This window comes from Oxyura jamaicensis, chromosome 2 (genome assembly GCF_011077185.1).
Source record: "Oxyura jamaicensis isolate SHBP4307 breed ruddy duck chromosome 2, BPBGC_Ojam_1.0, whole genome shotgun sequence".
NCBI classification, from domain to species: domain Eukaryota; kingdom Metazoa; phylum Chordata; class Aves; order Anseriformes; family Anatidae; genus Oxyura; species Oxyura jamaicensis.
Window position 1 is genome coordinate 40,991,087 of NC_048894.1, and position 72,089 is coordinate 41,063,175.

Genomic DNA, 72,089 nt, shown 5'->3' on the forward strand with positions numbered 1-72,089 from the left:
TTACTCTTTTAATAACTTACCATACAGATTTCTTAAAATTATAGTAAGAATGAATTAAATCTAGAATACTAACTAAGCATCTGCCCCTATTAACTACTTGTTAATTTAATTTCTTAAAATATTACTTATATTATTATATAAATATATTTATTTATATTACTATATTATATTAACTCCCACTAGGAGAGAATACACCTTTTTAAAGAATGCAAAAGCAAACTTTGCTGTTTTTCTGTGTTACCAGGATAGCAGATCACTCAGTGAGGGGGAAAAATAGAATAATACGTGAAAATAAGCCTTAACTGATCTTTATATAAACTATCTATTTAACTTAATATGTGAGAGTTAGTGAAATGAATAGTAGAATCAAAAGAAGCCAATGACATATTCCCATTAGCAGTTGATTTTATTTGGCTTAATTATTATTAGGGTACCTCTCATTTAACAAGGTAAGTAACACGGATATATTAACCTGCTCTTAATTATGTTCTTGCACGTTGTTTCTTCACTTGGCTATGATGTTCAGTCTTGTGGATAATATGGTCAGCATCTTTGGTTTTAACGATTCCTTTGCCGTCAAAAGCTTGTTTATATCCATGCCTTAGTAGGTCTGCAACATACTTGCTCATGAGATGATTCCAGGATGATTCTGATTTCCTGGGATTTGATGTCTTGCCATGGGTGTGATGCCAGGGTCCCGTGTGCAGTTATTTGGCTCAGCTGCAACTGCTCCTTGAATGCAGGAAGTATAGAATCAGAATATTCAGGACTGTATTCCACACAATAAACCCTTTTATTAATGGAATGTTCTAAAAGAACAGAATAGGTTTACAATTGGAACTAATCTACAGAGCCCCTCTTACTGCTTTTTAGTGCCAAAATAGCTATAGTTTATTACTGTATGACAAGTTGTGAGCTGTGTTCTAATTTGCCGTTGTTACATTGATTTGTAATATCTGACTGATTTCTGCCACAGGCTTTCCTTTTCTTAATCAGCTAGTATTATATTTTATAGTTTATAGCAATTTTTATTATGCTCGAGTAATTTTTCACATTCTAACAATTACTAGGAGCTGTAAATAACTGGTATCAACCCATAAGACTTCTGGCTATTCCCACTATAATGTGAATTCTCTGACAGGGTTTCTACAGTAAAAAAAAGGTGGATATTTTTACTAGATATTATATGGGCATATTTCTTTTTCATCAACGGATTTGCATTCAGGGTATATTTTACCATATTTTGTGTGCAACTACACAGATAATTTCCAGTTATGCGCGTTCACACAGAAAATGTGGGCCTCTCTAATTTCTTTCATGAAGAAGCTAGTTTTTTAAAATTAACCATGGTTTCAAACATTTTATTCAAAAAGAGAAAAGCACCAGAAAATGAGAAACTAGATAGGAAACCACTAAAACTTGGTTGCTTAGCTTAAAATGTAGCTGTTTGAACTCTTCACATTCATCAGTAAATAAATAAATATCTTAAAGCAACCTGCATTTGATTACAATGGTATGTAGATTTTAATGAAATTCCTTTGCGTTATTTGAATGCTGGAGGTTTAAACATATGTGAAAGATTCCATATGTTGTGTGATGATTAAAATATTTGATTTTTCCCGTACCTTGCCAGAGCATTGTCTAATTTTTTAAACTCATTAAAATACATATATGCACACATATATATCTACATAAACACATCAAAAGCAAGAAAACTGTTGTCCTTAGTATGAACTTCCCTTCAGTGCAGCTGCTGCTGTACATTAGGGTGGAAAATGGCTTTTTTACCTCCAAGGAGAGTTGCACACCATCAAAGCAAACCATGGCCAGGCTCTGTCAGTAACCTGGACGGCTTCAGGAAAGAAGCATTCCTACTCCCTGTGTCTCTTCTCTCCATCTGATCTGTTCACTCTAAGTTCTCCGAAGCAGGATGTTAGTGACAGAAATAATTTGGCTCACTATGATATGGTATTACCTAGTATTTACGGATTGTTTTTCTATGTATGGTGTTTTATATATATAAATGCAAGTAGAAATACATGAGTATTTCTATTTTCTATGTAAAATGAAACAGGAAAACATGCCTTCATCCATGGGCAGCCACTGCTATGGCTACCGCTCTCAGGGCCAGCTTTGCTGCTTTGTCGCATTCACTGCTGCTTCTGCTCCGTGCTCCTGACTGGGGATACTTTTGAGAGAGCTGTGCTTGATTTACCTGCTGTAGAGGCAGCTATAAAAGCTGTACTTTTTTTTCCCTTCTTTTTTCTTCTCTGAAGTCCCTCTCCTGGCTGACAATGGAAGATAGTGTGTGCTGAGTTAGTTTTTCTGCACGCTCAGGGATGAGGTGGCTGATGTGGAGGATGCTTTACAACTGGCTCACAATAACTCTTGTGCAGCAGAGTGGTGAGACATGCAGGGGAAGTGTAGCTGGCTCTGAACAAGGTGCCCAGTCTTTTTTATCCAGCCATTGCCCCAGTGAAAATGGCAATTATTCCTTCATTTGGACTGTACTACATTTCCTCCTGCCCTTACCCACCTGGTGGCTGCCTCCCTCCAGAGGCAAGATCAAATGCAGGGCAGTAATTTCTGGACTGACCATGACAACAGATCTGACAGAGGCTTTCTGCTGGGCTTCCAGGATTTACTAATAAAGCATTTGAGCCTGCCTCCTTGGTTGGGAACCACTGCTATAAATTACTCCTTTTTATTTGCTCTTTAGAAACTAATAGGAAAAGGCATTCATAATGTGAGACAGTATTAATGTAACCCAGCTGGTGGGTGTGGATAGATAGTTGGAAGCAGTTCGGCTGCTTTTCAGATGAACCTCACCTACCACAATGTTAAATGGTACCTCTTCTGGCCCGTTTAGGCTCTAGGGTTAGGGGGACTAAAGAGGCATTATAGGGGATACTTTGGTCTAAACGTTTCTCACAATCCCCCATCTAGGGCTGTTCACCTAAAGGCTGCATGGCTGTGGTGCTCCTTCCACTGGAGAGTGTATTGTTCTCCAAAACAATGGCTTGCATCAGAACAGAAGGCCAAAATCCCTTGGGAGAAAGGCAAAACCTGACTCCACATTGTTCCACTTGTGACTCACTGGGCTGTGCCTCCTCCTGACTTGTTACCATCCCTGTGCTATTATCTCAGGTACTGTCTGCCAGTCTTCTGCTGCACAGCTGTCCTGCCAGGGCTGTTATAAAGCTACTTTCCTCTGCTGGCAGAAGAGAAAGTAGTGCTTCTTTTACAAATACCATCAAATGGTCTCAGTGCAACTAGCTGAACTCCTCCAGCCTGCAAAATACTTGCAAGCCACCAAAAGGAGGTACAACTCACTTGTTCACTACACCTCTGTGCTCTGGAGGATCCTTTGGGTCTTTGCATGCTCAGACATATTCCCTAGCTGCTGAAAGGCAGCCACACATTCAAGGCAGCTCAGAGCCTGTCCTGGCACACCCTCTGCAAGCTCCAAGTGTCGCTGCTGCTTTCTGTGCCCTGCTGTGCTCACCTGTCCTGAGGAGCTGCTGGGTGACTGGCACATTCACCTCTGTCCTCCAGTGGGAGCTTAAGGGAAGGCTCCTCACCTCATAAACCTGAAGAAAGTGTCTACTTTCCCAAGTTGGAATAAAAATTTCCATTATAAACTCAGAATAAATACCTCGACAAAATGGGTGAAGAGACTGCTTCTAGAGGTTTGTTAAAAAGGCTGTATTTGGTTGGACTAGGTAACAGAAGGAAAATGCCATCTGTAAGGCTGTCCTCACCAGCCTTGGACAGACAGAAAGATGGTTTGCGTCTCCTAATGTACAGGGTTCCTGGAGGGGCAGATTCAATGGATGGGTTATGGCTAAATCTTGGGAAGTGTTTCCAGCAGAAAAAGCACTGTGGTTGGCCTAATGCGTTTATGGCTCTTTCAGTGTGCGCAGTAATCCTCAAAGCCCTCTTAACACCAGACAGTAGGCACTCAAGGGCAACATGGAACAATTTGGTTTTTGAGTTGTCCCCCTTACATTCACTGGTACGCAGTAACAAAGGCGGCTGATGGCTACCTTGCATTTCTAATCAGGTGTGTGCTGCAGCCTGCTTCCTCTAACCATCTTCACAAGGAGATACTCCATTTTCTTCAGGAGCCTCTTTTTTTTGTGTGTGTGTATCATCTAACTTTTCTATGTTAGTGATCAGAGTCTAAAACGTGCTTGAGTATTAACATAGCCATTCCTGGAAACACCTTCAAGGAATGCTTTAGATGAATCTGCTGCATGGCAGCCTCTGCAATTTGTGGCTCTCTGAAGTGAATTTGTTCGCCTATTCCACAGAGTCAGCAACTCAGTGTTAGTCCCTCTCAGGAGATGAGAATCGAGGGGTGTGGATGAGGATTCTGATCCAGTCAATAAATTGACATCTGAATTGACATTTGGCCACTTGTAGATCTTTAAATTCAGGTCTCTTTAAAAATAAATCCAGCTCACTTGTGAACAGGACTCCACAGAGATTTTCTCCCTCTTGTATTTCTCCGGTTTGTTGTACCTATGATTGTTCCTTTAGCATGTGCAGATGTTTTGAAGGCCAGAGAGCTTGATGTCCCGCTGAGAGTGATGCCCAGCTGGCCTGCAGGAAGGGGTTTTCCTTGGAGGTGTCTCCAGGGGGACATGACCTGGTGGGTCACCCCTTGAGGAGACCAGTTCCTCCTGTGACGGTGTCAGGGCCACGTTCCCCACACTGCGCTCTCCCCATTTGTCCCCTAATACCTTGCTGTCTGCAGGGCAGGGAGATGGGCAGTCAGGCAAGGGCATGACTCTGCTTTGTGCCTGTGGCTTCCCCTCTACAGGCTGCTGGCTTGTGCACAAAGCAGTAAAAGCTTTGAGGACCTGGAGAGTAAGAGCAAGATGTTCAGCTACCGTGCTTGCTTACCAGCCTGCCTGTCTGGGAGGGGCCCTGGTCCCAGGGCTCTTCATGCATTTTATAAGATGGGATAGAAAACAGAGTTTTGTTGCTATGATTGAAGCTCATTTATACAGTCCCTCAGAAGACTTTTCTCTACTCATTTGAGAATCAGGATGTGTTTTTCATGGATAACATTTACCATTTCTCCCCTCCCACTCTGTTACAGAAAATACCTGTTTTAACGTACATTGCTGCCAGACAAGTTGCTAATATTGCTAATTGCTGCAAGTCACAATGTTTACAAAAGATCAATACAAAAAGAAAACTGAAATGAAAATGGAGGAGCCTTGACAACAAAGTCCATTTTTAGCTAAAATCAGCTGAAAAAGTAATTGCTTCTTGTGTAGGAGTGTCTTTTGTTTACTCTCTATTTTTATTTATCCTTTACTCACAGTAGTGAGGAAGGTGGAGGATTGCTGAGGCAGAACGAGCAGTTTGCATTTCCATCCCGCCCAGCTCTGGAGTCCTCCAAATGTGGGTGGATTGAAATAACACGGACTCATGATGAGCTGTGAGGCAGCATCCCTACCCTGGGAGAAGCAGCAGAGTTGGTCTCGGTATTCAGGAGCAGAGAACATCATGTGTTTGACTTAGAAAAATGGGAAGAAAAAGAGGGGAAAAAAGCTGCTACCTATTGCTAACATATAACTTCACTTCTCTAATCCTTCTTTCCTCCTGGTGGGACGGTTAGTGAATGGCTACGTTTGCCTCCCAGTAAATCCACACTCGTTTCTACAGGACTGTTCCTTTCATGAGACATGATGAAGAAATATTCTGGGCCCAAGTTTTTCTTCACTCTACATAATTTACAATAGCTTTTAAAGACTTTCAAGTTCCTTGATTTACAAAATTGTAGCTTGAACTTGATTGGAAGTGTATCAAACAAGCTCTGAGAATAGAAGTATTTTAGAAAGCTGGCTTATTTTTTATTGTGGACAAGAACTGCTATTTACACCAAATCTGTTTTGGAAAACACAGCTAAAACAGAATTTATACAGTCTTACATACAGTCATCTGTCTGCAAGTCAAATAGAGAATTAGATAAAAATAGACCTGTGTACCACAAAGCAGCATGAAAAAAAACCTGTAAGCGATTTCAATCTTTACATTTTGAACAGCATCCATAACAAAAGTCCAGGAAAAAAATGTTTCCATATGATATGACTTGTGGTTCACTGTCTAAACATTTGCATCTGAAGTATTTGGCTGAGGCTGTTGCTGGCACTAACATAACAGATGTGAGCAAATATCAGAAACAGGGCAGGTCTCAGCACAGCCCCGCAGTGCTGTAGCAGAAGAGAGCAGCTCTTCCCAGGTATCCTTATCTCACGTCTTGCAAGTGAAGGAGATGGATGCAATATTGGGTGCACAAATAAAAAACTCCTTTTGTTTCTCCTCCCTGAGTGCAATCCCGCAGACAGTAGCGAGAGGCAAGCAAAGCCAGCAGAGCTTTGACTGCGCTGGCGAGTCCCAGTAGATGCTCTTGGCAGTGGCAGCTCCTGGAGAAGCCTCATGGAAGGATCAAGGGAGAGCAAATCAGCAAATGCAATGTGCTTGAGGCTGGTGCGCACCTCCTGTAGGCACGGTGAGGCTCTCCACTGGCAGCACTGATGCTCGTCCACGAGAAGCCTGTGCCTGACCACTTGCCAGCGGGTTCTTCATTTCAACAGAGATAAAAACCTCTCAAAATAGCAAGTGCCAGAAGCTTCGCTGCCGTGTTTGTGGCATTATCAGGTTGTTAAGGAAACAGCTTAAAGTTCTTCGTTTTCCTGGCTTATTTGGGAGTGAGATCAACCTTGTGAAATCTGTTTATATCCACTAAGAACCCAGTAGAGAACAAAAATCCAATAATTTATTAAACACAAAACTGAGCCGAGCAAATAAATATCTGGTGAACCCAAACTCTTTCTATTTACAAGTTGTCTGTAAACAGATTACAAACCCGACACCTTCTCGGGCTGAAATTAATTTCCAAGTAATCTGTGTGAATAATACAAGTTTTTTACCATATCTGTGCACGTGTGTGTATGTATATACACACCTGGCTCGTTATGAGTGTAAGTATACTCAAGAGCTCAGATGTTCTGACAGGGTCTGTACTTCAGACAGCAGCTTCATTTTCCTGGCTGGAGGAGAATCCAGCTTTTGTGGAGATTTATGTGAATGATAAATTAAAGACCTTTCAGAAGGAGACAGTGAACATTGCTGTCAGTATCTTAATTTGTTAGAGTATTTATAGAATGTTTGATTACAGAAGTATTACAGGCTTATTTTAAGTGAACTTTAAAAAAAGAGTCACTGCTCAGCATGAACATTTCCCAGCTCCTCTGGTACAGACCTTGTGTACCGTCTACTGACAATGGGAACAAAATGTAAATCACTTCAAACTTCTTGCATTACTCTGAGTCTTGAGCACCATGAATTGTGTCCTTCTATAGTCAAGGAATTGGCCTAAGGTAATATTTTAGAAAACAAATAATTTTGCAGTGCATTTTTGACCTGTAACACCACATGGATGGTGTATTCCGGCTTTTCTCTGGGGTCCTGAGGATCAGAGTTACGTGACAAAGGCTGAGATTTTCATGTAACGGGATGATCCCAGAAGCACTGACTAAAACCAGCACATAGCCTCAGACTGGAAATAAAATCAGAAGAGTTGGCAACACCAGGCTGGTGCAGGTGTTCAGGTCCTTGTGCAACGAGTGTGGCGTAAATATGCAGAAAGGGCCTGACGTTCAGAGATGCTGAACACCTGCTGCTCCGTCTGACTTCTACATGGGCTGTCGGTGTTCCCTAAAAACCGATCCGTAATGTTTCTCCCTAAGCTAAGGGAGATGGGGGGAACTGGAGATACAGAGGAAATGAAAATATTAGCAGTTTCATGCATCTGAACATAAATTATGGTTTGATTGGGGAAGGGGGAAGAAAAGCAAGTAAAAGCCTGAAATGGTGACGGTCTTGGGGAAATAAACATTAGAAGTAATAGAAATCATGCTGCTAAAGCAGTGTACAAAATGTTTTGTTTGCAAGCACAGAAGAAAAGAAGGGCTGAATACAATATCCTGGATGTGTTCAAGGGATCACAGCTGTTCTGTGACTGTCTTTTGATTCTGTGCGGAGCTGAGGGAAACCCAGAATTCATCTTATAACTGCTGCAGTGAACAAAGCAGGGAAATGCCCAAACCACAATAAAATAAAATAAAATCCCCCCTAAACTCTGCCCTGACCCCCCACAAAAATCAAATGCAAAAGAAGAATAAAGGAAGTTTCTAAAATAGGAATATGAGACAGAAACCTTTCTAGGTTTATGCAAAGTCTATAAAAAGTGGATACCTAAAAATACAGCCAAATGTTCCTTCGACAAATCAGCCATGGGTGATTTGTACATCCCAGCTGTAAAGCTTTGTAAATAATGAAGTTTTCAATGTGCTTTTAAAAGTCTCTAAGGATGCTGCAGACCTATCAGCTGTCAAAATAGCATTCCCCAGCTTGTGCACAGCTTTAACAAATGCTCTTGCACCTGCCAAATTCAATTGCACAAGAGGAAACACCAGATGACCAGTGTGAAGAGAAAGGAGGAAGCAGATCAACAAAAAGGGGCAAGCTTGTCTGCTAGATATGAATTCTTGTGATGGTGAGATGGGCAGCGTAGCTTAAAAGAAGACCTAAAAACCTAACCTGTGCTAGGTAGAACCCTCCTGACTTCTGTGCTTTTGAACTGGTGCTATGTCCTGGCATTGTAGGAATGAGGAAGTTCAAATGCTGGATTTCTTCTTAGCCTTGTTGTGAAGGGGTGGAATAAATGGAAATTATTGGTACTGTTCACAGACTGGCACAGTTGAGTTCAGTCCTAGATTCAGATGCCATTGGGTGGTATGTTAAGATTTTTCAAAGCCAGGAGCAAGTGCACATGGACTTAGGATCTGAGGGTGTCTGTGTGTGTGTGAGAGAGAAGGGGTAGATGTGAATGCACAGAGCAGAGAAATTCAGCCATTATCTACTCCTTAAATAATAGGAATGGCGACCACAAAATGTAGTCCAAGTTGATAAAGGGAAAATATCATGAGTGATTTTTGCTGTTAGCATTAACAACACCTTTTGGGAATGCTGCATGACACCTCAACTGATCACAGTCCAAGCCCAGACTGGAAAAAATTCACATGGGCTCCTCTTGTTTGCATTACATGATTACACAAATTTTTACATAGGTGATATTAAAACACAAAATGTACTTGTTTTTCTTAACTATTATTGGATGCCTCACCTTTTCCAAGACTCCTGCTAGATAAATCTGATTTTTGGCATTGATTTTGAGAACTATTGAGCGTCTGGTTTGATAAATTCACACTTTCTCCAACCTATTGGAAAGGGGAAACTGTCAGCATGAGAGATGCAGACCATTTGCAGAGCGGAGATTGCTTGGTCTCTGTGAAGCCGCTGAGAGGCATGGAGAGCTGCTGGCTGTAGCATGTAAATGTCCTGGGCTGCTCTCTGCTCCTGCACTGCTTTTTGTGGAGCCTGGGAGAATAGAAGGGAGCCACTGCAGTGTGAAGAAGAGCTTGCTGTCTCTTCATTGCTCCAGATGCTTCAGGCACCCATCCGAGGCACCTAGTGCTCACAACAGATAAAAAAAATTACATGAAAATGACTCGTGCATTGTCTCTAGGTGCTACTACAAGCAGGCACTATGCTTGCCTTCATCTGCAATCTGTATATATCCAGGGAGATGTGGAAAAAGGATAACAGAGTTTAGCTGGTCCTTAGGAAGATCCTTCCTGAGAATCTGTCTGATCTAGTGGGTGGCATCTCTGCCCACGGCAGGGGTTTGGAATGAGATGATCTCTAAGGTCCCTTCCAACCCAAACCATTCTGTGATTCTATGAATCAGCACAAGACTGAGTAATGCAGAGGACAAAGTTTCTCGAGGTGCCACTGACTTCAGTGTAAATACACAGCTGATTTACATTTTAGTTCACCAACTGTGATTCAAAGCAACTCAGTTTCACAGTGAATTTTTCTCTCTAGTTAAGTCTTCTCCTTCGTGCGAATGAACTTGGATGACTGATTTCAAAATAAAGACGATGCGATCCATCTTAAAGAAACCAGGTACAAATGCTCTGTTGGGGCAGGTGTGAGGCAAGGGCTCTTAGCTTGCAAAAGACCTGTGTCAACTCTTACACCACAGAAGATAAAGCGGTGTAATTGGTAAAGGCATGTTAAAAGCCAGTGAGAAAGAGATCAAGTATGGACGGAAAACCAGATGCTGCACTTACACCTTGATAAAGTGCCATCATTCATACTTGACATAGCACTGACCTAAAAAGCACCATTGTGTTCTTAAAAGCTTAGTCCTCAACTGGCTGCTCTCTGGAAACACAAACTTTCACTCAGCCACTGGTGATTCAGATAAAATAGTAAGTTTTAACTACATAGATTTGTATTACTGCAGAGCCTAGACATTAGACTTATTTTGTGCAGGGCATGAGGAGAGCACAAAATGTGAGACTGGATCTGTTTGAGTGATCTGACCTGAGCAGAGGAAATGAGGAAAATGGGGATGCAAAGAGGTAAACTAGCACAATCAAGGTCAGTGGCAAAGTCAGTAGTAAAAGCCATGGTCTGCAGAGATCCAGTCCAGAATACTTTCTCTTGGACTGCACTTTGTATTTAAGAGGGGACTCAGAGCATTGCTCAAATATTTTTCTTACAAATTAATCCACTCTGGAGAGGCTGACTAGTGGGTTACATGGTGGGAACAGTAGAATATTGCTAAATAATTAAAAAATAATCTCAGAAAATGCCCTAATGAATCTGTAATTGTCTTTCCTTTCTTCCTTTCTTCCTTATTGGTGGCATAGCCAAATATTCAAATCAATGTGATAAAGACATTTCATTTCCTTTAATTAGATGCTTTTTGGGCTAATTCTGTTGGCTACCAAGCCATAGGCTTAGACATTTCTTGTAAGTTACATGTTCATTAGGTGTATATATTTGCCAGGTGATATATCAAGTTCCTTTCAGTAATATTCTACTGCAACTTCCTTCACAGGGTAGGTGGTCCTTTCAAAGTCTAGAACTGCTGAAATGTATCTTAATTTATGTATCTGTGATCCTACAGAGAGCCTGAATCAACTTCTTTTCCTCCTGGCTTCACTGCTCCACAGGAGTAGCAACCTTGAATTAAAACCTTTAGATACTCAAACTACAAGTAAATGGTAGAAATGCACAGACCTAGTAAAGGGAATGGAAAGTTTTTTTTTTTGTTTTGTTTTGTTTTGTTTTGTTATGTTCAGGTGAACATTGTTTCCATATAGGGGAGTTATTCTGGAGTGTTTTTGCTGGGTTTGAACAATATGTATTTAATTCCATCTCTAAATATGAATGAATATAGATATGAATGAGGAGTTTACAGGCACCTAGTAGGCTATTAGGCTAGTAGGCTATATGTGGGGGTGTTAAAATAACTGAGCTTTTTAGGTAGCATGAAAACCATATGTAGCTTATAATGTCTCAACAACTTGAATGAGCTGCCTTTTAAGACATTTTGATCCATGATTTTTGGGGTGCCAGTGTTGATTATAGTTGGTTAATGCAGTGTAGGATGGAATACATGGCCTTGAACAATAACCTTCACTTTTCATATGTAAAATAATGCTGTAATTCTATCATTCTTAAAAGCCAATTACAAGGTCCTTTGTTCTTTACTGCTGCCAGGAGTTTTTGGAGCATAAAATTGTGGAGGATGTTATTGTCTGATAACAGGGCATATGAAAGGCAAACTTATTTCTGAACCTTCTCAAGGCATGGTGGAGGTCTTTGAGCAAATATCTGCAGACTCTAATCGCTTCTTAAAGTATGTCTCCTCTATTGAATTTCAGTGGCAGCTTGCCATGTGAAAGTATGCTGATAAACACTAGAAGGAGGCTATATACACTTGAAAAACTGTACACAACAAAAGAGTTTTGGGGTGTGGGAGGTAGTATGAACTGTTTGAAAGCAGTCACTGAACAGCAGACTTAAACATCTCGTGAGGGATGAGCATCTAATAGAAACTCTGTCTTGCCTTTCTCATCTACTGAGTTTGATTTCAGGGCATGCTTAAGCAGCTTTGTCAGTGGGATAGCACTGGCATCCCTTCAATGATATGTGCAGGCTTAAAATAGCTGTTCCTAAGGTGCTTCTGAAATGAAATTTCTGAAAAGAAAATGAAAAGCTAAATACACTCTGTGAGACTCCAGAGAACAAGGCTTAAGTAAGCTGCATGAACGTGGAGATTTCCCTCTGTCCATTTATCATGTCAAAATTCTCAAAAGTATTTATTTTTAGAGGCCAGCCCCATGAAATTTATAGCGTGCTTCTTCCCTTAAGTCTTTGTCTGAGTCAGAGAGCTGAATAGTACTATTTTTATCATGCAAGTTGTTAATCGAATGGTTAATATGCCAGCATGATTTTTCATGCCCTCTGAACTCTAGCAACACAAAAAAGTGAGCTACTAATCATTTGGATAAAGTGGATTCATAAAACGTGGGTTATACACTGTATATCTTAATCCAGAAATTGTGGCTGCTACTAATCTTAATTATTTCTCCTCTAGTTTTAAATCATGGGTGGCTCTTTTTAAATTTATTTTCCTTTACAGCTTACATGGTGAAGATGCTGATATAAAATGAGATCGAACATGAATAAATGTGGTACTTTCCGCTATACATCCTGAGATATTTAGTTTCTGACACCATGTTGATATTGAATAGTGAAATGAAAAAGTGCCGCAGTTAGCTGGTGGGGACTTGCAAAGAGAACCTGTGCTAAAATTCTAAAAGCTTTCTAATGGTTTCTAGCTCCTTCTAAAGTATACCTATCAAGTGATTAAAAAAGGCAAAGTATAATGCAATCCATACATGTGAATTTTCCACGTACCTCATTTGCATTTCTAAAAGTCTACAAAGCTGAAAATCATTATCTTCTGTAGTTGCAGTAACCCACATTGTTGAGGGCTGCCAACAGAAGAGCTGGTGTTAAAGGACTAATCATGTCTTGGTATCATAACACACCCACAGTATGCCAAGTCAAGAGGGGAGGAATTCAGAATCCATGGGAGTTGATGGTGATTTCCCCACTAACTCTAATGGGATGAGAAATGTCTTCAGGAGAGAAAATAGGGCTGCTGCTACACTGAGAGCTTTTGTTTATTATTCCTGGAGGTTTTCTATTCTAACCCTACCATACCTCAGAGGAGGTTTTCTGAGTATTTTTTTAACACTTGTTTGGCCAAACTCATATGTTCTGAAAATTATGGTTCATAAACACTGGTAAGTTCAGCTCAAGATGTTAGAGACAAACAATTAAAAAATCTGCTTCTGGTGACATGAAAATTGCTTTAAATTTCATGGGCTGTATTGCGCGTTTAAGATCTGGATCAGTTTAGCAGTACAGAGAATTAAAATGTCTAAGAACACAGGGGATTATGTCAAAGAGGAAATAGAAAAGACTTGTACTGAACCCCTGCTCCTCAAGGGGCTTTTCTCTGAAGTGTACGCTCATGTTGGACATGGAAAGCAGCATTTTACCTGGACAGAGAAACAGCCTACACTGATAGTAAGGAGAACAGAAACTACACTCCAAATGGCTGGAGAAAGCAGCAAGAAGAAAGAGAAGACACCAGCAGAGCTGGCAGCAAAATGGGTGACCTGGCATTGTTTGTCTGACAAATGGGTGTTCTGAGGAGACCCGCCAGAGGTGCAGACACTACAGGAGGGACTGCATAACCTCAAATTAATGTGGGAAGAAAGACTAATATTCATACAGGTATAAAACAAGCTATTCAAGATATGTTTCCTCAGTTCTGCTTCTGTGATACAGTGGAGATAAAGATCTTCTGGAAGGCCAACATGGGCTGCTGGTTGGTTTTTGAAAGGAGATGTTACCATTGCCTGCTGGTGGTCAGTCCATGATAGCAAATAAAAGGTCAAGTGATCGGTAAAGAATTAATATAGAAAATGGGATGTGAAGATGAAGAATGTCCAGATGAAGGATGACCGTGCTTACTGGGGTGGGACATAAATCTATTCAGGACCAGGTTAATGTGCTGCTCAGCTATCTCTGTGGGGATGTTTTCCTCTGGGGCAGAGGGAGGGCAAATGGCTGGGGTGCCAAGGGGCACAGCCATCGCTGTCCACCCCACCAAAAATGTGTGCCAGGATTCTTATGAGTCCCTTTTAAAAGTACTGCTCAAAACTTTTTATTTGTTTCTTCTTTACCTGCTTTTTATGTGCAATCACCTGCAGCTATTTGTGTAAATAAAGTCCAGTAATTTCATGTGGGTCTTAAACCTCCTTTTTGAAGTCATGGTGCTGCTTTTTGGTTTGTGTAATTAAGGTCTAAAACTGGCATGGTGCTGAATCTTTCTGAGAGTGACACTTTTTTTAAGATGAATTTTAACTATGATAATTATATCTACATTTGTTATAAGAAATCATAGATTACTGTAAATTAAATATTTTTTATAAATTAATTACGTGGGCTTATCATAAATATTAACATAAAAAGCTTACAAATGGATCGTTGATTTTTATTAAGAAATGCATAAGGAAGATCTTTGAGATGCATTCTAGATATATGTATTTACAGCACACTAGTGTAGTTATAAAATGCATAAAACATTTTGTAGTTAGATGGTACTTGCACTCATGAGCAAGGAAAGCTAGACAACTGCTATGTTATAAAAGCTACCCTGTGAGGGATTGTAAAAAGCTTTTATTTAACTATTAGAAATGGATAATTTCTGTTTAAAGTTGAATTTATTGGATAAGTGTTCTGTCCTACTTACAGACTATTCTAAAACACTATCAGGGATGACAGAGAAAGGCCTGTCGAATTGACAGTGTGACTTAGCTGCTCTGTTACCTCTAGGCAGTCATTTATAGTTCTTAACAAGCATTCAAGCCTTTTGGAGAGTAGTTGACTTACAATATTACTGACAAAAGCAAAAATGCATCAGAAAACATCCGATCTAAAATGAATTGTTTGTAACTCAGGTAATTGTCTTATTCATTGCCCCATCATGAAGCTGTACCATTTCTTCATCTCTGCTTCTGATAAAGTCCCCTTCTGAGCCCATGGCTAAATGTATATAAATGAAACATGAGAGGAGCTCTCATAGTTTGACATTGTTTAGTTTTGAGGAAATATATATTAAGCTGCTTTGGTTCAAGTAAAACCATATATTGTATTTACTGTTGTTAAAATACTGCACAATGGACGGTAGTGGAAATATTTTTATTCCCACTCGGGTTTTTCAGAAAATGCTTATGTTTTAGATTCTCTGTCTCTCAGCTTGCCCTTATAAATAGATTTCAGAGCACATTTGATATGAGTTTCTCTCTCTTCTGTAAATAACCAAGAGAAGTGTCAGAATCAGTTCAAGTTTTGGTGAAGGCTTATAAATTATTACTCAGTTTCTGATAGCAGGCTGCTTTTATCTAATTACTCATTTTCTTTTAAAAATATTTGAGTCTGTAAAAGCAATCATGGTAAGAGGTGCAGACACTTTATGGTGTTAGGGATATAAATCACATCCTCCACATAGAAACAAACTTTCTTAGGTTGTGGTCTCTGAATCAACAGCAATCCCCTGGGGCCTTTCTCAGCTGACTCTGCACTGACATCTTTCTGTCAGAAGGAAAGGATCCATCTAGAAAGGTAATGCCACACCAGCCCTACATGAGAAGACCACAGTGCTAAGAGGACGGCAGTGCTGTGACAGCTGGTGACTCAATGACAAGGGATGGGGGAGGCTGCCAACAAGCGCGGCTGGAGCTGGGCACAAAACTTCCTGTGGGGAAGTGTTTCAGTCGAGCAGCAGATCTCAGCAAACAAGCCCTTCAGAGAAATAATTTGATTTGGACAAAATTCTGAGGCAAACTAAGCTGGGTGGTGGCAAAACCCACCTAACCTTGTGCCAGCCTGACTGGGTCTGGCTTTGCTTTCGGCCTCCCCAGGCTTCCCAGACGCAGGACTCTGGAAGAGGCCGCGTGGCAGCAGCCCAGAGAGGGGGCTGGTTTCGGAGGCCAGGGCACCCAGCCAGCTGGCCTGCCTTGGGCTGGGGCTACCTCGGAATTTGGAAACGCTTCCTTGCGGCGCGACTTCGTTCTGATTTGGAGTGAAACCAAAGAGCCAAATATTTTGTGGAACAGTTTCCTTCTGCGCAGCAGAAACCTTTCCTGTCTCTTAAGCTGTCGTTGTGCAGAGGCAAGCATTCGCTTGCAGTCACTGCTGATACGAGACTCCTGCGATGCGAATGAAGCTCAACATCCGTGAGACTGTGAGCTGAAGACTGACATTTTGGGGTAAGCACTGGTGCCTTATTTTGGGTTGTGTGCCTAAACAGCCATGAAAACCTCCTAGGACCAAGGGCATGAAGGAAGCAGAGCAAAGATGCAGGTTTTGGCTCCATATCACTGCTCTATGAGATGGGGCAAACACAAGCATGTGGAACGTGCAGGAGCAGGGCCATGCCAGTGACTGATGGCTGGATGCTGGATCTCACCACTGGCTGAGAGCAGTAGTTGAGCAGGAGAGCTAGGATCTGTTCCAGCCTTGCAGGATTTCACTGAGATAGGACCATTCAGGAAATCAAAGGGAAAAATATTGCAATCAGTTTTCAATCAGTTTCAAATGCAAGCTTGCTGGAGAAGATGCTTCATGTAGTTTCATGCAGTTTGAGGTGGGGGTGGACTGTTTGCTCATTGTTGCAAACTCCATAAAGCTGTCTTTCAGGAACATCATGCATGCTGTGATGAAGAAAGCACTGCGCGTGGATGGTCTGGCCACGAGTGGGGATGCATGGTGGGTGGATGAATACAAAGACAGAAATCCATTATGTCAGTACCACTCAGCAACAAGTGCTTTTAGTAACTGGAAAGAATACCTACAAAATGCGTAACCCCCCTATGGTTTATATTTCCCTAATTCAGATAGTGCCTCAGAAAAGAAATGAAGTTCTAGCTGCACAGGATAAGTTGTTTGCCTTGTGTTAGTGAGGGCTGAACAGAGCTAATCTATAAACTACTATAGATGTTGCCTTGCAAAGGTAGAACCATTTGAAAAAAAATGTGTTTTTATCTGAGGTCTTTTTTATACAAGCAGGTTATATTACTCTGTGGTTTGTTTCTTCCAGCATCAGGCATGTTACACTAGGCTTGAGGGTTACAATACTCTTCCCTGGAAGATTTCCTTTGCTTGCATGTCTCTGAGCATCATATCTTTTTAAAGTCATCTTACATTTAGTGAAAAAAAAAAAAAAAAGATCCCCAGACAATGCAACTGGAATTCCTTTCCTCAACCATTATAGAGCAAAGGATTCCAGGTAAGATGCTGTGTCTCCTGCCTGCCTCTGCTGGCTGGAGGGTTACAAGAGTATATCTAACTGATGTTCTGTCTTGGAGGCTGATGTGCTTACACTGCACATGTCAACTGCAAACATGCAGTCCTAATCGAAATTAACCACAATGAATTAGCAATTTAGCTTTCCTAACACTCACATCCTCATTCTGTGTTGAGGCTTTTTTCCATTAGTTGGCTACTGATAAATGAAACTAGTGTTGTGTCTGCATACTGACATCTCTAGCTATTGCTGTATCAGGATCGGTTCCGATTCTTTTTTTTTTGTTGTAGCTTTTATTGTAACACACAGCTGATAATTTGGGTATGCACTCAGCAATATTCATTTCAGGTTAGCCAGAGGTTACTAAATTATTGTGAAACTAAATCTGGAGCCCCAAGCTCCAGACTGTGATGGGATTTTTATGATGGACTGTTGCATCTGAATGCTTGACTTTTGGTGGCATGAGTTTGACATGATTCCATTAGGTTTGATTTTGTGCCTTAAAATCACTGCCACTAGGTTTAGCTTTTTTAGGTAACAGGGACTGATGGTTTGAGCTCAGATTATTTTGGTCACCCTGCAGCAGATGTGGACACATCACAGCAAAAGCTCCGATCCCACAGTACTGATTTGCCCAGGACATGTCTGCCTTTTTGATGTACAAAGGATTTGTGTGACAGGACCCATGTCACACCTGGTCTTAGAAGCATTACACTGACACCTGCACAGCTCAGTGGATCAATGTGATTGCCACAGTGACCATTAGATCTCTGTTGCCTACAACTAGCCTTGTTTCTGAAGGGAGGATTTAATGTTGACATTGTATGGAAATCCAGGCTACCCAACTCAGGGCCTTGCATGCTTTCTCCCCCTGGAAGAAAGTGGTTTGGGGGCAGTGATTCTGTAGTTTGGGCTAATGAATTCAGGAGCATGAGCTGCTTGGATGGAGAGACAGCAAACGCAAAATCCCTCCAAATTTGTGTTGTTATGCACTGGAGGAGAGCCATGGGGACAACCACCAGAACGGGTGAAGCAACAGCTTGGTTTCAGAGCTAAAATGAGAGGCCGTAAAGGACAGGTGGCTGCAGCCAGTCTGTCCCTGTCTGAGGGGTGGATGTTGCTGAAGCTGCTCTCATTGTGCAGAGGAAGAAGAGCCATAAGCCTGTGCCAGAGGAACGGGTGGGAAAAATCAGTCAAGAAAGAAATTACAAGCAAAAAGGCAACAAAATGAGTGGGCTCCTGGCCAGGCTCTCTAAGGCAGATGGCACTGTTGGTTACAACAGCTGCAACTGAAAATCGAGGAGACAACAGGGGTAGCTGACAAATATTTAAAGATTGCTGCCAGCTGTTGAGCCCAAACGATATCTCCTTCTCTACAAAGGAGAGGAAGCTTTGCACTGGGACTCCTTTACCTTCTTTTCATCTTTTCATGGTAGAGATGCTATTTAAACACTGCTAGAAGGATCAAGCTCCTGAATGCCAGCAGTGTGTTACCCTGCAGCAAGATCCTTAAGCCCTGGTGGATTTGCAGCCTCTCATTTTATTTTCTAAAGCAGGTGAGATGTTGCATGCTCATTCGTCTGGCTCTGCAGCCTGATGGGCTCCTTGCTGCTGTTTTGGCAGAGTGTTTGCTGTTTGTCTGGTAGGGTGGGGAGGGAGAACTGGTACTTCATGATGTGCAGGGCTTTTCCACATTGAGGACTTGCTTGCTCCATTTGCCTCCCAAATGCAGTTAATGCTGCAGAGCTGTCCTTTGAAACTGGCACTTTCCTCAGCTTGATCTGTGCTTCTCCTGCATGCTGTCTGAAACTGCAAACTGGGCCGGAGCAGTCTGGCCTTCCTCTGCCCCTTGCAGGTGCTCAGCTTTCTAAGGAAGCTGAACTCCTCTGGGAACAAAGGCACAGCTCTGTGCCCACTCTTACCAGGCACTTTTCTCTGCTGATAAATTTGGCTTCAGCCTCCGGTAATCCTCTTCCCCTAGGAACACTTTATTTTTATTCACAATTGGAAATACTAGCGTAACTGCCAGCGTTTGAGGTACCCGCTCTAAATGTGCGAGGCCTCTCACCCAAAGGAGTGCTTGTGAATGTATTGTTTTCTACCCATAAGCTGTTGGTAGGAGAGGGATTTTATTAAATTTCTGCCAGGTCCCCACACAATTCTTAAATGGCAGAAAAATAGATCAATATTGGGAATTTATTTTCCCTTCCTAATCCTGTTGTGTTGTTGTTTCATCTGAAACTTAGAAAATACTTCACCTGAGTTAGAGAGGCAAACAGTTGAGTTTCGATGAATCTGCAGGTGACTGTTAAGAAGGAATGGGAAGCATAGGAAACACGTTAAGCAGTTGTGATGGTAACCTTTTTTTTTTTTTTTTTTAAAAAAAAAACTGCTTATAGCTAAAGGCGATGACTAAATATGTCATTGAATTCACCCATGTGAATCCTAATAAGTACGTCAGAGCACAAAGGGATTTCAGAGGACAGTGCTGGTCACTGGCAAGAGTGAAGCGGGTACTGCAGTGTGCCAAGGTGAGAAACATTAGGGCAAGATTATCTTTCCTGTCATGTACTTGCCAAGCTGTAGCTCTTGCTTAGGCTGGTGCTCTAGGTTTGATGTTGCTTTCTCCCTTACGCACAGAGAAATGAAAATTCATAGGGACAGGCTATGTGATGCTGCCCGCTAGGACAGCCAACTTCAGCCTGTGTTGTCTTCCCTCTGTACCTGATCACAGCAAGTGAAAGAGAGCGTGGGGTACCAAGCACGGGTGGGCTGCACCTAGCTGGTGGTCACCTGCTGCTGCCATTACTGCCCGCCCGCTGCAGTTGGCAGTGACATTGGCAACTGATGGCTGGCACCAAGTGTGTCCTTTGTGCTGCTGCAAGCTCAGGGTACAGGCTCTTCAGCATGGGGGTGCTCTGGTTACCAGCATCGACACAGCAAGCACAAAAGCTCTGGCTTTGTGCATCAGTTCAACGGGAGACTCCTTAAGTGGGACCATACCTGGCTTTGCTGCTATTGTCTGATTAAGACTGCCATGGCTTTTGTGCCTAATTATACTGCAGAGAAGCACGAATACAGCAGGGGACTAAACTGATTTTTTTCTCAGACAGGTATTTAACTATCTGTGGCAGGTATCAGCTCCTACCTTAGGTGGTTTTCTCATGCCTGCAGTCCCTGTATGGATTCAACTCTGAGTGCTCTGCTTGCTTGCTAAAATTATCATTACTATGTTCTTTCAGCTTCCCCTGGAAAATAACTGGTTGGAAAACTTCAGCTGGCACATTTTATGTCGGGTTTTATAAAAGCAAAATTATTCAAAAATTATGGATTTTGTGACATGTAGAAAGGCAACAGACATTTTTATTGAAGAGGTTGACATACGTGGCACACAACATTTCAGGGGTTTGGTGTTAAATTATATTTCATTTTGAATTGACAATATTCAGAAAAAAATGTCATAACAAATATTTCAGGGAGCCTAAGTGGGTCTGTCTTTGAGTTTTTCATGGCTATTATATCTCCCATTTTAAGTTTTTTATTGCAACTTTTTCCGGGCATTTTCTTGGCAAGTAGCATAGCCAGTTTTCAGTCAGCTTTATTGTATTATTATGGTGTTAACTTGTGAGGCATTTTCAAACGTTTTCATAAACTGGTGGGACAAAGTCATGACCACAAGGACAAATTTTGTATGTGACTACTGAAGACCCTCAATGGCCAGTCTGAAAATCTGGCACAACTATAGACTAACCATTAAATAATGTCTACCATCACAGTTAATGAACATCCACCGAAGGTGACAAAATCCTTGGGTCGTTTCAACTCCCAGGATGTTAACATACTGCTGGGCTCTCGTGGGGATGCTGGGGCTTGCCAGTTCTCAGAGCCCCTTGTGTTGTGAGTTCACAGCGATAGGGGAAAATCAGATCTAGCACCTATTTTGTCATAGCTTCTTATCAGAAACTTTCATTTGGATGACTTTGACAGTTCATGATAGTCTGGTCCAGAACACTGGACTATGTTTTTTTTTTTTTTTTTTTTTTTTCTTTCTTTCTTAGTGGAGACTGTTTATACTGCTCTTTCCATATTTTCTTTATTTGGGATTGCATTTTGGAACTGGGTAGTCTGTGCAATGTGAGATTTGAAATCTAATCCTGTGCCTAGAAAAAAACCTTTGGTAGAACGTTAGTGCTTTTGAAGACTAAGACCGTCCTCTCTAAAGTAGTCCTCAAATATAAGGGTTCATCTCTTCTGTCTCCATGTAGCAAAATACAGATTGGCCTTTCCTGACTCCTGCATTCCCGTGTCATGCCACACTGACTTGTCATAGTCCTGACTATTGCCACACTGACTTGTCATAGTCCTGGCTATTCAATGCCATGCTTTCTGGGCTACCGTGTTTTCTGCCTTCTCCTTCCTTGTTTGCAGCTGCTTAAAAAAGACCGCCACTACTGTACCTGGAAAAGCACGTGGCTCCTGGATAGACAGCTGTGTGCTGTCTTCATTGTTTTCTCTCAGATCTACTCGCAGATGATACTTAGGAGGCTAATAGGAGAGGAGATCACAAAATGAGGACAAAATTATTCTGTTGTGACAGGTGTATACTCCTGAAGGTTTCCTTAAAGGTTTCAGAAACACCTGAAGAAGCTATATCAGCTTAAGCACTGATCCCAGAAATTATCACTGATCAGAAGATAGGTTATCCATGTTGCAAACTGAATTTTACTTGACATGATGCATGATTTTACATTGTTTTGTGATATCTAAACAGATGTCTGGTTCTCAACCTTTCTCCAAAACTGTGTACTCTGTTTAGAAAACATGTTTCCCTCTCCATCCTCACTAGAGGTTTGTTTAATATTAAAGAAAAAAATCTTCATGGAGCACTGTTTGATGCTGGCCGTGTGTCAAATATATATATATATATATATATTTTGATGTGGGGAATCTGCTTACTAGAATGAAGCAGATAGTTCAGAGAAGCATAGCACAATGATGAGTGAGGGTTGGTGAGACTGATTTTAGAGGAAAATGTAAAACAGAGAGGTTTTTTGGTTAAGTGATGACTGCTAGAGCGTGAAAGGAGAGCATGCAGCCAACCTACAAACTCTGAGGGAGTTCAAGGATGTAGAGATACCTCTTTACATGGTAAAATAAGAAATCTTTTAAGCGGTATGAAATTTAAGCAATGGGAAGTGGTAGGAAATCTGGAAGTAGAAAATCTCAGGTGAATCCTGAGGGTCTGAAGAGAATCCTTGCCCTAGAAAAAAATCTTTGGCAGCAAACACTCAGTTTGCTGTTTTTCCCACGATGTTTTGAAGAAAAAGATCCTCAGTCAGTCATTTACTTCATTTTACCTACATGAGGGTAGGCAAAATACTTTGCCAAGTGTCCTGGCTGCCTGGGGCACCTCAGACTGCTCCAGGCTTGACAAGGCGCTGCCAGGAAAGGCAAGCTCTTATTCCCACCTTTTCTATGAGATTCAGCGTGGGTTGTGTCTTTAACTACATTTCAAAATGCTGTGTATCACCTGCACTCCAGTGGTAATCCTGGCAAGTGTGGCATTTCAGGCTCACTAGTGGCTAAGCTAACTGAATTACCATGTAATCATTAGTGGTTTTCCTTCCACTGTGACAGAATAGGTAGAGAGCAGGAATAAATCCCTTACTTAACCCTGTTCGTTTAGCTTTTTCCTCTTTAAAAGTAAGTTCTTTGAGTACCCAAAAGTATTTAACTTTCTTTCCCTGAATAAAGGGAATTAAAATTGAAGCATCAGGATGCCTTTTCACAGAATCACAGAATCACAGAATTTCTAGGTTGGAAGAGACCTCAAGATCATCGAGTCCAACCTCCAACCTAACACTAACAGTCCCCACTAAACCATATCCCTAAGCTCTACATCTAAACGTCTTTTGAAGACTTCCAGGGATGGTGACTCCACCACCTCCCTGGGCAGCCTGTTCCAATGCCTCACAACCCTTTCAGTAAAGAAGCTCTTCCTAACATCTGACCTAAAACTCCCCTGGCGCAACTTTAGCCCATTCCCCCTCGTCCTGTCACCAGGCACGTGGGAGAACAGGCCAACCCCCACCTCTCTACAGCCTCCTTTAAGGTATCTGTAGAGAGTGATAAGGTCGCCCCTGAGCCTCCTCTTCTCCAGGCTGAATAAGCCCAGCTCCTTCAGCCGCTCCTCGTAGGACTTGTTCTCCAGGCCCCTCACCAGCTTCGTCGCCCTTCTTTGGACCCGCTCAAGCACCTCGATGTCCTCCTTGTAGCGAGGGGCCCAAAACTGAACACAGTACTCGAGGTACGGCCTCACCAGAGCCGAGTACAGGGGGACTTACTTTTGACTTACTCTGACATTGTTTGTCCTTTCCTTGGCACCATCATCGGTGTTTCACTAGCTTGGATTTACCTAGGGATGATCATGTCAATTATATGTATATTTATTGCTTATTTTGGCTCTTCATCTTATCTTTTTTTTTCTGGTCTCTGCACAAACTTGTGGCAGCATTGCCTGGAAAGCATGCTGACAGGGACAATTTTCTTTAAAATAAAAGGCAAAATAATGCTGGGCATTGGAATTACTCCAGGGAGGAGCCTAGCCTGCTGTCCTGGTATTGTTAAACACCAGATGCTGCTGTTAGTCCTCTGTAACTGCTGATCCTCACCTCTGAGAGAAGAGGCTGCTCTACATGCAGAAACCTCCCTGAACCTTAGGGCACAAGTGTCATAGCAGCATGTTGGGCTGCTGGGGAAACATGGGGGTACAACATGGGGGTATTCATAATCGTGCTGGGGACGTGACCTGCCTGGCATCGTACAGCTCCAGCTGTGAGGTTTCCATAGCATTCATGATGTTCTCCCACAGCTTTTTTAAAAACTTCACATTGTTTCGTGGTGTGAAAATTCAGACACCCAAACATGACAGCTGGACAAGACATCTCACAGCTTTGCTGTGCCGTGTCCCTTCCATGGTTATAGGCTGACTATCACCCTGAAATTCTAGTTAGGATACAAGGATATCACTTAAAAAGAAAAAGAAAAAAAGCCTTTCTCCTTTAGAATGAAAGCTGTAATTATGGTCTTACATGGAATTTACTTAGAATCACAGAATACTCTGACTTCGCAGGGATACACAAAGATCATCGAGTCCACCCCTTGGCTCCACACAGAACAACCAAAAATCAGACCATGTGTCTGATAGCTCTGTCCAAAGGCTTCTTGAGCTCTTGCAGGCTCGGTGCCATAAACACTGCCCTGGGGAGCCTGTTCCAGTGCCTGACCACTGCCTGGGTGAAGAACCTTTTCCTAACATCCGATCTACTTCAGTACAGCAATGAAAAGATAATTGTTCTTGTTTTGCTGAGTCGTTTACCTTTAGCATTCATATTATGAATAATTAATCATAAAACTTAAAATGCAATGTACATAGAAAAAGACTGCAAATATAACATATGTACTCATCAATTTTAAATGTCTCATTTAATGTACTCCATCATATGTGCTTGGTTCAACACCAAGAAGAAATTATAAAGATTATATTATAAAGAAATATAATTCAATCTGTTTAATCGAAATTCTACATAGGCAAGTTTAAGAGGAAGAATATCAGCTACAGTAGGATTTAAACTGTGCTTACAGATTTCATAATTTCAACGGATTTCATTTTTATAACTAAAGTTTTAGATTTTATTTCTAAAGAATTTAGTTTTCAATTTTTATTCCAAATTAAATTTCAGTTGTGAAAATATCCCTAACAATTTACCATTATAATAAAAATTATAATTTTTAAAGAAATCAGTTTTTGATAAGACTAGTGATAGCTATAAGATATATACCAAATGTGAAATATGAATGCAAGATTTGAAAAACATTTATTTTAGATTATTATTTTTTTTAAAAAAATGCTTCTTAATTTAAAATTGACTGACTGGGATTCTTACCAAAATATCATTTATTAAAATATTTAAGTTGATATGATTTGTTTTCCTTTTCAAAAATTAAGCTTGTTTTGGTAAAGGATTGCTTTTTTGACATATGTCCTAGTTTTCTTTTTATTTTATTTTATTTATTTATATATTTTTTAAAAAATATCAGATTATATAATGCTATATTTTAAATGTTACTTTTGCAATTTCTTCAACTTGAACTGACTTTTAACATATTTTTACATGTTTTTAAATGTAGTGCATACGGAAAAGACAAGCCAAAACAGTTCAACACTATACAATGAAAGTAAAATAATTAAAAATTATCACTATTAAAAGTTTTGATCAGCTGGACCCATTTTTTTGTTCAATTTTTCTGTTTTCCGATTCTGAGCTAGAAAGAATGATGATTCTCAGAACAGCCTTTCTTGATCAGTTGGAGCTGTGCTTCTGATCTTCTAAAGTCCCATCTAACTGAATACCTCTGAATAAAGCAGTAATATTTCTAAATAGCTCAGTATAACCAGGTGTAATTATTCCTAATAATCATGTTTTTTTAGCTGTTTGAAGATACATTTTTTTTCATGTGCTTCAAAGCATACAAGTGATAGAAGTTTCCACTTGCAGGGAAATGCGTTAGCAGGTAAAAACAATTTTCATTCTCCACAGACATGCAAATGCCAGTGTGTGTAGAGAACAATTTTGCCTTTTTTAGAACTCTGTTGTCAATACAGCTCTTCACCAACACAGTCGACTGGAGCATCAAGCCTTGTGGTGTAGTTTCACAGCTTCAGTTAAGAGTCTGGCAAATCCTACAAGCTTGACTGACAATGTTTGAATTCTTCACAGATGTATGTATATATCTACAACAATAAGGTGTATTTATATTTCTAGCACTTTGCATACTCCTGCCTTTGCTAGAGAAGTGAATTCTCTCCATTGATTTAATGAATATCGTTTGGCTCTGCTTGCATTTCGCTGTGCTGAAGTCACACATCTTTCACTGCAGAACTTGATTGGGTTGTGGCCACTGGTTTTGGTGGCAAAGGGACTGATGCTAATCAAATAGTAATTACTTCATCTTTTTATCTGTAATAAAATTATAGAGTAATTAATTTCCTTTTTTTCCTTTACTTTTAAAACTATTATTTAATTTTCAATAATTTCAACCAGTGTTTCAAGCCGTTCATTAACCTGTAATCTCCAGCCTCAGGAATCACAGTTGCTGTCACATTCTTATTCATACCAATCACCTTATTGTGGAATGAATAGGCAATGATGAAATGTTAATTCCTTCTCTTTACACATTTCTTTTATATTTATTTTGTACTCTGGCCAGCAGAAAGTCTCCCAGGGCCTGGGGAGTTTTTTACCCTAGGTCAGCTCTTGAAAATGGGATCCTTGGGAGTAAGGTAAGTATTAAGCTCCTTTCTTCTTCTTCTTCTTTTCTTTCCCATGGCATGCAGTATCTGTAAAAATAACATTGCTTTGTTTGATCACTGTGAGAAGATGTTTTGACTCCAGTTCCCAAATGTACCTGTGGTACAGACAGAATGAAAGCACAAACCAGCCTGTACATTTTTATTATGTATGGTGTCAAGAAATAAGCTAGAGTTATTAATGGTATTTGTTCTGGTCATATAATTAAATCCTATTTTAATCTAAGGGGGGTGAAGGAGAATTAATAGTATTTGTTCTGAAATATGGTACTGTTCTCTACATAGCTGATAACAGCCTGGAAGTTTTCTCCTGAAAAATAGTTTGCCTACTACATATTATCAATATGAATTCAATTTGCAGAGTAGCTCTAGTCCCAGAATGGTACAATCTCAAAAATAATAACTTTCTTCTTTCCCCTTGCCAATCTCCACTCCAGCTCGTGCATCACAATGCGCGGTGAAAAGCTGCCTCCTCCCTGCACCAGTACAGAGCACTTTACCTATAAACTGTGAAGGAACAAGCTGTACTATCTAATCTCTTCTTTGACCGGGGTATCGCTCTGACTGTGAGAGATTATGATTTACTGTCTCTCAGGTAAATGTGAAAGAGGTTTGTGTGGCACCTCCATGCTTAACAAACCCCCGGTCCACCTCGCAGACTGGGACCTTCCCCTTTGTTGTCCTCCTAGATGAGGGTGGTTACCTGAGAGGGTCAGACAGCAAGTCAGCCAGGGACCTTAGCTCCTACAACATGAGCTCCTGTGTCTTTAATGGGAAAATGACATGGTTTCTGCCTCCTTGCTTTGATCACTGGTGCAAGTGTGGGGAGAGACAAGCAACCAGCATCCTGGAACCCTGGAAACCTTGCTTACGTCTGAGGCATGGCACAGTACTTTGAATTTCGGGAGCAGGTTAGAAAAGGGGCCTCTCCTGGCACGTGGTTGTTCATCCAGAGAAATCTGAATGCCACACAACTGGGTCAGCTGGCGTCATCTCCCTCTGCCCATGGACTGTTCACCCATTCTTCTTTTTCTCCTGCAATTCCTGTCAAAGTCCTGTTCTGCTGAATTTATGCCAGGGAAAACCTCCCCAAAGATAGCGCTCTTTTTTTTTTTTTTTTTTTTTTTTTTTTTTTTTTTTATAAAAAATCTCCTAAAATAGCTCCTTCATTGTTTCTTGCCCATAGGTATGCAGCTGAAAGATGGCTAACTCAGAGCAGGAAAGCTCTCTGGGAGGTTGGTTAGGAGAAGAACACTTTTCTTCTGCAAGGTACTATTGCTGTCAGACACACATGATGACTAAGCATCTATTTCCCTGTCTTGGTGGTCTGATCAGGCTTGCCCTGAACACATTGATTTATGACATCATTCAGTCATGTTACTGATGCCATGTTCAGTGATAGAGGTTAAGCTAATTATGCCTAAATCATTAACATAGTTGACCAAATCCAGCCCTAGTTGTACTCCTGGTTTATACCAAGACTGAATTGAGACCAGTATCAATAACAACGCACCTTCACAGATGTCTTTTAATGAAATACTGTACTGGATTTATTCCTTGTTTTATCTCCTCAACAGTATAAGAAAAGTAATTATGTTTTGAAGCTAAATCACTTGGCTGGCATGCACCTTGTCAGGTTCAGTGCTAATTATGCAGCTTAAGTCCAAAATAGAAAAGGGTTGTAAATCATAAACTGAATCCTGATAGAGACACTCCTAGTAAAGCTTCCACCTTCACTCCTTGTTGCTCCTGTTCCAGAAATCCCAACAGGCTGGTTGTCCATCACTGCTGACTAAACTATTGCTGGTCAAGGACTGGAGTATTTGGCACAGGAAAACAGATGGGTGTCTAGTGTAGTCCCCTGTTGTTTAGTCCCCTGCATGGAGCAGTCTGTGGTGAATAACTTCCACATGCCCCCTGTGCATGTGCAGCGCTGGTGGTGAAGCATTTCCCAGTCCCAGCACTTGTTGGGCACTGTGCGTTGCTTGCACTTTTCTTTTTAAAAGCTCTTTCAGAACTACACTGCTGAGAGAGTTTGAAATCTTCCCCTAATTTGCAGACTGATGTAGGCTTGTTTTATATCCTTTTGTTCTTGGGCCAATGCAGCCTTGCAGTTTCGTTAGATTTATAATTGCTGATGTTTATTCATGTCTTATTCATAAAGCTCTTGTATCCCTGCCCAGTCTTCCTTTTGCTGGCATGTATGCCAAGTTCTTCTTGTATCTTCTAATGGTCCTACAAGTTTTTCACTGCACTTCTTCCAGTTCAAGATTATCTTTGCTATAAAGTCTTCTATTGCTCGGAGAGGGGTGAAGAGAAAGGTGATGCTTCTGCCTACAGCTATTCATGCGTGTAGCTTTATGCGAGTGAGTAGTGTCCAGTACCACAGTCATCGTCCTTGTCTGCCTTGCAAAGTTACGAATGGCTGGAGAACTGGCTTTAGCAAGGTGAGCTCTATATCTGCTGGTTATTTCTTGATGTTAGCTATACTGGTGCTGAGATTCAGAACAACCATGCTGTGTACTGGCTCAGGATGTCTGCAGTTGTGCTGAGCACTCGTTCTTGCTCTGCTCTTTCAGAACATACGGTCATGCTTAGTTACCAGGTGTTGCTGGGACTCTCCCTCAAACGTGCCCTAAAGCCTATATGAATGCTTAAAGGGAAAATCATGTGCTAGGTGAGTCTGGATTTGGAACCAAGCTTTAATCCAGGCTCAACTGACTGCATGCTCAGGCCCAGGAATACTGCTTGCACAGTGCTGCTGAAGCACTGGGCTATGTTAGTGAGCGAAGGCAGCAATGCTTTCAAAAGTCTTTGAGGGCTTGTGTGATGGAAAGCCAGTCTGAAGATTCAAAGCCATTAGTAACTTGTGAGGCACCGGCATGTCCTGCTGTTTTACTCCCTGTTACACTGAAGACAGTTGAAATTAGTCTCTGCGGAGAACCATGCATAGCACACTGGTGGCTCAAAGTCCCTCAATAACATTTGAGGAGTGTTACTAACTCTGCAGTGGGATGACTTTCATCTCCTGTGCATTGAAATGTACAGAAGGAGTGCAATCCTGAGAGTCTGGAGGCTGAGGAAAGTGGGCTGAGCAGTCTGAGTGCCAGACTCAGAGTCCCATTGGGCACCTGTCCTCCTAGCTCCCTGCTGTGATTTTGTTCCCTATTTATCTGCCCCTTGCCTGCCCTGGGGTAGCTGTTCCCCGCTCACCCACACTCCCAAGTGAGGGTGATGCTGAGGTAGGGGAATGTCTGTCCTTCCACTGCTGGTGCTGAGATTTAAATGTTGGCTGGAAATGACAAGGAAATTTTTAGAAGGGTGCATGTGGAAAGCTTCATTGAGCACTGAGGTCACAGGTAGGAATCGTGGGACTATCAAACTCCTGAGTCACAGCCATCTCTTAGTTCATCTCTAAAGGCTTTTCAAGTGTAAAGGTTGAAAAACAACCTGGGTAGGACATAGTGATGTTTTTTTTATAGATGCATCATATCCCCTAGGACTGCAGTAATAATAATGGAAGGAAACAGGCAAAAATACAATGGTGAGTATTAAGAAGAATTTGTTGGATTTTTTTTTTTCTTTTTTTTTTTTTCTTTAGAAGTCCTGTAAAATCTAATTCACAGAGCATAAGCGTTAATTCAAAACTTTTACTCACTCTACACTCTTGCTACCCGATCTACCTGTCTTTGTTGATATATGTACTGCAGATACAGATTTATTTCTACAGATAAGTATTTTTGTATTTTGGTAATAAATTCTTTTCGAAAGACTGACTCCCCAGGACTGAGGTCCTATGGTCTGATTGATTTAAATGCTTGTATGAGACTCTGCTTTTGCTGTCTGGCAAAACGGATGACATAAATTTGACTCTGGAGCCAAATAAATTGAGGAACTGTACTAAATTGTTCAAAAGAGGGAAGATGTATCACGAGACAGCTAATAATGCATACTCAGGGTGTAAGATAAAAATAAATGAAATCCTTATGAACACAGGGAGGTTGTAACCAACAGTAGAGTCTGAGCCACTTCTGAAAATTACCCGCTACACAAACTGCCTCATATATACCTCTGTTCCTTTGGCATAAGTATTAGATCTACCTAACTATGTGTGATCACGTGTCCTTGTGCCACAGGAATAACAGAGAAATACAACAAATGGAAAGTAGGAGTGGGTGCCAATGCCTACAATGCTCAAACTTCTGTCAGCAGGCACTGGACATGGACAAAAAGTAGGTTTAACATGTGAAATTAAACACCCCAAATCTGACATGTCAGATTTGCAGGAAGTTTTAGAAAATTTAGTGTATATAAAATATTGAACTAAATAAAAGAGCTGCTGACATTATCATCTTACTGAGGCACAAACGGTTCTACCAGAATATAAAAGCAAATTGCTCAGTAACATGTATGCTTGAGCAAGCACTTTTGGTAACAGTTCTGTAAGAACAGCAATGAGGATTGGGGAAGAAGGCATATCTGAGGGATTTCATCTTTCATATTTGTTTTACGATTATATATACATATATTTCCATTCTAAGCTAGTTATGTAGGATTTTCTTGTGAGAACACTTCTTCCTAGATCTTGTTTCTTACTGGACAGTGTTCTTGGCTGTCGTCTAACATTCAAGTTTAAATGTGATTGCAATAGAAATATTACAGCTCTGCTCTGCAGGCCAGGAGAGGCTTGCTGGAGGTCTAAGCTTTAACACTACAGCCATATTAAAAACTGTTTTAGCAAAACTTTGTTCTAGATAAATAGTAAACTACGCATCACAGATTCTGTGCCTGCGAGTGATACCAAACAAACTGTTTCTAAAAGTACATTGTTGATATTAATTAGGAAAATGGCAATGAAGAAGAGTAAAAACATTTCTTTCTTTCTTATGGCAAAATTCCCTGAACCTCAATGAGACAAGGACTGGCTCAAATGTTGTAACAGTAGCTATACCAACATAACTAATTCATAAAAGAATAAATATCCCAATGGATTGTTTGATTCAGTTTCATGTTACTCCAGGCATATTTCAGAGAAAATACTTTACTTTTTCTGCTTTAAACTGAAGTAGTGCATTGCTGGAGAAAAGCCAAACCGGAATGGGTCTATGCAGCTCATTGTTATGGAAGCAATACCACCAACAGCACAGGCAGACTCTTTTCAACACATCTTCTTTAAAAAAATTGAGAGAGTAATGCAAATAGGTTTTTTTCTGTTCCTTGATTCCTAATCATTTTCCTCAGTATTCTTGGGGTACTTTCTAACTGACATGTGGTGCATCAAAAGTGCAACCATTTCTGGCTGAGAACTGAGAAATGCTATGTGCAGCAGGGAGCTGAAAATTCCTGAATTCCTGTTGCTTTCTATAGCAAGAGCTGCAGGGCACTCGGGCCCTTTGTTCGCACCCACTGCCATCCAAGTGCAGATACTTGTAGCACATCTGATGAGAGCAGCCCCAACCAAGGGCATTGGGCTGTGCTCGTAACCTTTTCATTCTGAGAGGTGGCTCTTTAGCAGGTAGGATGTGCAGATGCTTAGATACCTGTCCGGGGCTGTTATTTAGACACATTTCACCAACATTAAACGTGATCTAACAACTCATCTTCTTTGTGTTAAGTGGCTTAATCAGATATGAGATGAAAGATGGGTACAAGCTGGAAACAGAAAGGGACTGTGGGCCTGCCCAAATGCAATGCGTGCTTCTCTCAAAACGTTGATTGAAAAGAAAGTTAAGATAGTATAGCTAGCAAGCTTGATTTTAAAAAGACAGAAATCCAATGGAATACATTTACAGTAGGTGTCTTTCAGTCTGTGTTTTACTTGGTTTTCTCAGCATTAATACAGCACTAGAAATACTTTACAGCTTCTCTCTCTGGTGGGTGCTTATTACCTGAGTGTGATCATGTCTTGTGCCTGCTATAAGGAGACAAATGACCATAATCTTTAATGTTTGGGCTAAAAGTCACTAAGGAAAACATAAAAGTAGATTTTTAATGTCATTAGTGTGAGACACAAAGAGTAGGATCTCTGTTGTTTTGGAAAGGGTGTTTCCATTGCAGATGGGGAGCTATTTCCTTTAGTTTGTGGATGTGCCAGGATATGCTTGTGTCTTATGACAACCACAAATGTGTCTTGCTTCTCCACAGGGGCAGCTCCCCTCCCGGGTAGCTGCTTGCAGCACTTTGCTCTGCAGGTGCAGGAGAAGCCTAGAAGGGACCTGACAGGAATTGTAGCTTCCTTGGAAAGGAGTGAGGAAGCTCTCTGGTTGTCCCTCAGTCCTGTTACAGAGCAGAATTGCAGCAATGGCACAGTATAGTCCTTCTGTTGATTTGTTGTCTCCTACCAAATGTGACTATCTGAGACTCATCAAGAATGGAGACGTACATGCTGGTTGGCGTGCCTGGTTAATGATGACAAACTAGCAAAGGTGAGGAAGGATGGAGGTCTTAGAGAAGCTATGCTGAAAGAAGATCAGGAGTGTGAAGGCATGGAACAGGATAAATACAGCGAGAAGGCAGTTTGCTGCGGAGTTCAAGACTTTATTCTTCTTCTGCTTTGTTGTTCTGGCCTTTCTCTGTGCTTCGGGGCATCTTGCCTTCTGCCATCAGCTAAGAATTGTTCTGCAGTGTTGAGCCAGAGAACCACAAAAGCTTAGTTACCAGTTGTGGTTTGAGGATGGTGTTTGGACTTCCACATTTAGTGCTGAGACACATAGGCTGGAAAAGGAAAGGAAATGAGCTGCTGAGCCTGTTAAGAGACCCACAGGGGAGAAAGTGCTCAATGAGATAGTTTGAGAGTTGTTAGTTGTTTTGGCAACCCCTATTAGACATGGCCCATAATTACTTCTGTAGCTATAGAGGAGTGCAATTTGCTTTTAATTACTGTATTAGCAAATGTATCAGTAGGGAAACTAAAAGAAAAAAAAGTTTCTGAATTTCTTTCAGGACTGTTCTTTGTGACTCTAGGAAGGCAAAAATATTTGGACAGAAAGAAATTATGCTCTAATGAGCCCCAAACAGACACTGATTCAGAGACTGAGAGGAAAATAGCTATTCTAGATAGTAGAAAGCTGGCCTCTAGCACACTCCTACAAAGTGGAAATAATAGCCTCTTTCCATTGTAATTTTAAAATTGTACCTCAGTGCTGCTTCTCTGATGTTTTGTGATAGATGCCAAGACTGGAGACTGCCCTGCTCCAAGTGTGAGTCAGATAATAAAGCAATTTCTGAGCTGTAGCAGCATTGCACCTTTTCTTTTGTTTCCTCTGAGAGATACTGTAAGGCTGCATTATCAACATTCACCCTTACAGGCCAATATTTTATTTTTAAATCATCCTTTAAAATAACCTGTGAGTCCTGAAGGGGATGTCTTATCTCCCATCACGGGCATGTCTCCTCAAGAATCTGAAAAGGAAAATGCTGCACACATTTTCTTACCTTGAATCTCAAACAAAGAAAAGAAATTCAGTAGATTTCCTGACCTCTTAATCTTCTCACTGAGAAACTTCTGAACGCTAATGATCATTAAATCGCTCTTGCTCTGTTGGTGTGTAGCACTTCAGTCAGCAGTCCTTCCAGAATCAATAACGGCAGGCAATCTACTGTGGCTTTCTCCAGTGTTTACATTTAAAGATAATACCCACGATGCTTGAAAAATGAAACGTTTCGTTTCGGAGGTGTCGGAGCTGGAAAAGCTCTTAAAAATGCTTTTACAGCCTGTGAAGTGATCGAAGCGTCGGGCTGCACTCTAGCCTCCCGCTGCCCAGCCAGGCGCTGAGCCACAGAGGGAGTGCGGCTCTGGGTGGGCAGGCTGCGGGTGTCCCCGCGGCATCCCCCGTGGGCGAAGCATGGAGGGTTGTGCAAGTGCAGCTGCTGGTAGGAAGCAGAGAAGGAAGAAATGAGGCAGCTGAAATGAAGGCAGGCAGCAAATGGTGGTAACATCTAAGGACTTTGTTTTGAAGTGAAAACCCTCATGCAGCCCATTGCACTGCAGTAGACAAGATGGCTTGGTTGTTCATGCGCCTCTAGCTATAACCTCGGAGAAAAGGAGAGCGCTAAGCCAGTTAAAAGAAGGCTTTTCCAAGCTTTTACTGAATTACCGTGGGGCTGACTGTATGGTGGCACACACCTGCTTAATTCTGATGTTTCCTAATTTTTTAATATTTGTTTTTAAAGCTACAAAGTGTCCCCTCAACATCATTTTTGATGATATATTTATATACCATGTTAGCTACCAGCAGCAAATTTGCCAGACTAGCAGTTTCAGCTGAAGTCTCTACTGCATCCCACAGGGAATATATATATATTTATATATTTTAACCTGTCTGACAAGTTTCAGCCAAAATGGTTTGGCTGATTCTTAATTCAGAGGAAGATGTGCCATTCTGTAATGTTAAAACAAAAATGGTAATGAGAAACTCTAGTGCTTCACAGAGTTTGAAATTGGAAACTAATGAGTTCAACATGGTTAGAGGGAATGGGGAGGCAGTGCCAGGGGTGTGATGCCGTACCTGGGGTAGGAGACCTGGAAGGTTTGACTCTCAAGCATTATGTGTGAGAGAATAGCTCGGGGGTTCAGTTTTCCTTAACTCCTTGAGCAATATCTGAAGCTGACAGAAAAGCTTTTGGGCAGAAGAACTAGTTCTTTACTGCTTCTTGAAAACATTCAGAGACTTTCCTTTAATTTCTTTTCCATCATTTTGATATTTCATTTACTCTTGCTTCTTCTCTCAGAGACCTTGATTTAATTATTTTGATAGACAGACACTGCTGAATGCTTTCTCCCTCACCTTGCAGAGATAAGTATGTTTCAGTCTCGGTGCTCCTGCACAGAGAGAGCTGGGAAAGCAGTACAGGGGATGAATCTATTGGAAAAAACAACAACGAGCTGAAAAAGCAAGCAGAAGAGCGACAGCAGAAAACCTCTGATCAGAGTTTGTGTTTCACTTCTGCTCTATATCCAAGCTGACAGATATATCTTTTCCTTGTTGTCTGTTCCTTCCAAATATCCCTGTGGGACAGCTGACATTGCAGCGGGGCAAACCAACTTCCTACAGACTGTTAACATACAGTGGACCTAAAGAAGGGAAAGATTTCGCCTTCTGGCCCAAAATGGACAACAACTCTCCCCTGCTAGTGCCTCTGCAGATAAGGTGGCAAGCTGTCTTTGTGTGTAAAGAGGTGGCTCAGACTGGTTATGTGCATTTATATCTTGTCTCTAAGACAACCCCTTCCATCCTGCTAGGCAGGGACAGTGACAATGACAACAGTCCATGGCAATGACAGTGTCGGTGGCAACAGCTCTGTGGAGGTGAACCTCCATCCAGTGTCATCTCAGGCTTCTTGGCTGGGTTCTGCAGTCACAAAATTGAGTGTGAGAGGATGCAGGTAATGGCTTTCCATCATTGTGTCTTCCTGGGGCTGCTCTGTGTCCCTGGGCACTGTGAGCCAGGCAGTCTGCTGCTCTCCTCTGCTCCTGAGTGCTTGGAGCTGGCTCACAGGGATGAACAATCCAAACAACTTCAGGTGCCTTTGGATGAAACCAGCTGTGACTGCCTCTTTCTATTATTTGACAGCCTGAAATTTTGCCAGAAGCTATAAGGAAATTATTTGTCTAAAGCCAGTGGCTTGAAGTTTGGCTTTCAAATCCATATTTAGCTACCTCTTTTAAACACCCTGATATCAAAAAAAAAAAAGGATGCTCACACTGAAGCTCAATACTTACAAAAATTATATTTCTCCCAGCCACATCTACACAGCACTTACCACAGCGGGGCCTGGGTTCAGGACCAGAAAAATGCTCTTGGTGTAGATATAGGTTGTAATGAAATACTAAATGACTGCAGAGAAGGGATGGAGCTAAAGCCCCTGCCTCACTTATTGCTGGAGGAACAGAAATCATATTCACACCTCAGGAGCAGAAAACATCAAACATCTTTTGGAGCTTCACCTTGCAGCTGGGTAGACTGGTGGAAAACTAAACGTTCTGACTCAGAGGACTCAGGATGATATCCACAAAAATATCCATTATCACAAACATTGACTGTCCATGTATAAGTATCTGGCAGAGAAATGAAGTAGAATTTCCCCAAGGCAGTGCTGTGAGAAAGGAGCACTGGGGGAGAGTGTCAGGTCCTGGGAACTTGAGGGTCCTTTCGGCTGCTTGGACATATCCATTACTAAAAAGCTGCTGTTTTGATTATGGTATTTCTTATCTATGACAGGATCTTTTCTTCTAAGGATATCAGTGGTCCCCAGCTCAAGTGAAAAAATTCCTGTCTTGTGGATAATTACACCAGTTAGGAAGAAGTAATGGAAAAATAATAGCTAAAATGATAAACTGGTGAATAATGAGAAACATACTTAAATGTTCCAGCTAATGTTAACAGGCTGAAAACAGCTTTAACATTCAACAGCTGCAAGGAAGAATGTTTGACATCCCTTCCTCTGCAAGCCAGTTCAAGGAAAGGCTATTAAGCATGAACAATGTCAGCTAAAAGCCTCTCACCTCCCTTGAAGACCGGCTTGTATACGTGACCATACAGTACTGGTCATTTCCCATCTTCTTAGGCACATGTCTCATGTAAGAGGTTTTGCTGGCTTGCACCACTTTTTGACTTGGAAATTTGTATCCAAATAACACTGGTTTCCTGTTATGCTTTTCTTATAGCACTTCATCAAACAGCAGGAATTTATGCTGTTCCTGAGGGCAATCTATTAAAATGAATCATTCCTTATGGGTTTTCACTGTGAGCAATGCACCATGTTCAGTGTTTACTGTCAATTGTGAATGAACATGAACTAATTCCAGTTTTGCAAATGCCTGCTTACCTAGTATAGATATATCATATATGCATAGTAAATCTTCAATTTAAAAACATCGCAAGTAACTGATAAACCCAGACCGACCTACTTGCTCTGTTGGATGATTGAATCATTAATTTTATAAATCCATTTTATTTCTCCCCTTACTGGCATGGTGAACAGAACTCCTTCTTGATGAGATACTTATTCCCCTTGTGGTTTTGACTGAATTATTTAAAATTAAGTTGCTCAGTACAGTAGTGTTCCAACATTGTTTTATATTCAAGTCTGCCACTCTTATTTTGAGTTGTACTACTCATGCCTGTAGTTGCATTCTCAATTGATGTGGTGACTTTCCCAGTTTAAGAATATGAAAAGATAATCATTTGTTAGCCAAATGTGCTTTGTGGCTTGAATATCTCAGGCACTGATCTAAGATGTCAATCATTAATTCTAAATTCATGCTTCCTGTTAAGAGTTTTTAGCTCCTCTGTACTGTATGGACTGCTGAGTATTATTCTGAGGGCATGAGAGGCAAAGGGTTTCTAAACCAAAGCTGGTTTGTTTTCTTTGTTTTTGGTGTCAGTGCTGATGTGAATCTTGTGTTATCATTGATGGGATATTTTTATACTTCATGCAAGAAGGCGCAAAGCTATTTCTTTATCATTCATTGTAATATTAACATAAAAAATATGCCACAGTCTTTCCTTCTGATTCACATGATTTCAGTTGATCAAGAAAACTCTATTCTGTCCAGCCCTATAATGACCATGTAATTACACTCAATAGAAAAAAGACAACTTCAAAAATTGCTGGTTACTGTAGTTTCTTCACTAATCGCTTGGAAAAGTGATAACATATGTTTAAGTATTGTCCTCATTGCCAATTAATAGCATCATTAGGTTTTACTGGGAAAAAACACTAATTTTGATTCTTACACACTGTGAGCTTAGATATGACTGCATTTTTGAAACTGATCTCTACTTTTGTGCATCTGAATTTTCATTGTTCAATTTCAAGTGTGCAGGTTTTGAGTTGAAAGCTTCAAAGCATCTAAAATGCAAGAGACACTGGGCAGCACCTCTGTAAATTAACCCCTTAATTCTGGGCATGGCAAATTTTCTTTGTGTGCATAATTTTATCACCAAATGTGAAGTTTTAATTGACTTTAAAGTATCAATGTCAGTGGCTCAGATTAACCACCTAGTTTTTAGCAGAGCAATGGTGGCTTGCATGCTCAATTGGGCTACTAGAGACCCCTCTTCTGTCTAAGGAAATATGAACCTTAAACTCCAGGGCCAGTGGCTTGGCCACCTGGATAGTGACGGTAGAGGGGGGAGCAGAGGCACGAAGGGAGTGCTCCAGGCTGTGGGACTCAGCCTGGAAAACCCTGAAAACACAGGCAGCGTTTCCCAAAGCACAGGATAGAAAAATGCTGTGTTTTGTCTTGTTTTACATGTCTTACATCAGTTTCTCGTGCTGCTTTCATCTGATGGATTGTAGCAATTGCTTATATAAAACCCACTAAGTGGCTGCTATGTATTTTTAGAATCATTTAAAATGTTTCTTTCATAAGGGGCAAAATCTTGTTTCTTTTTTTTTAGGTTTATTTTTGCACTGTAAATATGAAACAGAAGATAAGGAAATGTGAATCATTTTGTATGCATGTAAATTTCAGGCAGTTCCATTTGCCTTTTTCTGCATAGTATTCACATCCAATTTGCATTATGTGTTGTATCAATTCACTGATTGTTTGTACTGATAGACCACCATTCTAGCAATAAGTACAAAAGAGCAGACAAAAAGGGTTATGCTTTTAAACTAACTTTAATTTTTGGATTTATTTCTCAGCCTTAATTTCACAGAAATTATTGTTGTTGTGGACTTTTTTTTTTCTTCCTTGCAAAATGCTTTTTAATTCATAAACTCATTAAAAAATAATAGGTAGTGATAGCTGCCTTTCATTCTGTCTTTCATAAGCCATTTAAAAGTGAATGTAGTATTTGAATTGCAAACTCAGCTCTTGCCTTCATCCGTGGAACAATCACAGTGGTAGGCATAGAACGATGATAATATTTCATCAAAGTGCTTTAACCCCAGCCTTGTCGTCTCGTCTCCCAGATAACAAGGTAGCACAATCTCTGTGATTAATTAGGCCATGTTTATAAAACTGAAGGAAGATAAAAGGCTTTGGAGAATTGTACATTGTTAAATGGTAGAAAAACCGTACAAAATGTTTTGTTCCAAACTTTGCTGTATGCATTTGGTAGCTTCAGAAATTTCTGGTTCCTCTGCAACACAGGCAGAAACATCTGGAGTAAACCTACAAGTTTGTCTTGTCCACAGAAATAATTAAAATAATGGACATTGGTTACTGTCCACAAACAAATTTTAAATTGACCTTGGTCCTAAATATGTGAATGAGAAGAGGTGTTCATGAATATGACAAGAATGCTGGAAAAAACAGGGATTACTCCTGATTATTGCTGAACTTGTGTCGTAATTAAAACAGAAGACTGAACATTTGAGGTAGTAAACGTCTTGCTCCCTTTCTCCTAAGAATTGAGAACAATAAATAACAGAAAATAAAATCTAAACATTATTGAATCTAAAATGTCAAGAAGTTGGCAAGAATCTCAACATGTTTCTCTTCAGGTTGTAAGATCTAGAAATTTTATGTAATATCAACCTATTTCCTTTACCCAGCTCTGTGGTGGGAAGTGTGCCTGTGCATCCCTTATGCTCTTGAGTGGGGAGAATCTGGCAGGGAATAAGAAAGGAGGAAAGGAGGAGATCACCAGAAACAAATTCTATTCTTCTGCAGTAAATATATAGTTAATACTGTTTGACATTCCATTTATTTTCTCTTAGAATGATTTTCCCTTAATAATGAAGAAATAGTTTTTCCCAAAAAATTTGAGTGTTTTGATCTAAAAAGTGCTAAGCAAATATGTTTGGCTGAAAGTTGTCAGTGTTTCTGGCTCTGATAAATACGTTCAGAATGCTCGTTTTCAGATTTTTTTCTAATTCCTCAAATGTAGATTTATTTATTTATTTATTTATTTATTTATTTAATTTATTTTGTGAACATCTCTACCTGACTAAAAACCCCATCTTTTTCACAGTAAGTCATTTTTCATACTTTTAACCACATAGCCAATTGCACGATGAGGGCTTTGGGAAAATGTTTCATAAATCTAGGAGGTGGCTACTGGGCTACTGCTGTGGTATAACTTGTGGTGCCCTCCCTGCACCTCCCTGTTTAATGAACATTTGCCTCAGACACACTTGTCTTTGTGTCTGCACAGACTCTGCATTGAAGGCAGATGCCTTCAATGAGCAGCATCGCATGTAGCAAGTCTGCCAGCAGGAAAATCTCTGTGTTTGCTGATGTCAAAGCAAGATGTTGTTTAGCCCACGTGATGCTGGATGGGGATATTAAAGGGGAGCAGATTAATGTGTTTCATCTGCATTTGCACTGAAGTATACTTCAAAATACAAATTAAAGGACAAATTCTGAAGGTTACTGAGCAAGCACAGTGCCCACTGAAGTCAGTGGGAACTGCAGCTGCTTTGGACCCTCTGAGAATTGACCTGAATAAAGTACAAATGTCAAGCATATCAATTGAAAGTCTTGGGGCCATAACTGCATTACACACAAGTCTAATTGTGTTTATCAGCAGAGTGATGCTACATCTCTTTTGCTGTTGATTTAGGAAATCCAACTTTTCATTGACTCAACAGCAGCTTTGAATGCCCCAAGCACTTAAATAAATCTAATCACAAGAAATCCTTCCTCTTCATCATTTCACTTGCATTAATCCTCCTTAAAGTACCATCTCATCAGCAGAGACTGAGGCAAGTGTATCTTGCTTCTTGCTGGTAGCAGGGAGCAAATCACACACTGGGGAATGAGACATCCTTTCCATACTGCATCTTTCATGTATATTTTATCTTCTTCACTGCAAGACGCTAACACTGATGAGCCCTGTGGGTCCTAAAGATTCAAACACAATAGCAAAATATGAAGATTAAGACTAGAAAAAATTGGATTTCACTTCCTCCAGCCCTGAAAAGAGCTGATTTTTTCAGTGAAAGAAAAATTTCCATTAGAGTGTTTCCAGTAAAAATTGCTTCCTCTGGAAAACTGGGTTTCTGATTAAAAGAGCATTTTCACAGCAGGACTTTATTCTTTCAGGAAAGGAATATGTTTTTTATTAAAATTCTCAAGCACCAGGTTTAAAATACTGGGTAAAACTTCAGGTTTTAACTTCTATCTTTAAGTGCAAGATTTACGTTTTTGGCAGGGATTCTCTCCTTTGCTATTTTCCATACAAACTGCTCATCCGAGACCCGAAGGCATCCCCAGGCAGTGACTACCCTGAGTAGTCTCAGCTGGGACCCCCACCTCCCCTGCCACAGCCAGGGGCTCTGTTTCAGCCCAGACTCAGCACCAAGCCTTAGCCTGAGCTCCATCAGAAACTTGTATGTGTTCATTTCTGTCTGCTACTCCCCTGGCTTACAGAGTGGTTTTCCTGGGTCACCTCCAAAGCTACACTGTCTCTGAGCTTTGCCTCCACTCCTGTTTCTGGCAATGTGTCCAGGCTGGGCCTTAGGTAGGCCTGCGTTGGAGCTCTCTCTCCTCCTGTTCCTGACTGGAGCCTGGATGCCATTCATCGCCATGTCTTGGCTGGAGGTGTCAGTGGGACCTGTTGGCATCCTGACACTGTTGATCCTCCAGGAGGGCATCCTGCTGCTGAGGCACTTGCTGTGCTGGGCTCCGCCTTGGCTCCTAGCTCATCCCTGCTCTTTGGGCAGCCACTGTCCTGCTGTTCCTCACTGCTGCAGTGGTAGAGATGTGCAGCATGTCACCTGGACACCAGAGAATGACGCTTCTCTTCCATTGGTATAAATCACATGGTTTTAGCATAAGAGATGCCCAGAGGAGAAAATGAGAGTTTCATGAGCCAGACCCAGATTCTGCTACTGACTCTGCTCAGTAGTACAAGATTAATTCAACAGCTGCAACAGTTTTTAATGACCACCCCTTGCTAGGGCTGCAGTGTTTGCAAGCCTGTTTACATCTGTGAGCACAGAACACCGTGTCTATACTAGTTGTAAATTTAGGTGTCGGTGTTCTTCACAATGGCAGCTTTTACATGTGTTTTCAGTTGAGCCTGCAAAGAATAGCACAGAATTAAAGACGCAAGTTTAAAAGTTGTCCTTCAAGGACTGTTTAAAATAATCACTGTTCAGCATTCTTAGATGCCATATTTGCTGCTTTATTATGCTTCTTGCTATCTCAGTAGTGCTTTGAAATTCTCTTTAATCAATACATCCCTGGATCTTCTGTACATCCATTTACTCCATAAGGGCTCATACATTGGAGTTTTTGGTGGTGATTAAATTCAACATCCATTCTGGTGATGTTAATGTGTGACAGCTGCAGAAAGAGACAAAATTATTGGAATTCTACCTCACACATTCACTGGAAGATTCACCACCACGTGTAAAAGGGTTGTGCGATGAGAATAAAAATAGTAAGGCAATAGGCTTCGGCAATGGACAGTAAGACGTTGAGATAAAAAGGAGATGAACAGATGAATTATACCTAATAGGTGAGCTGCAGACTCCTGGTTGCTGAGTAATTAATTAATAATTAAAACAGGCTGTAGGACTGATACTATGGAATCACCCTCGTAAATAGTCGGTAATTTATTTTCTATCACTTATTTTTCTTGTATGAGTAGGTCAATGACCTTTTCTGACAGTATCTGGGCAAACTGCAACACTACCCAGCCTGTTCTTTAAATTAAAAGAAATGTCTGTTCTAGCAATTTCCTCTGGCAGGAAAGCAAGCGTATCTTGTTCTGCTCTTCTTATTGAAAGGGCACTATCAACCTTAGAATCCCCATTTAATTTTTTAGCCTGGTTTCCTAAGGAAATGAAGCTTACACAATAACACCTACTTTCTCTCTGTCAGGTCCTCCTAAATAACTTTTTATAAGTGTTAAAAAAAATAATACTACAAAAACCTGCTTGGCTAAGTGCAGCTGAACTTGAAAGTGGATGGAAAAGTGTCAGCTAGACCTATAATCTTAAACTTCACCATAAGCAGAATCTAGGTAGGAGAGAGATGTGATTAGTACTTGAGCTGAGGGAAAGCTGCAAAATTGGCTGCTCTGAAGTCATTTTGCATTTGTGGGCTGGCCATCCAGCCTGCAAACACCAGCAGGCCCGTCAGCATGCATGTGGGCTTCTTCTGTGCACCCTTCCAGCACAGTAGATGAAACTGGTGTAATTCAGATAGGGAGCTGGATTGACAAAGGTGAGAAATCTTCAGAAAACCTCTCTTGATTTAGTTTTCCTAGTAAACTCCTGCTGCTCATGGAATTTTTTTTTTGCTTTAGGGTATAAAATCAAGTTCAGGTGGGCATAAACACCTTAATGTGCCCCTGCTCTATTCAATGTGGAGATATGTCCTGTTCACTGATCATTTGAAAATTGAAGTGCAAATATATAGTAGGATCAAATGTCCTAGTGCATAAATTTCAGATGTGGTTTTTATTACCAAGAATGTCCAAAAGCTACAGTTATATCAGAAGAACTTAGGGTTATGTTACAAGTTCTCTGAATTGGTGTGGTTGAAGTTTGGCTTTTCCAATCTGATGAAGGGTATTGCTGTGTTAATTTCTACAAGTGTTGATAAATTCATACATTCTTTGACTGTGGAATGAGGATGAATCATTTTGGTTTTCTGTCCTGAAAAGACTTTCCTGAAATAATTCTTTCTTGGAACAGTTTTGTTTGTTTATTTGTATCTTTGTTTGTTTTTAACAGGGAAGAAATATACGTTATTGATTTAACCATCACAATGTTATACCACCACCCTTGATAAGATGTGATGAAAAATTGTTTCTTGTGTTCTTTAACAACAACAAAATAACACACACACAAAAAAAACACATATCATTCTAATTTTGTGTTTATGAAGTTTTTGTTTCTGGTCAGTAGATCTTGTGGTGCTTGGTTTATTACAATTTGTAGACCCTTAAATTATTTATTTGTGTGTGTGTTTGTGTGTGTGTGTGTGTAGGTAATTCTGGGTGGCTAGAACCATCTCTTATCCTTGCACTTGATACATTCATCAGAAAAAACTCTCATAGTCATTCCCTTTCTCCTAACACTTACAATCCCCTTTTCAGTTTCTGATCATAACTACTAAAGTGAGAATACGGAAGTGATCTCAATGATCACTGTCAGAACTATTCTGGTAGTGATCGCTGAAGAGTCAAACAGCAATAATATCCCTTCTATACCTACTAAGGGTTCACTGGTTTCTATGTCATGTTAACTACTGTCCACCTACTTGCACTTTGAAGCTGTGCTGTTGATTATCTGTTATGATTCCCCCTCCCTGCTCTCAGTTCAGTGCTGGTACTCCATATGAATATCTCTCAGAAATCCTGCTCTTAGATATCTGCCTCTCTGTAGATTTTTTGCTTGTGCCCAAAGTATGTGTTGGTTGAAACCGTTCCGTATCAGTGCCCTTTTTTAGCTGGTAGATATCATTCTTTTCCATTCAGTGTTATCTGTAGTATCAATTTTTCTTTGTTTCTTTCCCTAGGCTATTGATAAACTTATATAAAGTGTCCAGAGTAAGGAACAAATCCCTGTAGGGCTTCATGAAAGGGTGATTGATTATTTATTATTTACAATTACATTTACAAGACCAGTTATCCAGTGTTCAGTCCACCTGATGTTGCCATGATAACTTTGTGGTTTTCTAGTTCCTAAGTGCACTGTCTTGATGTACCAATTCAACTGCTTTGCACAAGTATTGCTGCATTGCAACAATGCTACTACCTTCATCAGCCAACCTTGCAATGTCATCAGTGATGTGAAGTTATACTAATGACATTTATTATCTAGAACGGTACTCCTTAACTATGCTTCTCCCCAGTGTTGCTTTATTAGTCCAGTCCTGTGTTAACTTCTGTGGTACTACTCACATGGTGCTCAAAACATTGAAAATTCGGACAGTGAAATAATGAAAATACAAGTAAAAGATTAAATTATTATAAAATGTGAATTAATACATGGTGTTTTTCTTTTTCTTTTATTTTTTTTTTTACATTTAATCTAGTATCTAGCTGCTAGTATTATTCCCTTTGGACAGTCCCTGGTGTATATATGCTACCTGTGGTAAACAAGAAGTAGAATATCATCTTTTGATGTGTCCCCAGTCCATTCAACCCAGTTGGGTCTCAACCTTTAGCAGTGAAGAGCTAGCAGACAGCAGCATGTAACAAGTGTATAATGTGCTTGTGTTAAGGTAGCTAGTTAAATCCTTGCTTCTGAAACTATGGGTTTCAGAGCAGAAAAAAGTTCTACTCTGTTTCTACATTCATAGCTATGTCTCTCTTTTGAAAGCACCTCCAAGGGGGAAAAGCAATTCAATCTAATGTTACCAGCCAGCCACTATTTCTTACTTAATAAAGTTCTTTAAAGGAGGGTTTTCGATATGGCTCAGAGACCACAGATAGTTGGAAGAGGTTTCTTTTGAGTTTTGCTGGCTAAAGAATGAACAAATTATTGATGGTGAATTTCATGGTGCAAATCACTGAATTTATTTCAATAGTATAATTTTGCTGGGGAAAGAAAAATCATGAATTTCAGTGTGATAGTTATTCTGGAGATTTAGGAACTAAGGCAGGAATTATTCTTTTGCTCTGAGGCAGAGTTTCATGAACAAAGTGATACTTAACTTCCTCTCTTGCCCTTCATAACCTTTCAGTACTCCTTCCCCCATGCATGAGTTAAATTGTCCCAATTAAATTCAAACATCATAAATTTTAAGCCAATTTTAGCAAAAAAAAGTCCCTAAAATAGCTGGGACTCACTGCAGCAGAGGATATAGACACACACAATGATATTTAGCTAAAGGGCATTAAAGGACACAGTCTTTTAAAAAAAGTATTTCCCTAAGCAATGAGCCTTTGAGAAGCACTGAATGAGCAAAGGCAAGATTCAAAATGAAAAACAACGGAGTACTTCCAAATAGACAGCAAAAGATTGCAGATGTTAATAGGCAGCATTTAAAAGAATGTGACTTATTAATGTTATTATAATGCATATTTTCTTACTGTGACAGTTTTCATTGTCATCTTTCCTGTGTATTTATCTATGGTTTCAAGTATCATTAAGATTTTCATGGTAAATTAGCATCTGATTATATTTATTCTGTTCAGTGGAATAGAAGTTTAGCTGCTAGTACACACAGCATACATGCTGAAAGAGTTTTGGTTCTATACTTGCTTTTTGTATATGCAACATGAGTAGTCAAACTCAAGTTAGCTATGAAGATCTGCAGAGTGCTTTAGTTTTCAATAATAATAAGGAGCAATGGTTATTCTCCTAATACTGATGCCCTTGTAGTGTTTTGTCAAGTGTGGTTAGAACAATTTTTTTAATACTCTACTAGCAGGCCCTGGAGTGCCTCTAACATAAATAGCAATTCATCTCCTAGCAAAGAAGAATTTAAGAATCCTCTGTAGTTTTGTCATGAGGATAGCTGAATTTTTTTTGATACATGTTAGAAAAAGCAGGCTACTGTTGGTATTTCCCTGTCCTGATCTTCCTAGAAGATGTAAGATGCATCTTCTTTCTCAGCTGCATGAGATCTGGTAATGCTTTCCCTGAAAGCAACCCTGGGAATTAGCTTCCCCTTCAAGACAGCACAACAAGGTTGGAATCCACTCCCATGGATGCCAATGGAGATTACACCATACAAGGGGGTTGCTACAATTATTTTCCACATTCCCATTGAGTGGCCATACATCCTGAGTAGTAAGTGACATATCGATAAGAATAAAAATATTTTCCTGCAGTTTGCTCATTAAAGTTCATTTTTAACTTCTGGAACACTTAAAGATTTAAGTTGTCTTTTACTTCTGAAAGAGACAGAAGTGCTCTTTATTCCAAAAGGTTTCAACAGCAACAGGGTTGAGCAATTTTGTTATGTTGGCTGAACCTTTCCCAGGATAATGTCTCTGCTGGAATATACACATCTGTCCTGTCACTTATTCCATGACAGCTAAAAATCTTCCCAGAGGAATTTATTCCATTGAACAAAATACAGAGGCCGAAAAAGGGACCAAACAAATCTTTAGAAAATTGATTGAATTAAATGAGCTATATTTTCAAATACAAGTCATTCTACTTGTAGATAAAGTCCTATTTTGCAAGTTCAGTATTTGAAAATCCCATATTCTCCTTCCTGCACTGCACATAAATATGCAATTTATAAGACTGTAGATTGGCTTTGATGAAGTGCCCTTACACACCTGCAAAAGTGAATTCTTCATGTAAATTTCATAGAATGGTTTGGGTTGGAAGGGACCTTAAAGATGACTTTGTTCCAGCCCCCCTGCCATGGGCAGGGACACCTCCCACCAGACCAGGTTGCCCAAAGCCCTGTCCAGCCTGGCCTTGAATGCCTCCAGGGATGGGGCATCCACAGCTTCTCTGGGCAGTCTCTTCCTTTGCCTCACCACCCTCATAGTAAAGAATTTAGTCCAAATATCTAATCTAAGCCTACCCTGTTCTAGTTTAAAACAATGGCCCCTTGTCCTATCCCTACGCTCCCTGACAAAGAGTCCCTCCCCAGATTTCCCACAGCCCCCCTTTAGGCACTGGCAGGCCGCTGTAAGGTCTCCCTGCAGCCTTCTCTTCCCCAGGCTGAACAATCCCAACTCCCTCAGCCTGTCTCCATAGATCGTCCCCTTGATCATCCTTGTGGCCTTCCACTGGACTTGTTCTAACAGGTCCATGTCCTTCTTGTGCTGGGGGCCCCTGAACTGAGCACAGCGCTCCAGGTGGGGTCTCACAAGAGCAGAGCAGAGGGGAGAATCACCTCCCCACTGGCCATGCTTCTTTTGATGCAGCCCATGATGTGGTTGGCTTTCTGGGCTGCAAGCGCACATTGCCAGCTCATGTTGAGCTTCTCATCAACCAACACCCCCACATCCTTCTCCTAAGAGCTGGTTTCAATCCAAATTTTGTCATGCTTAGCTCAAATTAGGGAGAAAAGTCACAAAAATGACTTTTATAAAAAAAAGATATTTTTTATTTTTGTAAGGTTTTCATAAGATGAGTAAGTTGAGTAGAATGTTACTATATTTATTTTAAACTGACTGTAAGAACACAATTGTTGGCTGTTTAATCTTCAAATTAGATTTGTAGACTTCATTAGAACTGGTCAGTTTTCCCTGAGTAGCTGTTTTAAGTAAAAAGTCATCCCTTTAATATAGGGAAAATTAGGGTGGCCTATTTAAAATTCAGTGCAACAGTCAGATAGAAGGAATGAGTTACTTTCAACAAGGTCAGGACACTCATATATGTCCTGCTCTTTCATCATGACAGAGAAGATTTATTGCTGTTAAAAGTGGCAGCATCTACACTTCCTGCAATTTAGTCACCTCCTTAAGATAATAGATTTGATTGAAACGTTCTTGTTATTTCATGTTGTGCAGGTTTGTTATCACACATTTTCTCAGGATGATTGGACTGGCAGTCCACCTTGGGAGCACTGAACCTCTGCTCAGCTGTTTGTAGCCAAGGTACTCTAATACAGGTGAAGCCAGCATCAGAAGACTGCAAATACAAGACTGGATAAATTCACTGTTTCGAGTTCTTTGTTTTCCTCTTTTATTGTAAAGTTAAGAAGTTTTTGTGAAACTTGTTCTTTATATATTAGCATATGTTGATGCAAGCTCTCTCAGAGCAACAGCATAAATATTATCTTGTAAAGGAAAGATTGTCCTAAAGAAGTTTTCAGGTGAAAAAGTCAGATATGGAAGAAATTCTGCCTATAAAAATTTTCTGTTGCAGGTTACTTGAGGACAGTATTGTCCACAGATAAAATAAGGTGAGGGAACTCTGTCAGGAGTAGTAGTCATAAATGGGTTTCAGTGTTTCTCCAAAAATTTTTGGTCCACTAGATTAATTTATATGTATATATTAATATGTAACGGATGTTTTAGAGCTTGGCAGCATCTAAGAGCTTTCTGAAAGCAAGTCATGTTGATGGCTTCATTCATATTGTAATGTGGAGTATTTTGTACCATGGAACAGGGAATCATTTGACCAGAAGGAAGATGTAACATTAGTATTTATGTCCAATTCTAGCCTTCAGATTCGTCCTAAGGAATGACTGAAATTGTCTTAAAAATATCAAATGGTGATCTCACTGGAGAATCAGTGCTGATGAATCACTGGTGTTAGCAATATGCATGTTAAAGATGTTCAAGATGTTGAATCCAGTACACTTTTATTACTTAGTCAGATAGTATCTCTTTCACGTCTTTTGCAAATCATTTCTGAAAGGTTATGTGTTAGCTGGATCCTGAAGATTTGTCTCTGTGCCTATAGATGTTATTGATGCACTCCAAAGATTATTCTATGACATCAAGTTAGTTTTCCTTGTATTTGAGCTTATTGGAAAGTAGCTTGGCAGATGCAGGAATTACATTTTACACGTGTACATCTAAGGCTACTCTTGCCACTATTTCCCACTGGGAAGTATGACTTCTGTTGTGAGTAAGTAGGAAAATATCATCTGACCCAAAACACTGTCTCTTCTAAGAAGGAGATTTCAGCAATACACTCAGTTTACTCTTTCATTCAGATTGAGTAGGTAAGGCTTCAGCCCTAGCAACAACGACACGTTTGAAAAGAACCCAGAAAGATGTTGGGGATGCTCCCAGTAGCTTGGGTTTACCAGGGTAGCAGGCATCATACAGAGAAGACTGGCTGCTACTACTGGCTGATTTCCCATTATCTGATCCCACCCTGTCCTCCTACCCCCACCTTAGTCATTGTCCAGTCCTACCTCACTAGCTATGTGGGTGGAATACAGGCTCCCTGTGAGCCTTTCTGGGATCCTTGAATTTCTCCATTCGTTCCCTGCAAGCAGTTCGAAGTGCTGATACTTGGCTCCTGGGGAAGCTTTTCCCTTGTTGGCTTTTTGCTCCCATGCCAGTGCTGTATGAAGAAGAACCTTAGGGTATAACTTTTAAGACACTGATTGCTGTCTTGTTTTCAGACCAACAAGCACAGATCAGCTTGTGTCTCTACTGTTAAATGCTCTCTTAGTCTCTCCCGGATAGGATGGCTGCAGTCTCCCCATCGGTAATGTTCCTTGGTCTGTGCTGATTCCTGCTCCATGCTCCATTCCAAGCTATTGCTTGGAAAAGTGCTTCTTGGCCAGGGCCAAAAATCACGCCCCAAATCATTCTCCCATAATGGACCATTGAATTATGGAGCACAGAATAATTCCTTGGCACTGTTCAATTTACCATGAAGGATGTAAGTTTGGACAGAGCACTGGGCCACTTCCAGTTCTTGGCCAGCTCTACACTGCCAAATAGAGCAGCAGCGAGGTGTGTGGTTTTTGCTTAAGAACTGTGCAACAAGCACTATCTGCTTTCCACCGGTCTCCTTTCCTGTCTTCTTAGGTTGCCTAAATGACTGTTCAAAGGGGAGTCTGGCTGGCTCATCATTCAAATATGACTCATAACTCAAGTCAGGCAGATTCAGCTGAGGTGGACATAAATTACAGAGATTTAAAAAACTCTGTCAGCTGGTGGAGAATTGGAGAGGGCAGAATATGCTAATTTAACCAAAAATCCAGAGGTCTAAAGCTGTAATAGTCAGTAATACTTTTGTATCATTACTCTAAACAGTTTCTCTAGGATCGAGTGTCGTCCTTGATCAAAACTTCACAACAAATTACAGTGGAGATGTGGAGATGGAGTGTTTTGATCAGAAATGCTCACAGCAATGGAAACTGACATTGAACATATTGTTCTTTCCTTTCAATCACCGTTTAGAGATAAAAAGTTTCCAAATTTTGGTGATTTATAATACCTACTGTTCAAACAACTTGAAACAATGGAATCTTATAGAAATGTAAATTCTATTTTTTTTTTTTTTTTTAAGTTGTGTATCTTTCTGCAGTGATCTGCCCTGTGATTTGTGGCTTGGTACTTGCCTGCTACTAGTATTGCTGTAAAGATAGTGAGCTCTACCTTCAGGGGAGGAAAGCCAGATGAAGTACTTTTACAAAAGTTTTGTTGTTGTCACCCTCATCATCACAAAAAGTATAAATGCTCATGTAACTTGCAAAGATATATGTATGTTCAGTAAATGGTCTGGGAACAAAGCAAAGCAAACACCAGCTATGGAAATGGAAGAATTAAAATCCTAGGCCCACCACCCATTGGAAAAAGAGAAGGGACAATATGTTAATGAGTCTACAAGGTCACACATATCTATTCTGTAGTAGTCAGTAATGACTTTGTGCCATTTTTGTATAGTTTCCCTGGGACAACTTGGTGTTCTTGCTCAGACCTTTGGGAAAAGCTACTTACTTACGAGTATTTTGACAAAAAGAGGGAGATGCATAGAAAAACTGACACATACATATTGTTTTTCTGTTTGTTTGTTTGTTTGTTTTTTATGAACTCTTCCTGTAGTATGAACACAAATCAATTTCTAATATAAGCAATGCTCAGGAAAAAAAAGAAACCAAGCCTACTTATAATTAAGGGTGTGCTCACTTACCTCCACTGTGAAGCTAACTTGAAAGGGGTGCGCTGCTTTTTCCCCAAGATTCATGTGCACATATGAACTCCTAGATTAAGTCATGAGGCTCTAATCTTGACCTGGCAGATCTAAGTATAGCCAGCAACAAGTTCACATGAGCCCAGATGGTCAGCTACTGGCCTAGGACAGAGTGTGGTAAGTACCACTTAGCTCCGAGTGGGTACATCTCATCTAATGTTCATCATCTGAATGGTAGTTGTCTAGCCTGAAGTTAATTTTTGAGGTTGTGTGTATAGTCAAATATATATCAAATACTTTCAGACGATAATTGTTTCTACATGTCTTAGACTCCTACTTAGCATGAGATGAATTGCTCTTTAGAAGGGTCTAGTGCATGCTATTGGGGCAGAAGCTAGACAATTTGCTTAGATTAGATGCCTAACTTTTATTTGGCTAAATTTGAGATTACTCTACTACTGGTGTTTTCCTACAGGATTTTTCATTTCTTAGCCTTCCTGAAAGGATAGATAGTCTCCAAAGAGAGAATCTGTATTGTAGAAATCCCACATTCATCATGTTTATTATAGGTGGGTGGGTGAAGTAATAATACATTAGGGTGAAATTCCTTGTTCCCGTGGCTATATATCATTGAGAGATCTCATTCATAAACTTGACACTTTTCAGTTCATCTACTGCTCCATATGGGAATTCTCACAAGTGTGATTAAAGTTCCATTTTTATGCCTATTATAATCCCATTTTATATCATTAGCATCACTGTATTTCTAATATTGGGACTGTAATGCTATGTTGTATACATTCCCTGGGGTTCAAATACAGTAGAAGATCTGCTTAGAAGTAAAGTATGAGGGGGATATAAATAAACCAGATCAGAGAACAGTGCAAAATCTTGGCTTCAAAGAAAGTTCAAAGAACATAAAAGTGCTCAGGGAATAGCAGGAATGATTAAACCATTAGTGCCACTGAGAAAATGAACCATCTCCTATGTTGGGGCTATGAATCAGCCTTAGCCTCTAGTGAGCCTTAAATGAATAATGACAACCCAAACTTTCAACATCATTAAAATAACATGGAAGTAGAAGAGTTAACTTGGTTGTCCTTATATATGCAAAACCTAAGCAACGTGTTACTAAGGCTAAAAAGACCAAGTGGAAAAAGTTGAGAAATGCAAAATTGAAATTCCAATACTGACAATAATCCAGACACTAATCCTGTTGACTATGCTTACTATCTCTCTTATTTGAATTTATTTTCCTCTTGTTCTTGAGAACTGCTTAATAAACCTGTTGTCTGCCATAAATCATGCAGGCTGATCAAAAGGAGAACTGTAATAGGATTGTTAGCCATGGTCTGCTGTTAGCACTATTCCCTTTCCAGGCTTCTGTCACTAAGAAGTGGAATTTTACCTCACAGAATTTTAAATTTTTACAAATTCAGTGTAGTTTGGTGATTGATAAAGACAGAAAGAAAGATAAATGCAATATCTCAATGTTATTTGGCGGTTTAGGAAATACAGCTAAGACTTGGGAAATTCTATAAAAACCCTCACTCTTTAGGGTATGGGCAAGTCTTGCATGAAATTAAAGCCTACCTGATGTCCAGGTATTTCAGACTGCTGTGTCTCCAGGGCACAGTTTTCCTTTTTCTGAAACAGAAAAATTGCAGACCAGGGTCAGAAGATGAACACTGTGTGGGTTACTCTCTGTTCTTGGCAATTCCTACAGTACAAGCAGCCTTATAACCTCCAGTATACCACACCAGCTAGAGTTGTTGGCAGGATAAGTTGGATCTCATACAGAGGTCATCCATAACCCCTGTGTTATGTGGTGATTTCTTCTTTAGTTGAAAAGGATCAGAGAGAAAAAGCTCTTGAGATACTTCACTACTGCTTCCCCCCAACCATTTGCAACAAGGTATTACATATGATGTAATGATATGATGACTGCAAAGAAGCTCTGCCAGCAAAGAGTTAATCATTGCTGCATCATTTCATGTGCATCAGGCACAGAAATTTTGGTAGCAAAAGGTTTGGCATAGACACATTACCGCTGTATTTGTAGAGGATAACTCCTGTATGGGGTAGTGTAATATAGTTATATTTAGCATTTAAGTATGTTTACTAGGAAACAAAACCAGTTGAAATAAAAGAGAAGAGGAGAAAACATCAAGCAAGTGGGGAAAGAACATTTTTTTTATTATTAGTAATTTTCTTTCCTTTTTTTTTTTTTTTTTTTTCTTTTCCTTCTGGTATTGTTTTTTTCCTGCTTACTGGCAGTTGTTTCCACTTGTAAATATCTGGTAGAAGCAAGCTCTTGAAGCTGGGTGTTTTTCTTTTTTTTTTTTTTCTTTTTCACCCACTTAATGAAGAAAGGTATCCTTTGTACTTTGCAGAATACACCAGGTCTGACCCCCTTATTTCCCAGTACAGTGGTGGATACAGACAATTTGCCCCTTTGTAGCCCAGTCAATGTTGCAACAGAAAAGGCCAAGAAGAAGGCACGGATAAGCTCCCTTTGAAGCAATCCTGAGCCCTGAAAGTCAGTGAAAGAGCACAAAGAGAGAGAGAGACACACACACATATATTTGCTCCAGCAATCCCTGGTGCACTGTACATTTATAAGTGCTACCTGGTAGCTTGGTGCTTTGATGTGCCAGACAGCAAAATAGCCATGCTCAGCTTGAAAACCTCCAGACAGATAGGAAAATAATTCCTGCAGACAGGGGTGACAGGATATCTGCCGCTGGAAACTGAAGTTGAGATGGTTTCAAATGGCAAATTTCTTTTTACATGGCTAAATTCGTATTGCTATTGTGTGTCATTCAGAGTGTTGGGCGAAAATACCTACACAATTGGCCCATCAACAAGATGAAAATATTTTCCTTTGTTTATTATTATGTAAAGCAAATTAATGAGTTAATGGAATCAAACCTATTTAAAGACTGTCTCATGAATGGTAGATATTATTGCTCTCCTGACACAGTAATATTTTTTACTAAAATTACCTAAGAAGTGGGATAATTGTTATCCTGCTGGTAGAAACACTGTCTGGGTGTTCTGAATTCTGCTTTTATATTATGAGGTCTAAAGACTTTTAAACACTAACCCCAATGCTTCTGTGTTTCTGTCACAGGAATAGAAACAGCATCTCCTTTCCTGGCGGTGGGGACTTGGCTGCCAAGGCCACCTCTTGCTGCAGCGTTTTTCTCCTGAGGCTCAACTTGCACTTCCATGTGGTTCTTAGCCCTAAGAGTCACTAATGAGAGCGAACAATGTGCAGACCAGCTCTGTCATCTGAGCACACCCCCTAATGCTTCCATGGACATTTAATTAAGCAGGTGAGTTACCCACTTAACTCAAGGACTGAGTTAAAGAAGGGTATAATTGTTTCAAGCAATGCAGCCTAAGCCAAAAGCACTGGGGAGGGAATGAACTGCTCTATTCATCAGCAAAGGAGGGGTTGGTTTTAAAATTTAATAATGTTAATTTCTATGCCTAATAATTCCAGCATTGGTGGTTTAAGAACAGATGTAATTTGCATAATTCCATGGATTTAAACTGCTTCCTGAACCCGTAAAAGTTGCAGTTCTCCTTAGTCTCATACTCAAAATTACCTCTCTATTCCTGTCTGACAAATTCTGTAATATGATGTAAAATTTCACAGTACTCCGGAAGTGTTAAAGATGTAGCAGTAGTATAAAATATTTGAAATAAATATCAAGTTAAACAGCACAGAGGATGCTGTAGTGATTGTATGATTCATTTTTATTTAAATCAATAACAGTCTTCACCTAAAAATTTCTCTGAAGGGAACCTTTGAATTTTCACCATCAAAAAAAAAAAAAACGAAGGGAGAATTTAGATCACTAAACAACCCAGAGCCTCAGCCATGTGGATTTATGAAGTACCTCTTTTTTTTTTTTTTTCCCTAAAAAGAAATTTTGATCTTCCTTGTTGACATTTTCTGTAGTGATGTTTCTAGATGAAACAAGTATCAAAACATTTGATCTTTCAGCCTAGTAAGAGTACTGTAGGGGTAAGTACTAGAACTACCTTACTCTGAACACCCTGGGTCATAGTTGTGATGAACTAAACCTTGAAATATTCACGTGAATGTCCCACTTGATGTAGGAACTTTAAGAAAGACAGGGCACACTTTTTTTCCTGCACCAAAATGAGATCAGCCACACTATTTTTGACAGTTCCCAATGAGGGAGATCACACAACCTCTTAGGCAAGCAATTCCAGCGTTTTCTTACCCCTATTGTGTATATTTAAATTTTTGTTGTTTTTGTTGTTGTTTGTTTTTCCTCTGTGTTGTTAACGTGTGGATTGATTATGCCCATCCTCTGAAGTCTGAAGCTCTTCCCTCTAGACTCTTGTTAATATAGCCCATGAGCTTCCTCATGTGCACTGCCCACAACTGAATATAGATCTCATGTATGAATTAACATGTAGCTCAGCATGTATTTTCGTTTATACATTACAGTGTGGTATCTGGTTTTGTACAGTAGCATCCTATTTTTTGCTCTTGACCCTGCCTTACATCCTAGCACTGCTCCTGGGTTTGGAGGGCAGCCCATCACTGCCCTCTCTCTGTTCATATATGTTTATGTTTCATGACAGCTGTGAAAGAGAAGCGAATACTGGCCTGAACCAGCCTGCTGGTTTGTGCAGGTGGCCAGTCACAGACGACTGAGGAGGCAAGGTTTGCAATCTAGATGAAAGGCAGCATCCAAATGCAGCCTGAGGCTGAGCTGCCTCTTAACTTGTGGTCTGCCTGTGACAAGACTGGACCGAGGAGAAGCAGTTGCTTTTCCCTTAGCTTTCCATCTACTCCTACTTCTTGCTTTAGTCCTAACTAAGACCCTGTCTCAGCTTTTTTTTTTTTTTTTTTTTTTTCCAGAGAAGCTCCTTGGAGCAGGCTAACCCAGCCATCCCAAGGAAAAGAAGACCGGTCGCTGTAGCTTGAAACTACAGTGAGAACCATGTTGGTGACAGGGGCACTTCTGCATGAATCAGTACTCCTTCTTTCTTCCCCAGGATTCCTGTCATGCTTTTGGTGCTGGTTTTGGTACTATCCCAGAGCCCAGATGAACCTCAGGACAGGCTGGACCTGTACTACAGAATGGTTTGGAAGAAATATCCTCGAGGAAAGGAGGTTGGTGTTTTCATCTTCCAAGGAATGAGGGAAGACAATCACAGGGGTATTCATCCAGAGCTCCTGGTACATAATGGTTTGGTAAGAGAGGAATAATTATTTCTCACTAGAGATGAGAAGGGAGAGATATTGCAAGAGTGAGCATTTTCCTGTGTATACTGAGAACTCAGTTTACCCCTTGGGAGCCACTATGTCCATGTATGCTCCCAGAGCAAAAATTACAGAGAGATGTGAGAAAATGGCTTTTTATTTGTAGTTAGGTTTTGGCCATTTGGTGCGATTTCTCTCCTGTTATGGGCTGGGAGGATTCTTATGTTAGCTGATAGAGCTTTGCTAAAGGCGGTGAAGATAGGAGGAAAGCTGGTCAAACTACTGGAGAAGTACACAATGACGGTTAGGAAATGTCCATGCAATTCTTGACAGGGTTTTTCAGGCCTGTCTTGTTCACTGTTGTAAGACTGCTTCCCAAATGAGTAAGTGGGAACTGATGTGATAAATAGATATTAGTGTGCTGCTATATGGGGAACTAAACCAAGGGAGTGCTGCCAAAATTATTTTGAAGATGTGTTTTATTCACCTTGTTGAGAGTGTGTTTTTTTTTTTTTTTTCTATCTTGTTTAAAATGAATTCTTGGATGATAATTTTAAGAAACCAATCTTAAATTCCCCTTTCTGGAAGAAGAGGACATAGAAATAAGTGCAAAAAAATACCTTCCCTGATGAAAAGATGTATGGGGATGAGTGACTGATTTGTCCTTTTTGAAGTTCTCGTCTTTATCTTTTTGTGTACTTGTACCAAACTTGGCCTCAGATGAATGAAAGCAAATCTCATACTTATGAGATGTGATGCAAAAAGGTGGTACAAAGATAATCCTAACCTTGTGACTTGGCAGGGGATGAAGGTCAAGTTTTCTCTTCTTCTTACTTGAAATTAAAAGGTAATCAGGTAACTAAATAAAGAACTGCATTTATGTTCCTCTCCCCCTGTCCCCTGGTAACAGCAGTCAGGGAGGTAAGTTCCAATGCAGCAACATTATTTTGTACATTTATTAGTAACAGAGAGAGAAATGACTATGTTAATAATCAGTGCAATCCAAATAATCTGCCATCTGGGAAGTGGAAACTTTCCAGTTGTAGGAGTCAGAATCCATTGGTGAAATTTGGACATGCTGTTGCAGCTTACATGGTGAAAGCTAAGGGTTAGGATTGAGCAACAATCCTATTCTATTAAACACAGAATATTTTTATTGCATATTACCAAAAATTGTCAATGTTGTGCATGTACCATTGACCCTGGAGCCCTATGTGAAAGAAAAAAGAGTTTTTAGCAAGGAAGCTGCTAGAAGGCTGGTGAAGGGATAAGATACAGGGGAGCTTTATAATAGAATAAATTAGTTGCATTTAGAAACAACATCGCCATCACTTCAATGAAAAAGGTGTTCATTTTGAGACAAATGCGGGATAATCGTGAATGCCTAATTAGGACTCTCAGTTGGTGGAATTAAACATATAAACTTGTCATGTCCAAATCAATGGTCATTGAGATACCTTCTCAAGAGACACAGCATCAATATCTACCTGTGTCAGGGTTTCTCCCCCTGCATTCTTCGGAAATCCGCTCAAGAATGAGAGTGTTTGAAGACAAATGAGTATGGCAGTGAGACTGGTTGGCACGCTGCCTTTCCAGGGCCATGGGATGACTCTGCCCATCTCCCACTGGCTCTTCCCCAGGGCTGCGTTCAGCCCAGCTGCCAGAGGTGTGCAGTGTCCTACCTCACAGCACCCACAGGCATCCCAGTATTGCTGCCTCATCCGAAGCACCCTCTGGCTGAGCCTCAGATGTGAAACACTGGCCAAGCAATGAGCAAGTGCTCATTATTGCCCCTGGTTCAGAGCTGTTTCCCTCCTTTACCCCCATATTGTACTGGTCAGTGCTAGGGGTATGAGGTTTACAGCCCTGAAGATGATGTAGCCAAATACTGATCACTGCTGCATAGCAGCTGTTTCCTGACTGGAAACAAAATTGTTCTGTGTTTGTGAGGAAAGTGAGGCTTATGCCACTGATCTTTTGACCTATCTTTTCAACGCAATGATTATCACACCGCTTACTCCCATGTAGTGTGTTTGCTGCAAGAATAATTTTATTCAGGACATGTTTTCCACTGAATCATGTATATTCAAGCGCAAGAGGAGGGAGTGAGTCAGGAGTCTGGTTTTAAAAATAATCTGGCAGTTTTCTAAAGCTGCATGGATATTGCTTTTCATAGAAAAAGCTGAAAAATATCTGAGGTATTTGTGTTTGGCATGCTGGTCTCAAACATCAGTTTCTCAGAACGTTTTATTTGTGGAAAAGCAGTGGGGAGGAAAGAGACCCCCCAAGACATGTGATAACTGACAGGAAATAAATCAATCTGTATGTGTACTGTTGTGGCTTTCCCTTAAAAGAACACATTTTCCTTGTGCTGTAGACAATAGTTTAGTATGTTAAATTATGTTCTGCAATCTGGAAGGTAAATCCTTCCATAAAACTGTCAGTGTAGATCATAAGCCTGCACACTGTAACAACACTCTTTTCCGCTTCTGCAATATTCTCCTGGTACAACATGCATTGCACACTGCTTGTGTTTTCTATGAATGATGCTTCGGTAGCGCGTCCCCGTGTTGCACCGTCCTTGAGAGACTCACAGTCATCGCACCTCTGACAATGTGAAAGGTGGGTGTCACTAAAAGCAGCGTAATGAATTGACGGCAGATGAGCCTTGACGTGAAGATCTTTTATTCCACTTTCCTCTTTGTGAGCACATTGGTAGCATGCATCATGGATAAAATGATCATTTCTGAGACATTGCTAGAGAGAGATTTCTGAGGATAAACAGAGGATTCATTTTCCATGGGAAAAATGCAGGACCAAATAAAATCAGTTAAGGGGTGAAATATGTCCACTATATCCCCAGCAAAAACAGTTTTTCTGCAAACTGCATGGAAACACTTGAAATATCAGAATAAAACACTTCTAAGAGAGACTGTGATCAGTATTTTTTCCTGTAAGACTTACTCTTAAATAGTTATTGTAGATATGAAAGGAAGTGAGTCCTTTGTACCTTAAACTTTAAACTGGGAATGAGTCCTAACGTCAGATTTTCACCTTTGCAATTCTAACTAAAATACCTTAAGTGAGGATTCAAGGAAAGTCAAATATTACGTCTAAGAGAAAATAAGCTCCAAAAAGCCTTTTGTCTTTTAAGTTTTTCTAGATCTGTAATAATAAAATGTACAGTTTCAGCCTACTGAGCCTATTGACTCACGATGAGAGAGAACTCTTGCCATCAGTTTCAAAATTACAGGCTGTTGGTTTGACACTGCAGGCCTCTTCAGATTAACCTATTGAATCCCAAAGTGAATCCCAAAGATGGAGAGGTTGAAGAGATGTGGACCATATGGATGTTCTCATACCCCAAAATATTTCAATTAATAAAAAATACTCAGAAGCTGGGAGAAAGAAAAACACTGAGTTATATGGGCTATTTCTGGAGAAAAATCTATCATATGCAATAAAATTGGTGTTTGAAGTGAGCAGAAGCAGAAGGCTATTATTTCTTACAAATGTGAAGCTTAAAATAATGTTTAGAAAGCTGCATTTTTTTCTGCCTACCCATAAATCAAAGTTCAGCTCAATTCCACTGAAAGACTAGCTGTGCTTTCAGGAGACAGATTGGAGTCCAAGAGAATAATGAAGAAAGAGCTGAACTACCTAGTTTAAAAGGCCAATAACTACCTATAAGTCTTTCCAGAAAAGCAAAATAATGCATATGTGTTCTGATTCTTTTTCAAAATATTTAATTTAATTTAAACACAATAAGATTCATTTAAGTAAAATACAATTCAGTCACTCAGGTAAATGCTATTACTTATTTCCTACGGAAGGAACTTTTTGACACAATATGATCATTAAACCACACCGGAAACAGAGACTTAAATGTGAGAGGTAATAATTGCATGTTATTAACAACTCCAGCCTCAGAACTTAAGTATTCTTCCTCTTGCAACTGTAGCTAGAAGCCATGAATTAAAAGTTTTTGAAGGTTAAATGATCTCCTGATCCTTAGTGCTGATTCTGTCATGTTGTCATCCTGATCTTTGGATGCTTATTAGAAATGTGTGGTGTTGTTCAGTGGTTGTCTTTTAGTACTGTTAAGTGTTCTGTGAAAAAAAAAAAAAAAAAAAAAAAAAGAGAGATTTCAGTCATTGGACTTTCAATGAACTTCCTAAACTTATATCTAAACTTCTAAAAGATGTCACTTTTGGGATGTCCATTTAGTGTGTCTTGAAGGAGCCTGTTCTACAGAGGTTTAAGTACCTACATCTCTGAAAATCATGTTACTTTGAGGTATTAGAAGATGACTAAATTTTTGAAAATCTAGGCCTAATATTGTAAGTCATAAATTTATTTGTCATAAGGGATACATTTAGAGTATTTCTACAGAGAAGAATTATGTTACTGATATACTGTGGATGAGAAAAAGTCCCCTCAGTTTAGTTTTTAAAAGTGTTTTAGAGAGCTGTAGTTTTTTTGAAGCAGAGTTTTATTTGCTAAGAACAGCTTTGGGTTGCACATCTGTTGACAAAAAACTTATATCTAGTTCTACTATAAAATTGTTGCTGTTTTATGTCACTCATGATTTGTTATGGGCAATAACAAAAAATTGGTTGTGTTCTCTCAGGGAAGTGTTTTGCTTCTTGTCTCAGATCTTTGTAGGGCCCCAACTCCATGCCTGCTCTGCATATTCCTTCTGTGCTGCAGTTCCTACCAATTTCAATAACAACAGTTGTACAGTTAATGCATTTAATAGGATCATCCTTCAAAAGATAGTCTTACAGTTGTGTGTCTTTGAAGTATCATTTATCCAATTGCTTTTGTGCCTGATTTATTTTAACATACGAGTTTTGAAAGACGGGTAAAATTATAACTGAAAACTAAAATTATGTTGTTTCTGAGCTCCCCTTCTTGATTGGGAATATCATAGGTGTATATTTTTCAGTGAGTCCTTGTGAAAGCAGCTGCACCTTGGCTGGTGCACTAATGGCACGGTGGTGTCTGGCTTATTGCAGAGATCCTTTATAGCAGTATTTACATTGTGCCAGTGATTTGGTGTGGTCTGCCAGTGCATAACTATGAGGCAGAGAACTCCAACTGACTCATTAAATGATCTTATAACCTCCTCTATGTATCAGAATGTCTTAGACTACGGAAGGACAGATAAGGACAATGCACTTACTGGCTTGCCAATTTTCCTTTATGTTTGCACTCACTTTTCCCAAGGATATAGACAGCTATAAGGGCCACTTTTAACAATTGTGGGTAATAATTTGGAGATAGCCCCTTAAAAAGGTCCACTCAGGAGTTTTGCAGTTGCAAATTTAAGTGTATATTTTTATAGTTATTTTATCCCAGGATAATGTGCTAAAACTGGTCAGCACTTTATGTAGAAAAAGTCTCACAAACAGAGTTGCAATGCAGTGTGCTACAGCCTTGCAAACAGAATTCACACCTTTTTCTATGCCAGGTAGCAAATGGGTTTGAGCTTATTCATTTACAAATGCACTGGTTACAGTGAAAGTAAACATGTGAGATTTCAACCCCGATGGCCTTGAGGATAATGGACGCAAGTAGCAGGTGGATGTGGAGAAACTTTCTTGCTTTTTAAAGTTATTGAAGGCATCTGTGCTATTCAGCAGGTTACGTCACTGGTGGAAGAGGAAATTATGATCTTACTGATGTCAGTGAGAGGTTATCCGATGACATCAGTGGGTCATGGTTCCTGAGGTATGTGGAAGACATTAATTGCATTATTTTCTGAAATTCTGCATGGCTGGAAAATGTGTTTCATCGCTATAACAACAGAAGCAGCAGAGTGGAGAGCTTTTAAAGTTGTGGCACGCACCAAAAGGCTGGCAGGCTGGCTGCAGGAGGTCCTGGAGGAGCTCTGCCTGACTCATTTGGGATTTGTTTTCTGGTTTCCTCAGAGATCCCACTGTCCTTTCCAAGTTCCTTGGTCCACCCCAGGAAGAAACTCAATTTTTACTTGTGTAGCAGCAGAAAAAGCCTATAATCCTCCATTTGGACTTGGAGCTCAGAGAAGATCATTGCAGTTTTGAGTCCATGATTATGATAAAAATGAACATTCCAAAAAAGATGCTTTAAAATTTAGATAAATTCTAACAAGGCCGACACTTTAAAATAAAATATTTTGGGAGCTTCAGAAAAGTTCATATGGTTAGAGCTTTATTATACTCATGTTTTTGAACTCAAATGCTCAGATGGGCATATGCATGTCAGGTCTGTATGTGCATATTTTTCAAACAAAGGAGACTGACAGTCTTGTGTCTGTGGTATATAATCATTAATTGTGGAGAGAAGGATAGGAGAAAGCTACTCGGGTAAGGGCAAGTGGCAGACAGGGCTGATGTGCAGCAGCAAGACAGGTACCTGCTTTATTCATAATTCTGTGTTACCATGCATCTATGCATGTTACAGTGCACAGATGAACTCAGACCAGAGCTGATATTCTTTGTGGAAACATCATCCATCTTTTTAAAATAAGCATGAAATGCATGGTGAGGTAATGTAACAGACAGCTTTCCTATTTCTCCTGGAAAAGGAAAAGGGTCATCAGAAAATAAAAATCTACTTGTGACATGAATCCCCAAAACTTAGTAAGATGTAAAGTAGGGCCTGTGCCTCACCTTCATATCAGTTTTTTGTTTGTTTGTTTGTTTGTTTTTTTGACATGTTTGCACATCAAGGCAGGCTGTAAATCAACAGCGTTACAAACAAAACATGATCACTCCAGACATGCAGCTACTACTTCCCAAGAGATGCAATTCATACAGTGGCAACACTGTGTGCTGGGGTGGCGAGAAGCCAGAGAAGGCAGCTTGAAGTCTGTAACGATAAAAGCACACAAAAGGAAAATAACATGGGGTGGGGAGAAAGAAACAGTCTGTGAACCTCTGAAGGTCCTGGTTTCTCAGTGCCAAATCATAAGGAAGAACAGGCAGGAACTGAAAAGGAAACAGAAAAAAGGAGGGGAATCTGAAGTTAAGGAGGAGAAGCTATCCAGCCCACTCACTCCTTTGGGTGTTCAACTGACCTCAGAAGCTAGCTGAGATGCTGGAGCACAGAAGCAAATTTGTTTTTCTTAAAAATCATTATAATGCATTTGTTATTCTATCTTTTCAGTATGTAGTTCATTATAGCAGATAGTAGTTTATGCATTTTTTTTTCCTAATTGTAATGCCAGGTCTGGGTGACCTGATGTAAGAAAGCCATCCCTCTTTACGGGAGCAACAATCTTTAAATCAGGATGTTGAAATAATTTATCAGTTACCAGTACTCCAATCCATTTTCTCCTAGAGTCCATAGAGTGAGAAGGGGGATTTCTGTTTAATTGTGCAAGTTGGTCTGAGCTGCTTATATGAAGGCTGGGGAGAAAAATCTACCCTTTGGAGGGTGATGTTAGCAGGTGTGCAAGCAGTACGAGGGAACATGTATGATCTCCAAGGGAGTTCGTAACAGCAGTGCCAGGAGTATCTGATGTTTCCAAGGGCTGGTGCAGCTCTAACAATTTCCTGGTAGGGCACTCTGCCCTAAAATTCTTTTAATTTATTAAACAAGTCTATCAGTCTCTCTTTTCCTATTAACACTTCGTTCTATTGCTAGGTTACAGAAGGGTTTTCTTTAGCATCTGTACTTATGGTACTGTATGGTTATTAGACTGAAAAGAAGCTGAGCCCTTGGGGAGGTAGCCAGTAGGTTTGAAATTGGTCAACATGCAAAAATTACTTGATTTTTTTTTTTCCTTGCTGAGGAGTAAATTCAGAGCAGTACAGTGATTTTTATTTATTTATTTTTTCCATAGCTTTTGTATGTTGTGGGCCTGTAACAGAGTTTGTGTTTAGATTGACATCCCCATCAGTTTCCCAAATGGGCTGTCAATTTGTGCATTCAGCATGTCTTCGCTGAACCTTGTTTATGGGAAGGAATCAATGCCCTGTGACGTGCATGTCTCTCTGCATACATGGAAAAATGTTACTTATGCATTGTCCTCATTGGTGGGATTTAAAACAATGTTAATATTATACCTCTGGCTTCTGTTCCAGAAAATAACTGGGGAAATTAACAAGCTAAATGTCAGGGTTTTTGAGTAGGGACAAACCTTTGCCAGCTACTGGTAAGTAAATTTCAAAACAGCAAAATAAATATGAATCTGACCATCCCACTTCCCAGAAAAGCCCAACCCAAGTTAAAGAGAGTTTATTTTATATTATTTCTGTTACCATGACTGGAGCACAGTTCTGTCATTGAATGACTTAGTCTTCTGCCCTTTTCCTAGCTACGGAATTGAGTAACTCTCTACATTGCCAAACAGCAGCATTTTTTTTCTCCATCTGAACATTTTTTTTTCTGATTTTTTTCTCAGATTAATTTTAGTGAAATAAAATAGTTCTGACCAGAGCAACAGCACTAGAAACCTTTGTTAAAGTAAGTCTGGCTCCAATGAATTTGTTCTAAGCAAGCTTGAGTCTCACACCTGAAAGAGAATGCATGGCTTGTGAGCAGCAAGAGACCTCTAAATCCTAATCCACTATTTCTGCTGGAAGGCACAGGTTAGAGTAAGAACAGGTAAAACACTATTGGACTTCTTTAAGTCATGCAGTGTCAGTGGAGTTATTGAGGCAGGCTTCCTGGCTGCAGCTGCCCTCTGCAGAAATTTGTTGAACAGAGTCTAAGCCTAAATTTGAGCACTGGGTGCTGAATTTCATAGCAGGGAGAACCTCACAGACAGGGATGCCTGAGCTCTGTGCAATCCGTTCTGCTAAGAGCAGCCTTCAGAGGGCTGTGGCACAGCCAGCCACTGAGTAATCAGGCCAGTAATTAAGCTCCAGTTCTCTATTTCTGTTTATGTTCACACTCAAAATTAAAGACAAGCTAATTCTTTTGAACTTTGTTAAAATAGGCTTAACCCGTCAGGCCAGAAAAGGAGCAGCAATGCCTGCTCCATCTCTAGTAGATGCATTTTGATGGTTTGGCAGAGCTGAATCTTGGCAACGAGATGTCTTAGGCTGATGAAATCATGAAACGAGATTTCTTAGGCTGATGAAATGATGATGTATCTGATTTTGAATTAGTCTAATGACCAAATTCAGAGACAGTCTTGCACTGTAATTATATGGAAAACTGCATTATGAGCTGTAATACATACTTCTTTAGTGGTAAACCCTTGCACAGTTCAAGCAGGCTGACTTTTCAGCAAGTTGGGAGTGCAGATGTCACCATCCGCATACCATGTGTATGACACATGGTAACAGTTTTATACCATTAATATATGTCCCCTCAGCAGCACATTAACATTCCTTGCTGAGCATAGCTCACGGATGGGCTCCAGCTTATGAGACTGAGGTTACATTTTAAAAATTGTATATTTTTGCATTTGTTTGCACTCTTCTTTTTTTTTTTTTTTTTCCCTGTGAATATTCAAAGAGATGAGTCTACTGGCAGAAATGTTCATGGAAACAGCAAATTGTAACCTAACATTAGAAGATACTGCAATGCTTTGAGAACCTGACCATGTGAGTTAACTCCATCTGGGCAAAGAGAAAAGTTCTTTGCAAGAATATTAAGAAACAGTCAAAAATTCAGTTTTTTACTTTTTTCATAAACCTTCTTCAGGAGAAAAAAATATATATTTTATATAATTATATATTTTCTCGTACTTTCTGTAACACTTGAATTGGGGAAAAGGAAATTGACATTCTTGTCCTTCAGAAAATTCCTACTTCCAGCAAGCCCCTGCTGTTATAAATCTGACAACATCTGAGACTTATCAGTGACAAATTTCATGCAGGTATAGGAATAATGTGAAAGCAAATGCAGTGCAGCAATAATATTACATCTCCAAGGCTGGTTTCCAAGGCTGCTCCTTTGGTGTGTGGCTGAGAAGAGCAACAAAAGTCTTGGTGTGTATTAGTCAGGGAACAGCTGAGAAGCAAATTCTTTTGCACTGCCATGATCTGGGTGCTCAGTAAGGAATAGTTTTGCTCACCCTGGGGCATAGTCTGGAATATCCTGATAAGTTACAAATATGGTTTTTTTGTTTGTTTGTTTTTGTTTTTTTAAGGTCTTCCCTATCCTTCTCTTTTCCCTTTCAGAGTCCATTTTCATCATGTGTTCGTACCAGACGATATTAATTTTGCTTGATTGTTGTCTTTACTATTTTGACTCTTTCTTCCTTTTTCACTTTTCATTCTCCATGAAGCTGAATGTTATTGCTTAGCATCCTATCCTTTTTATTATCCTCATTTCATATCTGTCCATCAGCATTAAACACTGTCAGTTTTAAGCCTTTGAATGGTCAAAGCAATTCAGGTTCTCTGCTGCATCTGTTTTCCTTTGTTACCCATTCTTACATTGTTTCTATAATTCATGTAAGATGCAGCTGACTGTTCAGCCTTTTCCCTGTGTTTCATGTAACTCCATTTTAAACTTTCTAGGCCATCTTACCATTCATTTCACAATTCCCACACCTCCGATTTTGTTATTAACCTTGACTATGAGACATTGTCAAAAATGTTTTCAGAAGTGAAAACAACACAGTCATGTGAAAAGGAAATTTCCTGATACCTGTTAAAACATGTCTTCTTTTTAATTTTGAAGGTCATTGTGTTTATTGTGTGCAACTATTGGCTTTTTGGAGGTAACTACAGCAATCAGAGGAAAGGGTGTTTTAAAATGTAAGTCTCAAAACCATAAGTGTTGAGTCCTTCTCCCATCCCAAAAATACAGGCATGTTTCTTCTTGCTGTTCTGCAAATGAAAGCCATCTCTTAAGGCTCTCTCCCTGCCATCAGGAGCAAGCCCACCTCTTTTATTTATTTATTTATTTATTTATCTATTTATCTATTTTTTTTTTCCATCATCTCTGTGGGTATCTGCAGCTGGGACTGGGTAACCTCAGTTGTGCCTGGAATCAGCAGCTCTGGTCCACCTGAGTTCTGTTTTGAGTGGGGATCCAAACCAGTGCTTGAGTCCTAGGTATGCCAGAGTGCAAACTGGATGACACCGTGGTTTTCATGGTTTTTATGGTTTTCATGAAAACTCTGCATCAATTCAGAGAAGAAATTTCAAGCCCTTAGTACAGTCACTTGTTCTATATTATTACAGCCCACTTGCTAATGCTGCTGAGCAGGCTGAAGAGATGTTCAATGATTTTGTCCTTGGGCACCTGTTCCAGACTGGCTAATTTACATAAGTTAGCCTTTAAGGGTGCAAGATGCGATTTACCTTTGGTATTTGCTTTTCATATATAACTGCAACCTAGACAGACTTGTCAAACTCTGCTTTGTTTCATGGTGCTGCCTGTCCAGGTGTATATCAGCAGGTCTGAACTTCTAAAGCTCTAAGCTTTGGTATGCTTCTTGGCTGAAAGAGATGTAGTAAAACTCAGAGTTCATAACAACCTTTCTATGTCAAAACACTAAAGTTTTACATTTCTCTAATATACTTTTACTTGGACCTTAGAACTCTCATAAAGTATTTGCACACGTTGACAATTTTACCTGTTCTCCTAACACAAAGAATCCTAGTTATTACTTTGTATGACACTTCTGGGCAATGAATTTCATGGTAATTATTGTTCTTACCCTTTGCTTTCTTCCCTCATATAACATTGCCTGACACTTTCTATAATTAACCAGAAAAGCTTAAATATTATCCACGATTCACTGCTTTCTGCCGGAGCTAAACCTTACTCTTCTTTCCATGTCTGGCTGGTTAAAATGCTAGATGTGTTCCACACCAGCATGGCCAATATGAGCTAAAGGGACCTTTTGTCTGAGCAATCACTTTTGTCACTCAGTACTAAAGGCATCTTGAATTAACTATCTTGAACTTATGTGTTGTGAGCTACCCTTACATTTTTCAGATTAGTTGGACAAATAGCCCCATTCTTAATGGAAGACGGCGAGGGGGTGAGAACCACTGCTACATTATGTATTTACAGAGGTAAATACATAATGTAGCAGTGGTTCTCACCCCCTCGCCGTCTGTAAAATCCTGTACTGTAAAATCCTGCTTGAAAGTCAGTCCTTGGACCATCAGAGGATGAAGTTAACCAAAGTTATTGCAGGCTGCCTTGTGGAGACTGCATAATACTGAACCTTTTCCATCTTGAATAAGGTCTGTGGTGGAAGTCGAGGTGATTGTTTTTCCCTAAAGAGCTTTGCTTTATTTTAATTCAGGCATACCATCTCTGTCATTTCATACAGCAAAGACAACATTTACATGGTCTCAGGGTAGAGCAGCAGGAAGTCCCAGAAGATCAGTCTCTTCTTACCCAGCAGAAATGAGAGAGGTCAGAAAACAATTCCTGTGGCAATTGCTTGCATGTTAAATCTGAGTGCTGGGGCACTCCAACATGCTGGTTGGGAAAATCTGTAATTACATAAATAGTAATAAGAAATGTTTCTTCTTACCTTCCCTCCCCAAATTTATGAACTTATGTATTCCAAAAATTACACTGGTCTGAAATATAAGATGAATTTTATTGAACTTTATGTTCTTTGTGGTCTTTTCCAACATACATGATTCTACAATTCTATGATTCTACGATATTCTGTATTTAATTGGTGGCAAGTTTAAGATGAACTCTTCTGAAAACCAGATGAACTTTTTCATATAGGAAGAAAAATCTTCATCTGTTTGAGGTAGACACTTAAGGAAGGATAGTAGGGAAGTCCATAGTTATCACTTCTTATGATTAAAAGAAATCAGATGACAAATAACACTGAGAATTTTAGAAGGACATCATGTAAATCAGGCACATCACTGATAACTTTATCTAGAACAACATGTACTGTTCTGTTGCTGTGTCTTAGAAAAGATTTCTCTAAAATAAATAAATAAAAATAACAATAGAGGAAAGGGAAGGACAAGAAGCTTGCTTAGCAGCATAGGAAACTTAGAGGTTTCCTTAGATGAGTAAAAAGAAAAGAAGAAAAGATTAAAAGCAACAGGAAACAACATCTGTGGAACACAATCACTGAGCAATAAGATATGTTTCATTTTCTTTTCACCCTCCAGGAACAATTAATGATTATCCAATGAAATTAAAATATTGCACATCCAAAGAGAGATTTCTTATGATCAATAATCTGGGGACTCATTCCTATAAACATCTAAAGAGATTTTATTTTATTTTTATTTTTTTAACCTGAACATGGATTTAAAAAAAAAAAAAGAAAGAAAGAAAAAATAAAGAAGACTGGAAAAACATCCATATTTTAATTAGGGAGAAAAAATAATTTGGGGCTTTGTTTTGAATGATGTCACTTCTCAGGACAGCATCTATCACATGCTTCAGTCAACATTAAGATAACTTGCAGCAACCAGGAGAGATGGACTTGTACATATAATTAAAATATTCTCCTGACTCTTAGGTGGATGATCCAGATGTTACCAGTTATCTGTTGCCTCACCAAAAGCATCTATCGCTGTCTACAGGCTGTAGTTAATATGGATGGCTGACCAGGGCTGGTGCAACTGTTTTTACTTTTATTCTTCTTTTAGTCATCAGTGGCTGACAAAGCTTGATGAAGCTCCCAGTTTACCAAGCTCCTGAGCTCCCGATTGCCAAAAGTGGGATGATACATCTGGGACCATCCACTCTCTTCAGTGAGAGGACACCTTTGATTCAACCCATCATGGCTGTTCTTAAGCTCATCAGGAAACAGGAATTTTGCTTTCTGTTAGCTATATGCCAGGGATGTAACGCAAATGTAGCTTTTACACTTAGTGCATAATGCCTAGATTTTAAAATAATCAATAAGAAGTCTTTATTATTCTAAAAAAATCTTTTAATATAGATATTAGCAAATTAATAGTATCTTCATTTGTGGATATATTCACTGTAAATAGCTTAATCATTTTTCTGATGCCAGAGTGCCTCTTATCTGATGACTTTTTATGAGCACATTAAAAATAAAGGTGGCATGTTTGATAAGTCTCTGTGGCTTCCCTAAGGAGGGGAGAGAAGGGAGGCATGAGTGATTAGAAGTCTGATTAGTGCATAATGAGGAACTTTACTTTCTAAAATAAAATTAGAGTAATTATGAAATGACATATTCACATACCGGTACAATGACTTTACTAGGGCTGCCATAGAGCTGGAGATCATAAATATGTGGAACCACCATAAATTCTGACACTACAGTGAGTTTTAGGGGCTGACACAATCTTGTAGAGAATTTGAATCTTGAGGTCTGAGTGGTGGCCAAACCTACTGCCTAACAAATGGACATGGGAAGGGGCACATTCAGCAGCAGCATAGGCATCCCTGTCATCTTGAATGAGACTGTGCCCCAAAGCACTCATGTTAGACTAAAAAAAATTTGCAAGGGGTATGATTCTTTATTTTGCAGTTGTTTTCCCTCAGTCTTCCTAAATCTTTATTTCTTTTTCTTCCTCTAGCCTCTCTCTGACTCTTCCCTGCATTTTTATGTGGTTTTAAGGATGTACATACCCATAGCATCTCTCTGTTGGGCTGCAAATGACTTATTGATAGAGCCACCTTTACCAACACTTGGCTTAGAAATTGCATCCTGAAAGTCATCTAGCCAAGGCAACGGGATGGCACCATAACAAGAGTACTGAGGCAATGCATTCTACTCTAATGCTGACCCTGGCCCCTGGTCTGAATGGGAATGTCACTTATTCTTTTCTCCAGGGGGCACTCTTAGGGCAGACCCAATACATAAG

General features: G+C 40.0%; 1 long non-coding RNA gene across 1 annotated transcript; it reads left to right on the forward strand.

The window, feature by feature from the left end:
• Nucleotides 1-18,267: 18,267 nt before the first annotated feature.
• LOC118162198 lies at nt 18,268-36,852 on the forward strand. The gene is made up of 3 exons (XR_004748333.1): nt 18,268-18,879; nt 30,176-30,237; nt 35,487-36,852. It is a non-coding gene; the product is annotated as an uncharacterized LOC118162198 (long non-coding RNA).
• Nucleotides 36,853-72,089: the final 35,237 nt, after the last annotated feature.